Below are 72,089 nucleotides of genomic sequence, written 5' to 3' on the forward strand. Positions count from 1 at the left end.
TTTGCTCAAGCATGGTAATTAAGATAGGCGGGGCTTCAGCTTGTATACATCATACTTAAATTTTATTGGACGTTATGTTGGAGGTTAAGGACACTAAATTTTAAAACATCACATGACACATATTCTCACATGTTTCCTTACCTGTAAATATACAATACAGACAGGATTCTACTTCGTCGAAATTATCTGTTCATTTTCACAATCGTAGAAACGGAAGACAATTTTTTTTTCAGAGATCCAACTTAAAGACTGTCGTCAAGCACTTTTAGTAAAATAGCTATTCGAACACACCTACTCTGATTTTGTGATCCATCGGATAGGTATTTCACTTGACCCCTATATTTCATCTTTTAGTACTGTGATTTTTTTTATGTTATAATGTCAACCTGTAGCTTTGCTATATAAAATGATATAGTCTGAAGCGAGATGATGTATCAAATACTCTTGTTTTGTACATTTTCAAGACAAAATATTCATCTCAAACACACCCTAACATAAGAAAAGGTGCACTCGATTTTCAATACAATTGTTTCCCATTTTTTAGAATATTTTCTGGAGTTGCATAATCGAAGGACAGACATGGAAATAACTGACTGAACTAATAGATTGATATGTTATAAAAACAATATTAAGTCAATTAATGTTGAAGGCCAGTTTCTCAGCCTCATACAAGAAAAAAGTGTATTTGTCATGTGATGTTTTAAAATTAAGTGTCCTTAACCTCAGACATAACGTCCAATAAAATCTAAGCTATGATGTATACAAGTTGAAGCCCCGCCTATCTTAATTACCATGCTTGAGCAATCACTGATACAAACAAAGCAAGCAAGCCAAACAAAGATTTGTCTTGCTAGCATTAATGTAAAAGCTGTAAACTGATTAAATGTATGAAGTAACAATAACACGCCTGTATGATTGAGCGCTGCAAACATGTTTAGCCCCGCAACATACTGTATATGCCTATCTCCTATGAGGAGCCTGTTAGTTATTAGTTACCGTTTGTTGTATATCATAGTTGTTTTTGTTTGTTGTTTTATATATCAAGTTTGCCATGGTCTTATTCATTGCCATACAAAATAGGTATAAATTGACCTTATGTAGATTTCGTTTTATTCGGTATCTTCACAACTTTTATACACCCTTTGAATTTCATATTTCATATTAGTTGGGTTTTAGCGTTCCTGATAAAGGTTAATCCATAAAAAGTAGTCGGCGCACATGATTTATGATGTGTTGTTTTTGTTACCTATTTTACTGTTTTGATGCATATTTCTAAAGATATAGGTAACTTGGAATTAAAAAAGTCTCCTGAAAGTCAAGATATGAGGAAGACTTAACTGAATCTGTAGTATCCTTTATATAGATATAAAAAGATGTGGTATGAGGTAATGTGGTTATCTATGTAAAAACGAGAAACAACAAACACGAATGAACTATATAAACAGACCACTGTAAATCAGATTTATCTCTAGTTCGATGAGATAGATTTGTTCAACATAGTCACCAAATTTTCTATTATTTAGTGAGAGAACATCATCTATATAGCAGAACGTAAAGTTAAAGGATATTGCTAGCTTCTTACCTTTCCTAAGAAGTTCCTGTATGAATTCAACCTCATAATAATAAAGAAACAAGTCGGCAAGAAGAGGGGCACAATTGGTTCCCATTGTTTAAGTTCATGATATTGATTCGATATTGTGTCGACAATGTCAATATCGACAGTTGGATAAACAATGAACATGTATGACATATTTCGTTTGAAATAAGGAATCAAACGTACATTTTTCCTTTTTAACCAATATTTAGACGTACATTTCCGTTCCAGGTCAGAAATCAAACGAATACATCCCGTCTAAGGTCAGGAATCAGTGAACATTACCTGTTATACTCTGTAAAATCTCATTTTAATTTCTTTTCTAATGTTACACGTATGCATCAGCCCGGAGTAGGTAAATTTTATGCATCCATTGTTCATTTACGTGTGTACGATTGATATATTTAATCTTTTGTTAATATTACTCGAAACCCTGCAGATAATGATTGTTTTAATTTTTCGTTCTCAAAATTAACAGATTTGAACTCAACCCGTATGTAAATTTTCAGAAGTCCTTCTTGAAGACATTTTCTTCTCGCATTTTGATAGTATCTTGCATATATGTTTGTTTCCGAACGAATAAATATTAGACGTGTAATTTGCGTTGGTAGATCCTTCATCATATTAATGTAAATGCATTTTTAGGGCGTCTCTGTCACTTGTAAATGTTATTGTAATTGCAGACTGGCATACTCTGCATTATATAAATCTTATTTTTGTATATCTCATTCCTCATTTGTTTTGTGTATAGTTTTGTTCTGTTATTCGACAAATATAATGTATTTGATTTTAGCTTGTAATTATGTTGGTAGTATTTTGCCGTTAGTTATTCAAATTAGGAAAACTCTTATTTTGCAAGACCTAATATTTATGGTACACATAGAATCTTATTTACTTAGTAGCAATTTCACCACTGTAGGCTTGAACACGCGTGTCTAACCCCACAAATGTCTGTATGTGGCTATCCCATCTGAGGAGCATATAATTCAGTGGTTGTCTTTCGTTGCTGTATATTATATTTTCTCATTGTTTTGTTTTTGTTTGTTTGTACATAAATCATAACTTTGGTTCTCAATTGAATTATTTCCATTTTATACCTTGCTAAACGGTAGTGGATATAGGTTGACCTTAGGTGGTTTTGGACATTTCGTTTTATCTAAAGTATTTTTATTTTATACACTATATACACTCGTGCCTTTCTTTTTTGTTTGAATATTGAGTGTTTCTGGTGAAGGTAAATCCCGAAAAAGCGCACAATATTTTCAATGTGTTGGTTTTGTTTACTGTTAATGTATACGGCTCAAGGAAAGGTAACTTGGAATTTAATAAATCTTCTTTATGGAAGGCAACATTCTACATTTTAGTATTTGATTTGAAAGACTCTGATGAAAGAACATGTCATTAAAATATGAACATAATCTTGGAAAAACTAATTTATTGAATTTTTTATTTCGGTAATTGAAATAATTTCTATTTCATGACTTATATGGAATATTTGTCAGTTAAGTACCAACGAGACAAAGACGCAATGTCATACGTGTATATAAATATCGACATACATTTTATGTAAATGGTACTCAAATCGTTGTCAATATAATGAAATTTTATGCGACTGTCATATATGTGAAAGGTTTAGCTACCGATAACAACTGGTTTAATTAACCGTTTTCTACATAAGAAAATGCCTGTACCAAGTCAGGAATATGACAATTGTTGTCCATTCGTTTGAGCTTTGATTTTGCCTTCTGATTAGGGACTTTCCGTTTCGAATTTTCCTCGGAGGTCGGTATTTATTTAATTTAAGTTTATACTCCTCATAAATGGCTTTTCAAAATGTTATTTACGCTAATCCTATCAACGCAACAATGTCTTTTGGTCTAGATGCTACGAATTTCTCAATAGTTTTCACATAGTTAGATTTTAAAATGGATGTACGAAATATTAAATCAAGACTGTTGCCTCTCTTTTTATGCACATTGTGGAATTTAATATTTTGAAGCATTTGTATGTGCTTTGTGTAAACTTGCTTCTTTTTCATTCTGCTGGTGTTATAAGAAAGTTATTATTTTCATTATTCAATGGGAATGGTCGTAATGTTTTCCTATGTATGTTTGTACCATTTTCTGATGCATTTAATAACATTACAAACAATAAACAAAAAAGGAATATTATATTTAATTTCAACAGTAACAATAACGTATCCATTGCAATATTACCGTGCATTTATGCTGTATTTACAACAGTTTTCTAAAATTCTAATTTATATACAAACGTTTGCTTTCTAATCAGATAACTTTGAAACGCTATCGAACGTCAAGTCTGCAATTTTCCAAATTTACCGGAATTAGTAGTAACCTTTACCAGGTTTGAAATGAAGTTAATAACTTTGGTTTACTGACAGTTAAATTTAGTAAATAATAGTATTCGAGCCAGAAGAGAAGAGAATTCAACAGTGGTGTAGAAACCATGTTCACATATTAATAGTAGAAAGACAAGCGCAAGTTTCAAAGCTTTTGTTTTTCTACCATAGTTAATTTCATATGTGCTTGCAGTAAAAAAAAATTGCGGAATCCTGGAGATTACTAAAAAAATACATAAAAGTATAAATAACTTCGTCATCAAAGATATGCATAATTCGATTCAGAAGAAACTTATTTTGTACGCCTCCTTGTGGACATTAACGGACCTAATACAGGCTGAAGCCCCAAATAGACTGTGCGTGTAAGTCAATAAGCCACATACTATATATATGGATACTGTCATAAAAGAAGTAAAACTGGTACGACGAACTGGAAATGTACAAAGTGAACATACAATCAAATCGTGTTCATAAACTGCTACTGTTAGCGTTCTACGGAATGAATAAGGGATTTACATAGAACGTTTTTGTATTTTAACTTTCCATTATAAAACTAAGGTGACGTTGGAATATTTGGTTAATATATGTAACCGTTTTAGTAACATGAAAATCTTGGTGTTTTATGAGATATGCGATCACAATAATTACCAACACAATTCATCCGATGATTACATGATATGCGGCTATAAATGATGACACACGTGACAGGAAGTAACAATCACAGATATACCAATCAACATACTAACATCTTGTTCCTTACTGTCAATAATCCTGAGACGACTGCATACTTCGGATGTTCCTGGGACATAATAAATTGACAGTCAGTATATTATTCCAAGGGCTGTCCTTTCTGCTCTCTGCGTGCAAGGTCAACCATCGTCATGAATGTTATACAAAAACTGACAAGATTGAAATACTTATTATTGAGAATAATTTGATGAGCATTTGATTTTCATTGAAAATTCTTTCTGTAAATCATATGAAGATACACATTTGCTTGAAGTGCACGTAAGAATAAATGTATTATAATATCACATCAACGATACTTTTCAAATGGACAGATGTCAATATTGTCTTGATGAAGACGGTCAAAATCTGAATTGGCCAAATAATGTATAAGGGTCTAACATATTAGACTGATCATCTTAAATTTGTTCGAAGTAAATTGCGAATTTCATACAGTTGTTTTTGTATATTGGCGGATGAAGTTTCCAGATTTTCAAGCCTTTTATTTACGGTGTCCTGATTGTCTTTAATAATTTCAACCATATCACATACTTCTGTTACTCCTTTGGCAATTTCCACAGTGCCAACGACATTATCGCGCAATCTATACTTTTCGTCACTGGACTTATTCATTTCGCGGATGGCGGAAATTAATTTCCTGCGATGACGAATTATATCGGTGCTAGTATGCTTATAGCCCATTTTGCGAAGACGCCATAACAACATTGACTGCTTAACGACATCAGCTGCAGCATTACGACGAATTTTGTCCATATGGATCTGCTGGACAAATGTATGTACGTACTTCTCGGAACGTGTTTGTTCAAGTTTTTTCGCCAATACGGCAACGCACAGAGCCATAATACCGACGCCCATCATTCCGGTTGTGATGGCAAATATTTTGCCACAAACGCTATAAGGAACAATATCACCATAACCTAATGTAAGAAAGGTTACTGCTATTAACCATACAGCGCTAAGATAGCTACCTGCAGGAGACTTGACGTCAGAATTTTCAAATGAATAATATTCGCATATCCTAACGCCCCAGCTATTGACGATCAGCGTCGTTACTAATATACCGGTCAGAATGGTCCCGGGCATGGTTGACATCAAAGCTTTAAATACAAATTTTGCATTTATATTGACTTTACTGAGTGTCCCTAAACTTTGAACAGTAGTGTCCCTGAAAAGACCACTGTGTACAACCAGAAATCTTCCTAAGATGTAAATACGTAGAAACATCAGTACTGATAAAATTGCATTAATTGGTACTTGATGTGTTTCATAAATAAATGTTTCTGGGATTAATACCAGCATTGGCGTGGTAAAATTTCCATATGGAATTGGATGTATAGAACAGATAATCGTTTCTAGCAATGTTTTCACAACAATATTGGAATTAATGACTAACTTCCAGTTGTCAAGACCTGTTGTCACCAGTTGTAGTCGTATGCCAATCAAATTGTACATAATGATTGAAATCACCAGAAAACATGTTGTTATAGTGGTAATTATCCGTAAAACGGTAGATGCTGCCCCGTCGTATATTATTACATCTCCTAAAACTAGCTCGTAATGGAACACATTACATATAATTCCTACAAGACTAAGAACAAACGACGCATCGACCACTTTTGATCTGTGGCTTATCAATTCCTTTCTATGACGAAGTCTAAATCCTAAATTATTCTTTTCATCCATGATCTTGAAACTATTCATAGAATTGACATCAACTAGTTCATCTGTACTAACGTAGCGTGTGTACTGAAAATCTGACTTAACTAGTGGTATTCCAGCATTTTCCATTATGGTGCAAACTCTGGACAATTTCTGAAAAATAAAACAAACTCATCAACAATCCTTTGGAAATTACTCATTTGAACGGGGTTTTTTAAGGTCTTTCCTCTCCGTGAGGAAAGACCTTATTGTTTTTCTAATGTTTTTTTTTTCTTTTTCTTTTTTTTCTTTCAACATTTTTTTGACAGGGCCTCCTCCCCTTTCTGTTGAAGTTATCAAGACCAAATATGGACCATCAATAGACCTCATCATGAACTTTTACCAGATGAACTTTTGTAGGATTTCATCATCCCCTTTAGGAGTTATCTTCCTTTTATTGATTTTTTTCAACATGGCACCCCCTAAATGTTTTAAAAGATATCATGCCCTTATATGGATAATAGGTAGATATCATCATGATGTATTACCATATGAGGAAACATAGGATTTCATCATCTTCTTTGAGAGTTATATCCCCTTATAACAATTTTTTTTATTTGCATTTTTCTCAAAAAGTATTAGAGATAGAATGTAATTGAAAATGACAGCATGTACAAAAACAGATGGCAATGTTTATGAACGTGTACAATCATTTTGTTATTAACCCTTATAAGGAGTTATTCCCCTTGAAAAATTGTACATAATTTTAGAAAAATTGTATTTCGAAAACCAGAAGTCATAGAGACTTGGGACCTCCACCAATAATCTTTAATTAATGTGACCTTTAATATGCAGTCAAGGTCAAAGGTCACTGAGTGCAAATAAAAATTACGCTGCAATTTCAAGCTTACATATTAGGAAAACGATAAGACTTTGCTGCATACATACAGCGTATAATATGTTCCTCTCGACGAGCTCTACATTTTATGTGATAAGTCCAAAAATGTCCGACTGTCTGTTCAAAAGTTACAACGGGACGATTCTTAAAAGTATAGTATTTTGTGTATATCTTTTGAAAGGTAACAGATATCAACCTACTATAAACCGCAAAGATGATCAGTAATTCAAGACCGTCAATTTGAGGTCAATGTCAGGTCATGATGAAATTTCACCTTGACCTTCACAGTATACTATGACCTTGACCTTGTGATATTTGAAAGGTCAAGTGGTCTTGAGTTGAATGGTGGTAGTCCCATGTCTCCACGACTTCCGGTTCTCAAGTTTGGTATTGCATCATATATTTAATGATTAATTGTGACCTTGGTGAACTTTGAAATTGTCCAAATTCTTTTTCTATAATGTTGTCCTTTAACTGTAGATCATTTACCATTTAACAGATTTGAGATATCTTTTGTCGTTTTAGAGATAATGCAGTTTGAAATTTTGAGATTTTTCATGTATTTCTGAATCAACAACACCTTACCACTTAAAATGTTTAAGAAATTAAAGAGGTTAACATAGTTATATGTTTGAACAAATACCAAAAACATTCCATTGAAAAAAAAACACCAAAAAAATCCATTTTAAATTTTCATGTTTTGCATTGACTTTATAAGTTTCATAACTTCTATTTATATCGTTGATATTGCATCATTTTTGGCACTTTTTCAAATGTGGTCATCTGATATATCAAATTGAAGGTCTCAATAAACTCTACTTAAAAATGAAAATTTTAAACCTCTTTTTCATCCCAGGTGGAAGGGTGTGGTCATTTAGTGCAAAAATTCAGATTTCTCAGATGGTAAGGTTGTCGCATATCAAATGAAAGAACATAAAGCGTACATTTCAAATTTCAAATTGACTTCCCCTTAAAAATTAGTTGGATTTGAGCATTGAGTGCAAAAAATAAATTTTCTTTTACGATAGGGTTGTTGTATATCAAATGAAAGGTAAATGAAAGGTCATGATGTGTACATTTGAAATATCAACTTCCCAACCTCCAAAAATTGGTTGGATGGGGTTATTAAGTGCAAAAATCAATTTTTTTAAAACATGGCGTTGTTGCATATCAAATGAAAGCTCATCTACCCTGTGTTACATATATCATACTTCCGAACTCAAAAATGTAGGCGGATGAGGTCATTAAGTGTAAAAAGCGAAAAGTTTCAAAAAGTATGCTTGTCGTATATCAAACGAAAGGTCGTACAAAGAACATTACGAAAACATCACTTTTACAGGAAAGACCTTTCAATTGTTTTACAAACAATTGAGATACTAGTTTTAATATATTATTGGTAATATTTCATATTTGTTGACAACCGGCAAAGGGAAATTTATATGTGTACGTGCGCCTCGTTTTTGTTTATTTTTTTGTTTCACTATGGTTGAATGTCATACACAGTTAATAACTTGAATTCATTTATGTTTTTTGTAAAAACAAAGTTTGTCTCATATGAAGGAATCGGGAGAGCTAAAGCTGTTCATGTAACTGTCACATCGAGGAATAAGGAATAAAAGAAAGGCAATTCATACTTACTGACTTTTTAAATGTATGTGGTACTTATACTCAAACACGGTAGAAGGTATATCTTTTAAAAAAATGTTATATGTGAATTTTTGCAAACCATTATGAAGGTGTAGATTTGTACATCCCTCGGATTTCAAATGTTTGGCTTTGAGCGTTCCTGATGAAGGTAAATCCAGAAAAGCGCATCGGACGCATGAATTTTTTTAACGTGTTGTTTTCAATTTTTTATATATGAATTTATTATTTGAAACATGTTTACAATGCTCTTAACTTCGTACTTTATTTGGCTTTTTTTTAACTTTTTTGGATTCGAGCGTCACTGATGAGTCTTTTGTAGACGAAACGCGCGTCTGGCGTATATAAACAATTTAGTCCTGGTATCTATGATGAGTTTATATACTGTTGATTTTTTCAGTCAATGTATAATACTACTTCTTTAAGCATATTAACATATCTATTTGTTTATGTCATTTTGGTTGCAATTCTCCTATATGTTTGTATATTTGCTTTCGAATTGTTGTCCTAATGGAAACCATGCTAAACATATTCGAGATCGCATGTGTTGTGCAGTAGAATCGGTGTCATGCGTTTATATTTTGCAACATTTTCATGGTTGTGGAAATACAAAAATGCTAGAAAACATCAATTTGGCAGCTAAATGGCATCAGTTGAAAATGACACGAAAACAGCATTGCCAAAGAAATCAAAACGAAGAAACAAACAACAACAAAAGGGACATTCAAACTGAACTGAATTCTGATATAAATGATTCAAATTTGTTTCGACATTTTTGCCAAAGCAAATCCTTGCAAAAAGATCTGTCCAAACTTTGATGCAAAAATGATTATATATGTGGAACTATTCATTGGAATGACAAAATTGATAAGATTCAGATGATAGTAACCATGTTTTATCGATTAAAGAAATTAAAACAAAGCTCTGCAAGGGGAGATAACTGAGGTTATATAGACGTATCAAACAATAAACAGTTAACTGATCTATTGTTATAGTGTAAGAAAGAGAATTTGGTGACCTTATTTCTTAAAAGCATTTTTATATGAAGTGTCTTTTTTCAGTATTCTATCAGATTTCTGTTTAGTTACATAATACTAGTAATATTTTATTATAGTTGTTAACTTGTTTTTAATATCGAACTTCTTCAAACATGACGCACAACATATTTGTGGAAGTACTTTATATACATTCAGATAACGAGAAATGTTTGATGCTATGTGATAACTTTGATATTGATGCATTTATTGGTTCAGAACATATACATTGCAGAATGATTTAATATATTGTCGAAACATTTAAGAATTTATTATTTCGCATATAAAGAGGCGAAACAAAACACTTAACATACTTCATCATCCTGTTAAAGTTCTCCTATCGACATAACTTAAAACAAAGAAATGCCATCAATTATAGAAAACCCTATTTAATGATCTGAAGACCTGGTTTTGCAGATAACTCAATATGGGTGAAAATTAAACAGTTATACTAAGGTCAATCATTTTAAAAGCTTTCAAAAACACACTCGACGATTGCCATGAAAGTTCAAAGATTTGATCTTATCAACATTTAGTATCAACAATATCGATTTTACTAAGTGGAATTTTTACTATTATGTTCCAAATCTAAGACCGATTTCCAGATTTTTCAATATAGCAAATTTATTTTCTTTTAGCAATCCATATGGAAGATGTTTCAGTACAAAGGCATAACGGGGATTGCATGTACACAGTAGTTCGTCAGTAAGCAGAGGCTTCGATAATGTTCATACCTCAATTAATCATCGTAGAGATGTTCGCTGAATGACGAATGCAAACGAATACTAGTATGATTATATCTTGGCTGACGAATGCAAACGAATACTAGTATGATTATATCTTGGCTGACGAATGCAAACGAATACTAGTATGATTATATCTTGGCTAACGAATGAATACTAGTATGATTATATCTTGGCTAACGAATGCAAACGAATACTAGTATGATTATATCTTGGCTGACGAATGCAAACGAATACTAGTATGATTATATCTTGGCTGACGAATGCAAACGAATACTAGTATGATTATATCTTGGCTGACGAATGCAAACGAATACTAGTATGATTATATCTTGGCCGACGAATGCAAACGAATACTAGTATGATTATATCTTGGCCGACGAATGCAAACGAATTCTAGTATGCTTATATCTTGGCCGACGAATGCAAACGAATACTAGTATGATTATATCTTGGCCGACGAATGCAAACGAATACTAGTATGATTATATCTTGGCCGACGAATGCAAACGAATTCTAGTATGATTATATCTTGGCCGACGAATGCAAACGAATACTAGTATGATTATATCTTGGCCGACGAATGCAAACGAATACTAGTATGATTATATCTTGGCCGACGAATGCAAACGAATACTAGTATGATTATATCTTGGCTGACGAATGCAAACGAATACAAGTATGATTATATCTTGGCTAACGAATGCAAACGAATACTAGTATGATTATATCTTGGCTGACGAATGCAAACGAATACTAGTGTGATTATATCTTGGCTGACGAATGCAAACGAATACTAGTGTGATTATATCTTGGCTGACGAATGCAAACGAATACTAGTATGATTATATCTTGGCCGACGAATGCAAACGAATACTAGTATGATTATATCTTGGCCGACGAATGCAAACGAATACTAGTATGATTATATCTTGGCTGACGAATGCAAACGAATACTAGTGTGATTATATCTTGGCTGACGAATGCAAACGAATACTAGTATGATTATATCTTGGCAAACTTAACTGACCTTATCACTCGAGGACGTCATGGTTTATACTCGAATATTTATAACTCGAATAATTCAATCCCTCTCCGTCAATCCGTGTCCGATTTCCTTCCATCGTAGATCAGCGGAATATAACGACTGAATTATTCGGGTTAGAATATTTAGAGAATATCAGTATCATTCAAATACGTCACTACACAGAGTTAGAGCGAATGACAAGATAGACAGTCGAGAAAAATTATACTAATGGAAAGTGCATAACACAATCTTAAAATTGACAAAACAGACAGGAAAACTATCTGTATGTTATGATGTAATAATATTTGATACATGAAATTAACACTAGCTGGAATATTAATCATGTCATTTAAAATTCGACTTATCTGAAACATGTATTTTAAGTATTGGAAGAAAAGAAATATGGCTCAAAGACAAATAACATTCAACAAAACAATACACGCAAAACCTAAGATTGAGCAACCAGGACTCAATCAAATGCAGTAAATAGTCCAATTGTAATTAGTTTCTGTTCCACTTCTATCACTCATCGTGTTATCTAATGCAAGAAATAATTCGCCTTCGTGACACCACATTCAACATAAAAGGAAGGGTTGTTACAGTGACATTTGACAGTGGATCAACCTATATATTCATCTATGACACAGAGCTTTCATAACGAAAAACCAAATCCCGTCCGTAAATTAAGGCAATCGCTGTTAAAATTTTAACTTGACCAGTTGGGGCAATTTATTTAATAAGATCAACTTCGGCGGAAACTCTTTACCAAGGAAATCATATTATATTACTCAAGCCCTGGAATAAACTACCAACTGGGAGATACGTACTTTTCATGCAGGCGAAGTCAAAATGTTGCTACACAGAAAAGGAAAGTTCACAAAAGATAAATCGTAATCATCTCTTGCGTCGGAAAGATAAGTTTTTAACCGACCTTTATTGTCAATATATAGATGACTAACCATTTCAACATGTAAAAGCACAATTTTGAATCTAACGTAAATATGTTCCTATGAAAAATTGATTCCTTTTTGTAACTTAACTTAAAAAAATATATACGTTTTAACTGAAATGGTCTATTAAAACCATGGATATAATCAGATTGGTTAAAACCTTGTCTGCACAGAATTTTTTTTTTTATTTTATCGTCCATTCGTCAGTATCATGTTCTTAATGTATTAAGCAAATAACTTTAGGTTTCTTAGCTTTTATTCAATTTGATTTTATTTACCGATGAGAAGGTTTTTAGGAGTTCGATAGAAAACAATATGAACTAAATTGTTTAATATATATATATCTTGTGTATACAGCTGACTGAATAGTTTTAATTATGGATCCCCAAAGAAAACGCGTTTATTTTTTTAACCACTACTAATTAGGCTAGTTTTCAGATGAAATAATCCATTTCATGTCCCCTGCGTTTACATCAGATAATTTGTTTTTATTCAGACGTAGGTGTGTTAGTATTGCATAAATGTAATTAGTACGAGAATTATTGAAATGTGGGATTTGCTAGTGGTGAAAAACAATTTGTTGTTGCATTAGTAGATTTGGTGTGCATAAACTTGTTCAATGCCATCTTGTACAATGTGCAGATTGTATGAAGCCTGCCTTAAACATGATAAAAATCAAGATCTGTAGCACAAACACCCAAATTCAGCCTTCATAATATTCCATGATCACATAACAAATGTCTTGCTTAACAAATACCCATTAATAGATTACCTTAGCTGCATATAGCAAACCTTTCGAAATTTTGGATGTTTAATGCTCTTCAACTTCATGCTTTATTTGGCCTTCATTACTTTTATAATTCGAGCGTCATGAATCTTTCATTAACGAAATGTGCGTCAGGCGTAAAAAAAAAAGCCTGGTATATATGATAATTATTAAAGACTTATTTACTTAGAACGACGACAAGAATGTTTGACATTTTACACTCTATTTATCAATGAAGCATGTCAGTCCATATTTAGTTTACTGTTTTTTCTTTGTACAATTGATTTAATGTAACATCTTTGTTGTATGTAACACTTACAAAAAATATAATCTATAACTAGCTTGAATATTACCAGTTACGAGACCAAATAAATTCTGTCGTAATTTGAGGGGTCAATGAAAAAGGTGAGAATGGAAATGGGGATTGTGTCAAAGAGAATGAGAATACTGCGAAAAATATAAAGATATACACGGGCAATATCTTGCATTGAACTACAGTACTCATAATTGTTTGCCATATAAAAACAGTCTAAACACATGAGAAAATATAGAACTGTGTTACTAAGAAGCAGACTATGGATGGGCGAAGTCTACGTTAAACAAAGCTGATATAAAAACCATCACATAATTGGGCGCAATTAGCTTTATTTCACACTGAGTAAGCAAACATGTCAAGTGTGACCACAAAATTTGCTACTTACGTAACAGTTGTTAAAACTCAAAGCTGTCAATACGAGATCAGAATATAAGCTTCAAAATAAAGCTTTTATTTTGCTCTGTTATAGAAAAAAACAAGGGTTTTGTAAATACTATATTATCAATGTTGTAAATACGTTTCATTTCGTAATAGAACAAGGTGATTTATTATTAGATAGCTTTAAATCAACTTAAACTATGTGCAATACAATAAAAATGAAACATAAGTATAAAAATGAAGATAATACGATTCAACGGATGCTTTCTTCGTTAATAAAGACAAGTTTAAAAATTTCAATAAAATTCAAATGCCAGACTTCGTCAGAGGCATCAAGATCAAAACGCTTGGAAATCAATTCAATTACAAAATTGAAAAACATAGAAAATTTGAAAATTCTGAAAGTTGTGCCAAAACTTGTTATGGACATCTTTTTCTGCATACGTAAAAAAAACACTATTATAAAATTGAGAATGAAATGACGAATGTGTCAAAGAGACAACAACCCGACCAATGAGCAAACAACAGCCAAAGGCCACCAATGGGACTTCAATACAGCGAGAAACTCCCGTACCCGGAGGCGTACTTTAGCTGGTCCCTAAACAAAATATATACTAGTTCAGTGATAATGGACAACTATGTGTGGACAAAACAAACAGACATGATAGGTAGAAATGTCAATAATTTGGGTGCAGCAGTCAACATCGTGATATAATCTTAAACACTTTAAAAACAAACAAATATATTAACAAAGCAAAACAAAAAGGCATATAGACAAAGCACATTAGTAAATACGAAAGACAAGAATACAAAATCTTATAATAGCATAATATCACAATGACGGAATGTATAAGTACCGAGCCACGTCAAATAGATATTACCAAAAATAGACTAAACAGTTAAAGTAATACTTTACAAAGACAAATTTATAGTAGAATACTATAAAACGTTATGAAGATGATAAAAAACGTCAGTACCTAGTACGACATTACAATTCTCCCACATTAGAAAATCAAATAGATAGAGAATTTTCTACTTACAAGTCGTGATACTGATATCCAACCGCGTAAAACATCTAGCAATGCCATATTAATATCCAACAGAAAAAATATCTTGTAGCAACATAATTTCACAAGCACAACACATGCAACAGTGCTATGTTGAGACTCCAACGGATAAAAATCTAGTCACGCCATATTAATATGAAGTCTATCAATTCCATACTGATACTTAACGAAATAAACTATTCAGTAATGCTGCTTACAATGAAACAATTTTGTGTTCCTTTGTTAACAGCATTCACTAGCAGCACTTGTCATATAACCTTGACGATTCCTGCTAATTTACAGATCGTTGTTGTTCAATTTGATTTTATTTGGTGATAAGACATTTTTATATTAAGAAGACTTCTGATCAATAAAAACAGTATGAACTAGATGCTTAATCTACATTTACACAAAAAGGTGTTTTAGTTTTTGAATATGTTAGTTCTCAAGTAGTCTCTAGAGACAATATAGGTTCTTAACGATACTAATTAATATGCTTTGATATATAACAATCAATTTCGACATCTTTTATGTAAACAGCATAATTTCATTTGCTAATACATGTTATATTAGAAATTTATGTAATGTAAACGTTATGGGGTAATTTAAAATCTGTGGGTGGTATATAGAAGGTGACAAATCAAAATAATGCCGAAATATGAATTTTGCAGAAATAATTTGTGTATTGTCGTTTGTGCTCCGTGTTGATCTGATAAGACAATCATTTTCAAATTTGTTTTTACAGTTCCTACGATGTGCTAGTATACCACTGACTAAGAATGAGGGGGGAGTGGTTGCGTATTGTTAAAGGTTATACACTGCCAATAAGACAACTCTCCATCAAAGTCACAATATGTAAAGAAACCCATTAAAGGTCAATAGTTATCAAAGGTACCAGGATTATAATTTAGAACGCCAGATGCGCGTTTCGTCTACATAAGACTCATCAGTGACGCTCATATCAAAATATTTATAAAGCCAAACAGGTTCAAAGCTGAAGAGCATTGGGGATCCAAAATTCCAAAAAAATGTTTCAAATACGGCTACGATAATCTCTGCCTAGGATAAGAAAATTCTTATAGTTTTTCAAAAAAATTCAAAGTTTTGTAAACAGGAAATTTATAAAAATGACCACGTTATTGATATTCATGTCAACACCGAAGTGTTGAATACTGGGCTGGTGATACCCTCGGGGATGAAACGTCCACCAGCAGTGGCATAGACCCAGTGGTGTAAATAGTTATCAAAGGTACCAGGATTATAATTTAGTACGTCAGACGTACATGTACTGTCTTTAAAAACAGAAGCAACGCCATCAAAATGAATCTAAAAACTTGCCAAATAGAAAGATACAAGTCCTTTAAAAAAGAACTATATAGGACAAGAGAGCGATAACATGAAACACCACTTCTGTTAAAAACACAGATGGTCTAAACCGTATTTGGCCGTAATTTTTAAGGACATATGGTTGTCAATGTTCTTTAACTTTGTATTTATTTTATTCCAGCGTCTCTATTTAGAGATATGTAGAAGAAACATTTGTATAGCGTAATAATTTTTTAACTTGTAAAGAAGATGTGGCATATTTGCCAATGAGACAACTTTCCAAAGGAGAACAAATGACACTGAAATTAACTGCTATAGGTTACCATACGGCCTTCAATGATGAGCAAAACATACACCGCATAGTCAACTATAAAAGCCCCGAAATTTCAAATGTAAAACAATTCAAACGAGAAAACTAACGGTCTAATTAATGTACAAAAAATGAACGAAAAACAAATATTTAACATAGCAACAAACAACAACCACTGAATTACAGGCGCCTGACTTGGGACGGGCACATACGTGTACATGTAGAATGCGGTGGGGTTAAACATGTTAGCGGGATCCCAACCCTCCCCTAACCTGTGACAGAGATGTAACAGTACAACATAAGAACGATTTATAAAAATCAGTTACAAAGTTCCTTTTTGATGATATTTTGGAATAATCTAATTTTGGATGTAACGCGTCTTCTGATTGGCTGACGTTATTTTGTTATCAGCCCATAATCATAATTTAGTCATGTGATTATGTCTATTCGAAATAACATAAAAAAAAATGTGGTGCACACTGTTAAATAACACAATACGCGCGTTATTCAGTGTGCACCAAATTTTTTATGTTATTTCTTCATAGACAGAAAACAAATATTACAGTCATTCCTTAAATGTCTTTATTTAAACCTACTCACCTCGGTACATTTTCGGCTTTGTGTTTCAAATTTATTTATCTGATAGTATTACATGTTCTTGTGAATTTGTTGGGAAATAAATTAAAAATAAACATTATATTCTAGTCTATGCACGATGTTTGATCTATTAATTTTCTAATTTATTAATAACAACATTTTACATAAAATTAAAATGGATTTGTCCAATGTTTATCATTTTTGTAATTTAACAGATATGTTAATTCAAGTATTAGTTTTACAATGACACAAACATATCATTTTAATATTTTTTCTACTTCTTTTTCTTTCAAACACGAATATTTTCAATTAGATTTTTATTACTACAATTTAGTCTTTCTTCAAATTGTTCACAAAACCTTACCTTTATTTCTAAGACTTCCACATTTTTTTTCAATGTTAAGGGTTGAAAGTCAAATAGTTGATTTGTCCACGCACAAGCAAAACCTAATCTCTATTAAATGATTAAAGCAGAAATCCTAGAAGCAGCTGATGACGATATAAATACCTAATAAGTTCTCCATATTAACACCAGAACAAAATAATATCCTAACATTAAGGAATAACTGAAAGGATTATATGTATGAATTACAAAACAAATCAAATGTAATCATCCGATGCCCCTGCTTATTATCACTAGATACCATTTATATATATATTTGTTTTTCCTTTATTTTTATTGATATATCTGGCATAACCAATAATAACATCTACCGGTAATAGTTTGCGCATGATATAGCTATATTATTTTACATACGCAATGACTGATAACCCACGTATGGTAATTATATCTGGTATTTGATATAATTATATGTACTTAATTTCTCTAAATAAGACACAAATTTGAATTTGATAAAATTATATATACTTAGTTTCTTTAAATATGAGACAATTAAACCCATCAAATATAGATGTAGAGATTATAGTTCCATCTGTCAAAAAAATGACTGACGAGGAATAATTACATTTATTTTTACATTTACATTTAATGAGTATGACATAATTATTGTTAAGGGGTTAATAATTTACATGTATTAAAGCCGAGCTGACAAGAAAAACTTATTAATTTTACAAATTTATGATTATTTTATATTTTTCTTACATGTTTATATTTGTTCAATACGTTAACGTTATATTCTGTAACAATAGCATAACTTGAAGAATATTGTATTTTTTCTCTCAATTTTTTTTCTAAAATTTAAATATTGTAGGTTTATAAATATTGACATGTTTGTCATGGTTACAATACAATATTTGGATTTTACATTCATAACATATTTTTTTTTATTATTTGCTCATATATAGATATACTAGGATTACAATTTGAACTCCAGACGGGCGTTCCGTCTATAGAAAACGCATTCTAATGCAACAACGTTTGTAACGTTCATTTTGATTGGATAACGTCACTTTCTTACATGGCATCAATTGACAATTGATGCTATGGGACGTACGCGCAAGCGCAGACGTCATATGACAGATTTTAAATACATGTTTTAACGTTGTTTTCTGTCAGTTTCATTAGAATGGAGATAACAATATTGTATTTTAAGCTCCGACGGCATCAATTTGGGATTTGATGTCGCAAATACCCGTTTACTGTCTCCGCTAACGCGTCGCCAGTAAACTTTGCGACCATCAAATCTCCAATTGATGCCATCGGAGCTTAAAATACAATACAGTTATCTCCTAATCAGTGTGCATTTAAAAACGCCAGGTATATACACAAGAATACCGAATTTATTAACTTGTATTTCATGTGAAAAATGCCCTCCAATAAAAAAAGACAACCAATAAAACAAAGGAATTGCAAGAATTCCAAACGGAGGAAGTTCTGCCCTTCGACCTTAAAACTTTACTGACAAAATGCGTGCTCGAAACATGAAATCCAGTATACTCATGAGTTTCATTGTTATGACCACAAGGCCGAAGCATCAACAAAGTAAGCGAAAATAAATCCTCAATGCCAATCAAGATTTATTCTATAAATGACACTACAGGTGTCAGGACACAATCGGTTATTTTTTCAGAGCAGACGACTATACCAGTGTCTTAAGATCTCAGAACGCGGAAACATGCATAGAACTGGAGTTATATTGAATAAGTTTAAAATGCATCAAAGGGTTTTATGCGAACAATGACAGAATGTCTCAGTGTGCTTCAGCATTGTTTTTCGAAATGAATTCAATATTAACTTTTAAAAACAGTACTATGCATGTATAAATATATCTTGTAAAATAAATCATAAGTTTAACGTTTTCTGGGATGGCTATCAAAAACATAGTTTTTTTAATTAATAGGGACAATTTTTTTCATTAATTTAGTTATCTGTACATTTATGGTAAGAAATTGGCGTCCCAGTCCTGACTGGTTTGGCTTAAATTTCTGGTGTGTTAAAGTTCCTACAGAGGCATTTGAAAGATAGTTATAGAATACCTAATCGAATAATTAAATTAGAGAAAAATATTCAACGAGTGACCGAATAACAAATTAGTTCACGAATGCGCGTAGGAGTCATAAGACATCAACCTTACGACACAGATAAGAATCGTATGATAGACCATCCTGAGGACCAAATACATGTATAGACTATAAAAAAAAAAAAGAGCGTTGTCTATATTCCTCGAGAAAATGTCAGAAAAGCTAGATATCTAATACCGCGTGGTACATGAATTCACTGTAGCTGTTTCTCCGTCTTTGCCAGTTTAATCGGTTTAAATATAGGAATCACGAATTGCGGTTAAATTATCCGTTTTGTTTATATTATACGGATTGAATTAAAAATTGTTCCCTATTTGGAACTTAAACCTATTATCAAAAGAGTCTTATTTTATTCCTGTGATGTCCATGATTCATTTAGAGATACCAGATTTTATATCAAATTAATTTTGACATGTAGGTAAATGTTGACAGACACGCTATGTCTACTTCATATGTCAAGATGGTTATTCATTAGAACATTCTTGGGAATCAGAAATAACTTTCATGATTCAGATATTTGTCAATGTTCTTTCTATATTCATTAAGCGTCGTCAATATTGTTATAAGCTATGCTTACAGCCTCAGAGCTTGCAGTATTTAAGTGTAGATTGTAAGCAGAAACAAGGCTGCTGGCAAACATATATGTATTAACTGAAAACTGTGATATGAGAAAAGTGTCGATTCTTTTTATATCTTTGGCAACCAAACTTTAAAAAATCAGTGACCGAGAAGATCTTGTAACAACTAGAAAATATTGCACATACAAAATATGTAAGAATTGCAGAGCAGAGAAGATATGCCAAAGAGAGAATGAGTCATACGCCATCAAAAACACTAAGAAGCGAAAAATGAACGTGCAAAACATATTGGAATTCCGGATCAAGGTGACAAGCAGACACCGTAAAATATGATTGAAATAGGGTGAACAACAATGTACAAGATTGACAAGGTTTACATACGGTAAATAATGTACACTCAAACAAGTGGCCAATTAGTCAAAATATTTTCATTAAGCGTACTAGACGGAACGAAGCAAGGTTAGTAAGGATATTCCAAAGTATGTTTTGGTACGTTCTGAGTCTTTGTTTTTGTAAATCATAAATAATTACGTAAAAGTTTGATGAAATGCGAGAGTAATTAAATCATATTCCTTTGAAAGGTGGGCTGCGATACGTAATGCAATGTCGAAAAAGATAACATCCAGACTGCTTCTGTGTTGTCTGACGATAATAAATATTTATTTGTATTATTGAATAAACCGTATACAATGATAGCGTGTTTAGAGCCGACATCAAACTACTGACTTGAACCGTACATCCCTAATAATTGGCTATCATAAAAGGTTTATACTCTCGAGGTCACTTAATTGAATATGAAATGACTATTTAACGAGGAGATATGGTATGGTTTAGAATAGATGGAAACTGTTAACCATTCATTACAGTCAACTGTAATTCGATAGTTTTACAGCAGGGAAGGGGAAATCAATTCATACAAATACAACAACATCCAGGTGAATGACATTGTCAGATTACATTCAGCAATTTACTAGAAGGACACTGGAAATAACGATGTCAACTCATAATGTCCTTTGCAACTTATTACCATAACACCGATTGTAATAATTTTGTGATTAACCCCTCATGTTAACTTTGCGAATGATCAGTTAATCAGAAGATGAGAAGTTCCATCTTCAAATTGTACTCTTTGAACAGACAAAATTTTAAAAAAGTAATAAGACAAACCATGGGACATTAAAAAATTTAAAACAGAAATGTGACAGATAACCTAGTATTTGAGGGAGAAAAAAAACCACATTTTCATAACAAATTACGCAAAAAAATGATAAAAAAAAACTCGGCTGAACGCGTGTGTAACCGATGAGTAAAAGTCTACCAACGAGATGTAGATGTGTCTCTTTCATTCAAAGTCATCTATGACTTTCATTGGGAATCGGGTATTTTCAAGTTAATTTTTCCTGATTTCCGAGAGAGCGAGTGATCCAGAGAGAGAGAGAGAGAGAGGGAGAGAGAATCATCTGAACAACCATATATGTGGCTATTTATCACAGCTTTTCTTCAAACAGAAGTATTCTGAAGGAACCCTAGTAACATCTTTCATTTAGATGTAATCAACTTGTATCAATCACTGCCTCCGATGGGAATAACCAATTCAAAAGAATAACGAGCTGCTGTCTGTCACTTCACCTTGCAATAATTATTCCTACCTGATATTTCCACAATACTTCGAAAACTTGCATAAAATATAAATGACTTATGTTTACTAGCCAATTTTTGCCTAAAAGAATGTTGATTCTAATGAAACCTTTATATAACATTTTTTCATTGGCTAAATTAAGCCGTGAAATCCACAATTTTGACATGTCTTTAGTTTAAACATATTTTATTGTTCAAAACAAATGGATTAGACACAAGTTTTTCAACTTAGTTCCGTCTTCTCCATGTCTTTAGCCGCCTTATTATTCGCTTGAATCCACAAACTTTTACAATAAAATCAAAAATAAAACAACACCTACCCCAAAAACGCCGCTTTTATGAGATGTTTTCCAAATTTGAATCGTACAAGTAACCGAATTACCTTCGCAGTTTAAAAGTTTTCATTTTTATGACGTCATAAAAGCCTGACGTTTATGCTCCAAAATGCTTTGTGAAGTTTCGCAAAAAAATTAAATTCATACATTTTTGCAAGAATTAATGTATTATTTCTTTTTGTAATTCACTTTATATTTCGTCTAAATACTTTAGGAATAACAGTATCGTAGTTGTAGGGTTGACGCCGTTAATTTTGGAATTGACGGTTAGAAACATTCGTTGAAAAAACTGGCTCCGCTACCTGTCGTCTGTAAGCGCCCTTTTCAATTAACTAAACTTCAAAAATACATGAATCATTCGAGGGTACAACTCCCAAGAGATGTAGTTTGTTTGATTGTGTGGAATGTTTAAATACATGGCCATATCTGATCCGATGCCTTTTGTAGGGAAAGTATAGTATTCATAGTTTACCTATTGCGAGACACAAGTCTGGCCTCTCTCCAACGTGCCCTTATTTTAAAGCTACAGTCCAAATCTTAATAAAAACAAATACTGTTTTAGTATTGTACTGGGCTGTGAAGAGAAAAATCTATTATTGACGTTTAGAAAGAAGGACGATGTCATGTTTTCTTACAGTCGATGGAAAGTTTGTTTTTTTATCTGACGGGAAGCACGCTAATAATATTTTTACGTTAAAGTAAGCGTCTTTTATTCATAAACTCTTGATTTCTACAACTGAATCGTGATGTTTGCAAAAACAAAAAAGACATGATAAAAAATTGAGAAGATTATATACCAAAATAAGATGATTATCAATGAGACAACTCTTCACCAGAGACCAATGACGCACGTTATGCTTTATTTATATATGAGGTGAAGTTTTATCAATGTATTGAGTTTTAAGCTGATTTGCAGAAAGGCTTATTTTTCATCTTGCAAAAGAGAAAAATTAATAACATCCTAGTATTTGAACTAATGAATAGAAAACAAAGTTATGTAACAGATGGGAACAGGTTTGTCACTTATGAATTTTACTCAGAAATATGACGTTTCTAAGGGCTTGCTTTCAGAATGCTGGGTAAAATCAGAATGTTATCTATCCTTCTATTTTGTTTGCCCAGGGATACAGGAAAAGATTGGAGATTACTATGACTAAAAAGAAGAACAATAATCGTTTTTTCTTTTCTTTACCGGCTGGAAAAGAAGATCCTTCGTATAGTATTGTTACTTAGCTTACTGAATGGACACACCATTGCATTGGGTTTTTTTTTATTAGAAGTTTACTTGGAATGTCCTTTAAAATATGGCATACCATACTTGCCAAAGAAAATCTTTATGAAATGTCTTTTATAGTTTGATATTTCAAATTATGAGAAGAGTGTGGTACATTTCAGTACAAACGAACTCACCTGGCGGAAGGGAAGGTCCATTATAGTATGGTAAAGTCTTGAATTCTTTCATCCTCGCTGTCTCTCATAAACCATCGTCTGCAAAACAAAACAATAACTCTGACAAATAACATTAGCGAATACATAAATATGAGCTTGTCTGAACCAACAGAAAACAGCATAATTGTAATTGCTACATTGGGTAATTTTGTTTACTCTTTTCAAACAGAAAGATAAATCAGTAATCCATCAGGAATTTTTTACAGAAATCATTTTGAAGTTAAGTGTTGTAACTTCAATCATCTTGTACTTTCTTTCAAAAGATGATATTTATAATTAATACATTTTTAATGTATTTATTTGTCTGTGGGTTAATAATATAGGTTTGTTTTTGTGGTTGTTTGTTTCGTTTTTGTGGTTGGCAGGGAAGGGGAGTAATTGCAAAGATTTTTTTTTAATTTCTATCATCATCATGTTTAGTAACTGGAATGCATTAAAATTTTGAAGGAAAAAATATATGATAATATGGAAATTTTCTGTTCTTCATAACTTAAACTTATTTGGGAGGTTTACACTAAAAAAAACTTTAATAAAACAAAGAACAATTTAAACTCTGACAAGTATGATAATAAAGATTATATTACAATGTTGGCTGCTGTACCCATATATTGACATTTTACCTATTATGTCTGTTTGTTTTGTTCACACGTTGTTGTCAATGTAATGGAATTTTCTGAGACTGACTGTCATACTCTTTATAAATAGTACGGTAAAAGTGGCCAAATTAGTATAATTGGATTATTAATACAACTGTTGCTACATGTATGGTCTTTAAAAGTTTGATGCTATTGAATAATTCAAGATATTTTTTTATTTTATAAATTATCAATACACCAGGTGCTCGAGAAGGATATACACATGCATGTGGCAAACGCCGCCGTGTTGTTATTCTGAGGTTTACATATTGTTGTCAATATAATGAAATTTTATGAGACTGTCAAACAAGTGAGAGCTTTATTTAGCTATACAACCAGGTTTAATCCACTTTTTTTTACGTGATTTGAATTTTCATTGGAGTTGGGTATTTTTGTTATTTACTGTTTACTCCTGCTGTAATCGTCTAACATATGTCCTTACAACCCTATAGAGCTGTTGTATATAATTGTCAATAAGAACAATATCAAACAGACGCCATGTAGACTTCCAAAATGAGAAAAATTCCCACCGTATAATCAGTAAAAATGCCCAAAAATGACAAATATGAAACGATGTACACGATAAAACCAATGGTCATATTTATGATAAAACAATACACGAACTTTATTGACAACAACGAACGACATCCTTGTTGGTAATTTTTCATTAGATTAAATGATATTTGGAAAAAAAATAGGACACATCATTGTCAGGATAATGCACAACTGCATTACACACATAGTAAAAAAAAATTAAAACAAAAATCGAAGAAAAAAAGTGGATAATTTTTGAAATCCTAAGGCTTTTCTACCTCAGGATTAGATTACTTTAGCTGTATTTGGCACAACTTTTAGGAATTTTCGGTCCTCAATGCTCTTCAACTTACGTACTTTATTTGGCCTTTTAAACATTATTGATTCAAGCGTCACTCATGAGTCTTTTATAGACGAAACGCGCGTCTGGCGTATATATACAAAATTTGAATCCATGTATCTATGATGAGTTTATTTAAACATTATTACATTTTACTATAAGTCGTATTAATTCTTCCGGGATTTTATGTTTTAGGCTGCAGTCACAAATAAAAAGTTTGATCTGTATGTTCACACACGTAAAACATGTTGTTTGCATTGTATTCTTGGCTGAGATTCTATTCTGTTATATAACTCCAAATAAATAGGCATCGAACCAAGAAAGAAATGTTAAGTAAGCATGGTGAAAGAGCACTACTGCATTGCAAAGATATAAACTGGAACACAGCAAATATGTTGTATATATCTTTGCAAATACTAGAAAAACAATGGTATATTACCGTTCAGAATTACAGATACAACACAAGAAACATATATGATAATGTACGATACATGTTCTCAATATTCAAGCATAGCTTTTTAGATATAAGATCTAGAGGATGTCATATAAGTGCCAATGAATCAACTCTCCATCCAAGTTCACAATTTGTAAAAGTAAACCATTATAGGTCAAAGTACGGTCTTCAACACGGATCCTTGGCTCATACTGAACAGAAAGCTATAGCAAGGACCCCAAAAATGACTAGTGTATAACCATTCAAACGGGAAAACTAACGGTCTAATCTATATAAAAAACTAGAAACACTTATGAACCACATCCACAAACGATAACAACTGAACATCATACCATTATGTTTTATTAAAAAATTTGCACTAAAAATAATTAAATAGTACGTGGGAATACATGATCATTCGTATAAATGTGCTTGGTTTTTCCATACATTTATTCGAATGGGAATACTTTTCATAATGAACCTTTTGTATACTTGTCCGATTGTAATATTAGTACTTTTAGTAATACAAATTGAAGATAAATCAAAGAGTAAAGCAAACACCACAAAACGAGAAAAAAAACACACAACAACATTAACAAAAGAAGAAAGACCAGGCAAACAACATTCCATAAATTAAAACGTCTATATAGAAAAATAGATAGCAACATGAATCACATGCACCAAAATGGCAGTTAAGTCAGTTTCTCAATGATGATTCGCAATCAAATATAAAAAAAAATGGCAGTGAAATCAGTTTCTCAATGATAGTTCGCAATCAAATATAAAAAAAATGGCAGAGAAATCAGTTTTTCCATGATAGTTCACAATCAAATATTAAAAACAATGGCAGTGAAGTCAGTTTCTCCATGATAGTTCGCAATCAAATATAAAACAAGGATGTGTCCTTAGTACACTGATGCCCAATCCGCATTATCATTTTCTATGTTAAGTGGACCGTGAAAATAGGATAAAATCTCTAATTTGGCATAAAAATTAGAAAGATCATATCATAAGGAATATGTATACAAAGTTTCAAGTTGATTGGACTCCAACATGATCAAAAACTACCTGGACCAAAAACTTTAACCTGAAGCGGGACAGACGGACGAACGAACGAACGGACGCACAGACCAGAAAACACAATGCCCACAAATGGGGCATAAAAACGTATGCTACCATTCATATTTCCTTTCAATAGTCATTGCTTAGACGCGGACTGCATCTTACTATTGTTAATTGTATATATTGTTACACATGCAGTTCCAAAGCGAGGATGCAGTCATTTGTATCATATATGTTTTTAATCTTTTTATTTATAGAACTGCATTTGATGAATTTAAATCTTAGAATATATGATTATACGAATCCTACGGAAGCCTTTTAGGGCCATGCAATTTATTTTTTCTAATTTGATATAACAAATTATCAATTTGATATAACACATCAATTTGATATAACAAATTATCAATTTGATATAACAAATAATCAATTGATATAACAAATTATCAATTTGATATAACAAATTATCAATTTGATATAACAAATTATCAATTAGATATAACAAGTTATCAATTTAAAATAACAAATTATTAATTTGCTATAACAAATTATCAATTTGATATAACAAATTATCAATTTGATTGATATAACAAATTATCAATTTGATTGATAAAACAAATTATCAATTTGATATAACAAATTATATAACAGATTATCAATTTTATATAACAGAATATCAATTCGATATAACATTGTTATATCAAATTGATAATCTGTTATATCAAATTGATAATCTGTTATATCAAATTGATAATAATATGTAATATCAAATTGATAATTTGTAACATCAAACTAGAAAAAGTCAATTGCATGGCCCTAAAAGGCTTCCGTAGAATCCGAACATTAACGATATATGTATGTTTTTGAATAAAGAACATTTTAACATGGCGTTTTTCATTTATCCATTTACTTTCCGGACGACATATAAAATCAACAACCCTTTATTTCATATCCAATAATTATATTGCTGGAACAAATAATCGGTTCTCTCTACTGTATTTCAGTAGTTATTTAGTGAGTGCAATTTATCGTTAGTCAGCAATATGTAGTGTAGTTATTTATTCAATGCGATCTAGTTAGTGAGCATAATATAGCAAGTTTTGCTATAATGTACAAATGATAATGAATTTCTGCACTGGTTGAATCAATACGTACTTACGGTCATATGTAGCATTAATTGCCAACACGAATTAACTAATTAGGTTTTTTCATATGTTATGCATAACTCTACGCAGAAGAATTTTCTTACAATAAACAAAAATTCCGTGTTACGACATAACCCGTCTTCAAAGTTTAAGATTTATACAAATTTATCTATACAGTAAAGCATAACATTACAACAATTTGTTATAAACACTTATATTCAAGCTATAAGTTACACATTTTTTATTATATCATTTTTGTGAGTAATTTTCAAAGCCTTTACGTCTTTTTATGAAAAATGAAATACAAGATCATCACGTGTTCAATCAATAAAATTTGAAGATATGATAAGTTGCCAATTAGAAAAATCTCCACCGAAGATCAGATGACTTAGAAGAACATGAACTATATAACTAATAGGTCATTCTATGACCTTCAACAATGCGCAAAATCCATGATATACTAAAAATATAATGCTTATAAAACATGTAAAACAATTCTTAAACCAAAAAACTAACGACCGGATTAATGTATAAAACAAGAAGCAGCAAACGACAACTACTGAATTATAAAATACCAAAATTACACGTTTTCTTTCTCCCGTTTAGTAGACTTTAAAAAAGTGCCTCATACCTTAAATATATATATAAGTGCATGGAAGGTGTTTTTCAATGTGAAAATATTCGTATACTCTATAATTTCGCTTCTTCTAAAATTCTTTCTAAATCTAAGGTACTGGAGAGATTTAAAACTAGTGAGGGTTACATCTATAAATATTTATGTGGATACTTTTTGCATGACTAATTTCTAAATTAACATGTTGAGACACTTAAAGCTACATTTCTAGTGGTTGCTTCAGATATGTCCAAAGAAAAAAAACTTCATATTTAATATAGGAAACATAAATCCAAAACGAGTCTAAATAGAATATAACTTTCAAAGAAACAAAAGATTTGGTTTTGGAGAGCGTGTCATTGCCTTAGAAAACTTATTACAAACAGGTTGTCTCCTTATTGTTTTAACACTGATTCAGTTTATAAAGCCCACAAATTTAAATACGGTCCATATTAACTCCAAGATCCGTTAAAACATATTCTTAAAGGTTGTCAATTCAACACTACAGTATGATCTTTGAATATGAATGTCTTTACCGGTATTAACATTGATTTTGATTCAAAAATAAATTAAAATATAACTAAATATTTATTGCTAGACGGAGATATGGACACATATGGGCCTACATCATGTGTTTATTTATAAATTGGCTTTTCTCAAGATCGTGCTTTTCTATGACTGTTTTGGACGTTTTGCAGTGTTTTGGCTGATATCTTATGATAATCTTGAAAAAAAATGCTGTATTTAGTAGTTGAAAATGGCTTTGAATTAGTTAAAAATCAGTAACTGTGAGTACTTTTATATTGCTGTTTCAGTTTATTGATTTCGTTTTTGTTATTTTGTTTGTGTTTGGGTTCGATTGTTTTTTTAGGGGGGAGTACAGGTGTCAAGTCTAATTTTTACCTTCTTTTTCTTATTTTGTGCTATTACAACAATGTCCTAGTTTATGGGAGAGTTTATCGCTATGCATCACCACCTGTTGAGTGTGCATGTGCCCGGTCAGAAGCATGTAATGCAGTGCATGGTTACTGTTGTTTGGTTAGTTAAGTAAATGATTATATATATATTTTTTTTACAAGTACCCATGCTTATACTACATTTTTTTATGCAATGTTCATCAAAAAGAACAATGTCCAGGCAAGATCTCTTACTTATTTCTCTATCTATTCATAATTTAGGATAGCATGATATGTATATTATTAAATAGTTTGTTTTGGTTTGGTTTTTTTTGCTTGTGAGATATTGTAACATTAGTATTGCTGCTGATCATTTATAACCTCCGCTCTTTTGTTTAACATTTTGGCAAACTTTCCTCTGCGAATTGACAGTTAGTGTTTTGCATTATATTATCTCATACTGAGAAAAAAGTATTTCTGTGCAAATACAACCTCCCAAGAAGGAGCCTCCTCATGGGGTTTTTAAATATGTGATTACTTGGTCCTTTTTATAGTGATTATTTGAGTACCACACCAAATATTTCATGATTATTTGATTAATTGATAATCTAGGACTGTATTTTTTATTATTTGATTATCTTGTTCAAAAAATGATTTATGATTATGTAAATATATTGGGCAAAACATTTGTGATTATGTGATTACTGACACCAAGGAGGCAAGCACATGTCTTTCAAATGCAAAGGAGTAGGTTCAGTAAGACCCCTTTTTGGCCCCAAAATATAGCAGTTTTACAAAATTGTTAAAATGTAAACCTTAAGTTATTTATTGGACAGTAGAATGCTTCTGCTACATAAATATGGGCTGTTTTTGACAATACAATGTACATATATCCGGTACTAGCACCATTAAGTCATGCTAAATTACTGAAATCCTCATAATTCTAGCATTTTAGTTAAATTTTAGACGGTTTTCGTGTAAAACGAAAGTGGCCGCATTCGTGTTCATCCTTAATATTGAAATGTAAGTTGTATTTTATGATAATACATAACATATATAAAGGTTGAGGATGAACACGGATGCGGCCACTTTCATTTTTACCAAAAATCATCTGAAAAGTGACATTTTTCGGCATATTAGGTAGATTTTTCATATTTGAGCTTGAATCGGATCGTTTTTAATAACTAAATCTGTTAAAATCTTTCACATAAACTAATTAATTCAAATAAAATAGACACTTAAGTGTTAAAAAAGTGGTCAAAATCTTTCGTCAGATGAACCTGAAATTTGAGGCCAAAATCGGTCCTTACCGGACCTACTCCTTTAGTGTCTTTAAGCTACAATTTGGGGTGTTCTAAAACGAAAAACTTGGTTGCCGTTCAAGGGTATAAAGTCTAAACTAAAAATCTTTAAAGATAACACCAACAAATCGATGATATCAATGAAACAATCGCAAATTTCAATAATTATCGGTCTATACAGTATAACTGGAAGGAATTTATATAAGAGATGATTCAAGATTTAAAGTACAATATGACGAAAATAATTAATCATCAAAATGTCTAGTTGGGATAATAAAGTTACTAACTTAAAAATAAATGAAAGGTTTATGTTAAATAAACGATATGATGATATCTGCTATGTGATGAAAAAAACTAGTTCGGTTTCTAAAGAAAAAACACATAAAGAGTGAATCCATGGAATATCGACATTTTGTACATCTCTTACCGTTATTTGATGAATTCATTAAGGTAATACATTTCCAATTATTCACATCAGAATTCATTGAAAGTCTAGTTCTATTTCCCCACAATTTCCACATCTAACCTTGGGATGTTGCATTGTGTCAGTACTTAGCTTCAGTACTTAGTTATAGTGAGGATCCACAAGGGGGCACCAATGTTAAAGGGAATTATACATCTTACAATTAAAACTAACATTACTCTTACGTAACTTAGGCATTCCATCAATATTTAAAATGATAAATTAATGACAAAAACGTGTATATTTAAGATAAAAGACATTATAAGATGTAATCATACTTTAAAGATTCTGTTTGGATCCCCGGTTTATTAACGAGACATAATGAGGACTGACTATGATTATCCTATATTTATATGTAAGGCTCGCAATGTTTGTCTAACTGCCTCCCCCACGTCAGATATGTAGAATGACATGCGTTAGCACCCCAATGGATTGGTACCAAAGTAATTACCTATGCTGTGAAAACTGCATCACTTAATTACATTGGCAATTAGACAAAGTTAGTGTAATTTGTTGACAGAATTCTCATTTTTCAGTTGTAGAAAATACAAGGAATTTATAATTTAATTCGTTGTAAACCTCTGTGGAACAGACCTGCTTAACCTAGGAAAAATTGAGCATTCATTAATTGCGGTGTTCCATATCTCTAGTTTATATCATCTTTCAGTAAATTGTTAGGTTTTGTACATACCTAACACAAATAAAAAACACGCTTTTTTACTACATATCTCGGCTTCCAAAATTATTTATAGGTTTGAATTCAGTGCTTCCTTATTTCAACAGATTTTTTTTTCGAAATATTTTATCTAATTAATATAACATAGCAATTTATTGAGGATTTTTTTCAGCGAAGATGATTTGTTCATCATTTAACCAGTGACTAATTAAAGACATATATACAGCTACATACATTATGCATGTGTGCTTTTGTAGTATGATAAATTTGTACTAAAACGTACCTATTAATGCGATACTTTTACATTGTATATACTTTGAACTAATTGTACTAACAGCTATCTACTTTTAATGTGTAGTACATTCAGGTAAAACGTTTAAAGTATCAGACCAGTAATCAGTACTTCTAAATTATTACACTTTAAATAGAATTTCCTATCAAATAGTAAAAACAGAAGTACTATTTATTAATTGTACAATCATAGTACTATACCATCGTGGTACACAACTGCCACTTCAGTTTTTGATTACAAATCTACATAGTACTGTAAAATTATAGTAATAAAATAGTACAAAAGTTTGAAATTATTACAACACCACTTCGTTTTTACATTTTCAGTTTTTTCAGTTCTATGAAATTATTGTACTATTAGTAAGTAAACTGACAATAAATAAAAAAATCTGATTAAAACAAACAACCATACCCCCTTTCAAAGTTAAATAGTTGCTCCCCTAGAAATACATTTATTGATTTAACTATAACTATCAGTTTGCCAACTGTTTGCAATTGGCTGAATAAAGTGATTGATTTCAAACCGGTCCTTAGTTTTCCAAAAGGTCAGGGTTTTGTGCTTACTTGAAAACAAATCATCACTTTTTCAAAAAAGAAAAAGTCAGAATATTATTTTCTTGAGCTTTTAAGTCTCACCTATTGGAAGAGGGACTAACTATTCTGTGCCCTTTTAATTTATGTAATTGCAAGGAAATATAGGATAAATGTCCACGAAACAGCAAACCAGCAAAAAAAAAAACTAATTTGTTACTTTTATTCGAAATAAATTCAGAATGTCTCCCCTGCAATTCGCAATGGACAAAATGTTTTAAAATTTGTAAAGTTCTTATAGTATCCTCCAAATAATGTATATTTAAAAGAAGATGTGGTATGATTGCTAATGAGACAACTCTCCACAAGAATTCAAATGACACAGACAATAACAGCTATATATATTTATTTATTCTGGTATCACCTAAGTAAGACAAAGGTATACAGAAAAACACATTAGTTTACATTACATTGCATATATGTACATTTGTTGTACTATAGGTCAACGTACGCGGCCTTCAACAAATAACAAAGCCCATACCGGTATATAGTCAGCTATAAAAGACCACGAAATCACACACAAATGTAAAACAATTCAAACGAGAAATCTGACGTTGCTCACCTTAGTTTTTGAGTATTATTTTGGTTTCATTACTCTCACACTTACCTTCATTTTCAATAATTGGTTCCAAGCACCACAAACCAAAATAACTTTTCAAAATGCGCATATATTGCACCAAATTAATTTAAGTGTCTTATAATTAGCTATTACAAATAGATCATCGTTCCATGATATAATGAGTCGTGTCACAGGATGCTAGTATTGAAGATTTATACAACAACTATATCGTTCAGTTGGTTAAACCAAACACTTAGTATATAATCAATATGAAAATTGTTCTTTAGATAAGAAATATTGATAGTCGCTTTAATATGCCTGCTTGATTCAATTGATCTGAATAACTGAAGGTGAACATATATGAATTCTTAAATACATCTCAAAGGGGAATAGTATGTCCGATTTGCATTTCTGTTCATAACCTTGAAAACCAATGACAAGTGTTCTGGATGAAAGTAAGTCTAGAAAAACAACATCTTTGAAGCAACTTTTATAATTCCAACAACGAGAACTGTTCAACGATAACGTAAACACAGCGAGAACTTAATATTGTTCATATTGTTTCATTGAAATATAAAAGAAATCTGTAGCATCAAAAAGTTAAAAGGCTATCACATCTTTCAATGTTTCCAACGATCGGGATCAGAGTCCTTCATTTGGCGACAAACAAACCGTTGAGCAAAAAACATGCATCACTTATAATCCCTTTCAAGATGTTTGTAAGTTACAAATATTATATATTTACCAATGAGACAACTTTCCACCAGAAACCATATGAAATTATGAGACAGTTATTCTTTGCTTTTGAATCATTTGTTACATTCCAAAGTACTATGTAAAATATCCCAGCGCAGTTAAAATGAAAAGATTGCTGTCAATGGATACTATAAAGGTACTAAAATATATCTATATTCGTTTCAAGTATAGTTATTATGAATAAATTCAATATTAGTGTTGTTTAATTTCTTTCTATGATTTTATGTTGCTGTATTTTGTACATGTTTACCTCTTGTTTCGCATGCGTATGTGACAGAGTTATTTTTTGGTGAATAAAGCATTAGTGTATTGTATAATTCACGTTAATTTATTGAAAATCATTTTTGCAGACCAACTATTGAAACATATTGGAACTTCGTTCCCTTGTTTAAAGACGGTTGGCACATGTAACCAACCTTCCATTTCCCAAATGAACCAATAAAATAGCTGTTAGCTAAACTCACAATGGATTAAAATTATGGTAAAATGTTCACAAACCTGCGTCACAAAAAACTTGAACTCAATTACTTCCTTGTGAGCAACAATAAAATAATCTAAATATAATTATTCCGAATGTTTTATTAATTATCTTAGTTATGCAACATACCAAAAATAAGTTGACATATGTTTTTAAATTATCGACATTCTTGATAGGAATACCAATTGCACCGTTCAAACAGAAGGTACGTTTTCATTGCAGCTGTCTATTTACTTTTTACATCTCTGCTTAAAACATTCATTCATTTTTTGTTCTGAAAAATATTGTTTGTTTCAATGCTTCCGTTTCGTTATTGTCTGTTTTCCAAATATCAGTGCAACATATTCTTTTCTGTTTTAATTGCAATGATCAGGTTTATCCTGACACTTTTTTAAATCTATAATTTCATTTGGCCAATTTCACTTGCTTTAGAATTTTAAGTAACTTGAGAAACCACTGGCAGTAAATCACACTAATGATTGATTGATTGTGGATTGTTTAACGTCTAGTGGCAAATATCTTGTATGCATGTTTAGAATGAGGACTAATTAACAAAAATCCAATAGGTATAGGTCCTGTAATACAGAGTCATAATATAAAGAATATCTTTTTTGTTAGCAGTTAGTCATGCTAAAGATTTTCTTTTAATTCGAACCTAATCAAAGAAAATTGACGAAAATATGGTACAAAATGTGTCTTTTTCATATATGAAACGGGATATGACCGTTTTTTTATAAAGTTTTAGATGTTTTGATTTTGCCATTTGCTTAGGGACTTTCCGTTTAAAATTACTTTTTTCAAGGTTAACTCAAGTTGGTGAACGCAAACTATTTTTCGTGATTCGATGTGCTTCATAAATCTTTCGTAAATACTCATAAAAGTAAGGTATTGATCTGTAAATCGTTAAGAAAATAATTCATGTTCTATATAGTATATAAATATAAATTTTGGTAATACATGTACTTAATTTTAAGGCAAATTGACGAAAAAAGCAGAAACTATAATAGAATATATGACATTCGTCGAAAAAAAACTAAAAATAATCTAACGAATATTTTTTCATTACTATAAAGATATTTTTATTGATACAAAAATACTAAATCAGTATTGATCAAAATGTTATGGTTATTAATAACATTTGTTAAGGGAAACATACAACATTTCAATGAACGTACCAAAGAAAGCCATAGAAATAGGCGCAGATGGAATATATAAACGTTCAGAGTAATGGACTTCAGATATAAAATAATCATAAAACAATATATAAAACATACAACATGAGAGATACGTCATGTTAACGATAAACGCGTAGAATAATTGTTTATTTAGTTAGAAATTATGCCGATTGATGAAAGCAATGGATAAAGAAAAATAGTAAGAACAGCATAAATCTTTAAGATCAATGCATTATGCCAATAAACAAGTTCAACACTTGTATTTTACTGATCTGTTTAATAACATTGAAATGCATATTGGTAGCACTACTGTATTTAACATTCATGATACAATTGAAATGAAAAAAATCAATTGCGCAAAAATACAAGCAATTGCTGAAATAAAATGTTTGACATGTATATTTTTTATACTTATTTTAAATAAATATAGAAAATTTTAAATAAGGTAAAAATGGAATTAAGACCGAAATGTCATTTTTTCGGAGGAGTGTTTGCTTTGTTCTTATAGAGAATTTTGTGTAAGATAGTCGACATTTGTAAAATACTTATGTATATTTCTATTATAGGGGCCATCTGAATATAAATTAACAATTATTATTAGCTGAGGACAGGGGACTCTTAGTTACTTTTACTTGTATATATAAAGATATGTGTGTGTTTAACTCAGTTATTTTATTGTTGCTGTTACTTTTGTTTATGTCACAAGTATAATGTTACTTATATGACAAATAAAGATTATTCGCTCGGGGAAGGCTTCATGATGGGGAACTGCAATAGTTTGTTGTCATCGTATTCAGAATTTTAGTTTTAACTAAATTCAATTTTGTATTATACTATTTGAATTTGATGACCCACACTATCAATTTAAAGAGATTTTAAATCAATTAGACCCCGTTCACACTAGCATTTTTGTTTTATCGATCTAATTTGAATCGATCTAAATAAAACCAGTTAGCGTTCACATTACCTTTAAACATAACGATCTCTATCGGTCTAAACCGATCCACTGCGTTCACACTACAATTAAAAACGCAATCGATCCAACCTTTTTACCCGTAAAACTGTACACATTGTGTATAAATAGAACTGATTTATTAAATTCATCTATTAATACTGTGACACACACACTTGAAAAAAAAATTGATAAAATTATTGTTTCTCCTGAAACAGAAGTTAACATTTTGGTACAGATGTTATTGCCGTTTTCTTTAATTTTGAAAAAAAATATCTGTAGTAACGAAGTTACAACACGACGAAATATTGCGGTTCCTGAAAAGAAAAAAAATCATCATAAGAAAAGAAGACACAGATTTCGCAAATCTATGCGATGGCGAAGACAAAATGTTTTCAGTTTGTTTTAAGTTTCTGTAAACAGAGAAATACGGGTTAAGAGATAGTTTTGGCGCTGTACATGCGCATACGTTATTTTCGATTCAATCGTAATTAAACCGATCTCTGCGTTCACATTTAAAGTAAGATCGGTTTACTTTAGATCGATTCAAACTAAACTACCTCTTTTGGTGTTTTAGTTAAGACCGATTGAAGATCGATTCAAAGCGTTCACATTGGCCCTTAATTCGATCTAAAGTGAACCGGTCTAGTTTAAATCGATAAAAATGTCCTAGTGTGAACGGGGTCTTATATTGACATTTTTTCAACTATCTGATTTGGTAGCTACATTTACATAAGAATTTTGTATCACAGCTTTGCCATTGTTCCATGTCTTTGCATTAACATTCCAGCAGCGTCTTATAATATAGAGTAAAATCTCCCGGTTCTCTTATCATGTTTTTCTTTACAGAGGGTTGCTACTTACAATGAAGGTATTGTACCAGGGTTTTCTTAAAGTAATGAATGAACGACTCGATAAAAAACCAATGGCAAGATGGAAGTCATAAGCAATGGTTAGCAGCCCATATAGAGGAAGCCCGAAGGAAATATTGATGAATAAATTCCTGGCCCTCTTGGTAAGGGGGTTGTGGACTGGGTTATCTACTCAGCCAGGGAAAGAAACTTATGCTACAGAAACAGAAAAATGCATGAATAACAACAGAACCCCGCGGACGTAACATACGGCCCCCTAACCCCGCGGACGTAACATACGGTCCCCTCAGTCTTTGTTTAACCTTGATTTGTATCTGTTTATGGATGTATCATATGAGTTTATCATAAATGAATTAGAAGAGAGTGAACCACTAATGGATTAAAGAGAGGTCACAGATATCAAAGGGATGTATCATCAATTTATGTATGTATATGATGCGTTACCAAATCCCCATTTACATGAAATTCACGATTAGTCTTTGCCCCTGTTATGATTTTACTTTGAATTCTTATGTTTTCAGTGTGCTTTGTGTGCGTTATGTTTTACTCACGCCTTTGCCATCTGGCTGCCTCTAGCTCGATATTGGTTCATTTGATTTGTCATTTCATACGGCAGACGGACGACTGTGACGTCAAATGCTAAAGATTTACGACGTCATTCGACATATAAACGCGTCACGGCCAAATGACGTTATATTTGAGAACTTACAGACTACTTTCGAATTCGCGCACTTTCCTTTAAACTGCTTATATCACATTGCATCTGTAATCTAGTTACGTCACAATAAAAATCGGAATTGTATTTATCTGTACTAGTTCTGTTTGTAATGCATTAATACAATATGAATAGCATTACTGAAGATTTTTCTACGCGTAGTCATTAAAACTGCATTTGCAACCGTCAAATCGTCAGTTGCAGAAATCATTCGTCAAAACTCAGAAATCATTCGTCAAAACTCGGCCGATTCCGTACCTTCATCAACGAGTGGCGGATTCACCCGAGGATTGCCGAATGGTGCTGAAATACAAGAGCCATAACTTCGAGTTTTATATTGACTTTCTTTTTTGGTTTATCTGGGGTTTTTTTTATCATAAATTGCTATTTTTCGAAATTTTCTTTTGATCTCATTGACTGATAATTTCTTTTTTCAGCAAAATAAAGTGATATGTAAAATTATCGCTAGAAATTAAGGGCGCACGTACACATTGTCAATAAAATTAACAACGTCGACAAAGGTAAACAGATTATCCTTGGTCATCTCAACTTGATTGCTTTTCTCACATTCGCCGTACCGGCTCAAGCGAAAAAATCAATCTCGTTGAGATGATCAACGATTATCTACAATTATCTACTACTAGTATACTGAGTGCCGATTGTTTTGTTCTTGTAAAAATCCTTGTAAATTGTTGGTTAATTGTCATAAACTTTTCTAGGTCTGTTTAAGTAGGTAATGCTGGAATATTTGATTATTTTGATGTCTTCTTTTAAGTACATTCTTTCCAGATGGATCCAAGTTCAAGAGTTCCTCTACACGTCTACTATTTTAATGACCATTGAAATATTTGTCGCTGGTGACATATCTATTGTCCTCCCTCATTTGATTGTAGTTCCCCTTTGAGTATTGATAGTACGTTCTTCAGGTCTAGATTTCCTCGGCGCTGTAAATTTAAGTGTGTCCCTAACTATGTCATGGTCGCTCTATCTGGTGTCATCTTCGATAGCCAAGGGTGTGGAGCGTAACCCTTGGCTAGCGAAGATGATCTGGTGTATGAATGTCGGTCAACTGATTAGGTAACGTCTTAATTATTAGATCTTTAATGATGTTTTCTCTAGTTAGAAATAGCACTAGATGTTCGGTGCTAGTTTCGGTAATTATATATCGATAAGCGATTGATAATCGCTATCGCAGTCAGAGACATAAATAAGTGTCTTAACATGTAATGAGCGTTGGTTCGACGGCTTATTTTTCAATAGTAAAAATCGTCTAGTCGATCTTCAAGTAAATTAATAATGAGCTGGATTGTCAGATGGTTTGTACAAGCTTTCTAAGAAGTGATGTTTTCTTTGATCCATGCATTTTCTATTTCTAATATAGGGTGATGATGCTAGTTTTAACAAACACCATCGTGTTTTACTCATTGTTGAGGACTGTAAAGTGCCAGAAAGTTGCACTCGTATTTTGTATCTGGTGGATAGTTGTTTCGTTCGCATTCATGCCACATTCCTTATATTTGTATTTATCGCCGTTCACATTCATGCCACATTCTTTATATTTGTATTTATTGCCTATCGCATTCATGCCACATTCCTTATATTTGTATTTATCGCCTATCGCAACTTGTAGAGAACAAATTAACTGATTGATTGCTGGTGTTTAACGCCATTCGTTGTTATTGGTTACATTGTTGTTATTGGTTACAATGTTGTTCTTGGTTACAATGTGGTCATTTTTTTGTATTGGTGCTAGAAGCAAGCCAGGGTACCCCAAGTGAGAACCACCTATCATAGTCAAATAAAATTGGAGTCGAATATACTTGCAACGTGCAATTATAAATAGAGCAGCCCAAAAGAAGGACATACGATACAAAAGCTCTCGTTGGTTATTTTCTCAAAAAATTGATACAAAGTCAAAAACAGCTGTTTCATATGCCAAACACTTGTAAAACGAAACGATAAAGACATACAATGTGATGATTGTGACCTATTGATCCATAAACGTGGTACACATAAAGATAACTTGACATATACCAAACTTATAAATTGTGATGATAATTTGTTCTTCTCAAAATGTGTTGCACCTTGCGAATTATGTTCATGCAACGTGCATAGCTATGATCAAGCAAAGCATTTCAACGAATGGTAAAGTAAACACTATTTCAGATCTTTCAGATATGAAGCAGCATGACTTTGGAACTGACTGCCAAATTAAGCAAGAAACATTGTCTCCTTTCACCACGTTTAAGAATTATCTATCTAGCTTCGCAGTGCCTGTTAATATAAAACACCGCTGTCTCAAGCTTTACTGATGTTTTGTTTTATTCGTTTAACTTTTTTACTGTTTTAGCTACATACTTATTGGCTATCTATATGGTTATGTTCTTATATTAATGTTTTCTGCTTATGGTGTGAATTATTAGTTGTTTGCTTTACCAAAGCCTTTTGTTTTTAAGCACAATTGATATACTAATATGACATTGTATATGGTCTTGCTGCGTGCATGTGCCGTTTTATTGAGTTCTTATGTGTGCTTATTTTTTGGAGTCGATAATGTTCATGCTTATTTCATTGTAATCTTTGCTCATTGGGATGTTTGTTGAAATATCAAGCCATCACACTCGACAAATATGATGTTTTACTGTGTGTATTGATGTGTGTCTTTTTATTCTACATTGTCTAGAGGAATAGGGGGAGGGTTTGAGATATCACAAAACATGTTTAACCCCGCCACATTTTTGCGCCTGTCCCAAGTAGGACCTTTGTTAGTCTTGTATGGTTTCTTTTCATTTTGGTTCAAATATATTTTGGAGTTTGGTGTGACGTCAATTTTCGCTGAACTATAGAAGTGTACGTTTTTTTAAAGGCCAACTGAAGACCGCCTCTGGGTGTGTGATTTCCTCGCTGTTTTGAAGATCTATTGGTAGCCTTCGGATGTTTTCTGCTCTTTGATCGGGTTGTTGTTTTTTTGACACATTCCCTGTTTCCATTATCAACTTTATTTATGTCAATAACCAAAATATTGTGATAACTCACAGGGGGATTACGTTGGGGATTCACCTTATGGAGCTACACACTTATGTATATATGATTAACGCATAGACTTTTACCAGTACCACACATAAAGTTGCCTTGGTGAATCCCCTTTTCAAAAATCTAGATCCCAACCGTATCTTTTTAATTAATTTTATTACTTCTTCTAGTTACGTATGACATTCCATTCAAAAACAATGTATCGGCTTGGTTACATGCTTAGAATAAGTCATGCGCTTACAAAACGAAGAAATTTCGGTAATTACTAGATACTATGGTAAGTATGATATACTAGAGAAAACAAGACTTGTAATTATTATTTAATGAGAACATAATTATTGTAACAATAATTATAAACCAACAACTACCTGACATTTCTATTTCTGGATATCTACATACTTTTACATAACATTTTCTTATTCGATTTGGTTGATTTGCTATTCTTGAATTTACGCATATTACTGACACCCGAGTTATTTCTCAAGATCTATCGCAATTACGATGTTGTAAAAGTCATTAAATAAATCAGAAATACCCTTATTTCTTTAGTTTTGTCAAGATTATGATTTTATATATTTGGTATGAATGTAACATTTTTTATTTTTTCTGAGAAAAAACATTCAAACAGGACTTATGAGTACTAAAATTTTTGTTGTTTCAAAGAAAGTCACAAAGAGGATAGATAATTACATCATTTAGTTGGTTTTTTTTTGGGGGGGGGAGACAGGAACGAGGACAAGAACACAGAGGGGTGATGCAAAAATGATGTACGTATAAATCAATCTGATTAAAATCACCTCTTAGAGCACCCATTTTTAGTGTACGTAAATGAAACCCTTCTTCTTTTTTTCGTTGAACTTAAATACAAAGTTTGAGCTAGCAATAAACACCTTGCGAATCCACTCTCATATTGTATATCAGTCTCCGCATGGATATCGATAAATTGCATGGATGAAGGTATTTACATACTATATAAGTACATTATTTTTTTTTAGGATTAAAGCTGTTTACCATGTTTGATCGCACCTGTTGTCCTAGCTGCAGTGACCGTATTCTTAAATGGAAATAATGGCGGGCATATCACAAAGTCAACCTAGTAAACCGCAGGAAGGCTGTTTAGTCGATTTTCAAGTTAGATTCAATTTGACATCAATATAGTACACATTCTCCCTTTATATTCAATTTCAAATCAATATAGCACACATTCTCCCGTTCATTTTTTTAAAGAGATAGAAAAAGGGGAAAAAGGGGGGGGGGGTAAGTGTTTCATTTATAATCGCATAGCATCTCTTTAAGTATCATAAAATTATAAATAGACATACTTGAGGGTAATAAGTCTGATATGATCTAAACATTGCCACAATCGTGAGATGTTTTTGCAATATGTATAACGCTCGTACTGAGCGCTCGGGTAAATATGATATGGATCTCTGTGAAAACAGTGTATACCGTTTCTTATTTGTTCTTAATTCATGATCGTTTCTTCTTAAACTTGAAAGAAAATAATGTATATTTGAGTACTCTCTCTAAATATATATATAAACCAATAATGATGAACTCAGGAGAAACGCTTTCTAAGCATATATGAGTCCATGTTAATCATTAAAGCGAGATGCTATTGTATCCATTACATTACGCATATATGTGTAACATTTCATTTTAAGAACTAGCAAAAGGCAATGTAATTATGGAAACAAATCACCAATTTCTTAAATACTTTGTTGTTTTAGAAAGACATTTTAAAAATGGCTTGAACCATAATGTAAAATATGATCAGGCAGTTTTTCCTACGATCAGAATAAATTGAAAAACATTGAAATACTTAATACATTATTCCTGTCAAATTTGTTTAGCTACAGTCGTAATTAATGAGAAGAAGAAAATATATATCGACAGAAACAAAAATTTATCAATTAACTCTCAGTGATTTGTCGGGCTAAATGAGCTAACACAAAAAATCCATTTGGACTATAATCATTCACAAGTCTTTTGAACACTGCATAGAATTTACTTTAACTTAATAACAATAACTTGTGCATGTTGTGTTTAATCCATTTTTTAACAATGTATGTGGATTTGTATTTGATAGGTGCTCTCCCCACACCATCAACTTCACTCCAGAGTTTGGTCCAGGGAGAGTGTAGATGGCATACGCCCCATTTGATCGCCTAAAATACAATTAATTATTTTGCCGTTATTTGAAATTACGCCCCTTTTCAAAAATGATGGACCAGCCCCTGCACTCAGTTCTATCGCCGATGATCTTTACTTCGTCTGATACACAGGCATTTGCCTCTAAAATATATCCCTTTATAGCAAGGTTTATAGGGGCAATAATTTCAGAGACAAATGCCTGTGGTCAGTTACACGACATGTAGGAAAAGGGCAAATGAAGATAAAAAAAATGATAAAGTTGGTATATTCTAGATTTAGTGAAATCGTTACCGAAAATAACACCAATAGTTTATTTCCAGTTATGTATTTACGATATTCAAAACTCTTAACTTGCATTTCTTGAAAAAGAAAATAAGACCTACACTTTTTCGATAGGTTAATATCTAAAATGCACTTATTAAGACTAACTAATCACTCAAGATATTTTATTAGATTGTATTTTCCAATTTCCTCAAATGATGCGTGTTGACATTTTGTCAATGTTAACAATCAGCAAATATTACTATTAAAAGGTCGGACCATTAAATCGTCAGTATTGATACAATTGTATATATATCAGAAATTAATGCCAAGGAGAAGGACTAATTCCATCTAATCACCTTAACGTTTGTCTGGGGGATTAAAGGAAACCACAGGCCTTGTTTTATTTTCTTGTAGCACTCAGAAATAGGACGATAAGAATCGGTTCTACTTTGTGAATTCTGAACATAATTTTGTATCAATTTATGTTTTTTAAATTTTCTTTTTAACCTATAATGGTCACTCATCTAGAAAATATAAATGGGATCATCAAGACTGTTTGAAGATTTTTCCATGGCTAAGTGACCTGCATCAAACAAAAGAGACACATCGCCAAAATGATAGCGGTACACTGAACATTGCCCAAACGCACGGTAATGAATAAAAACTATACTGCTTAAACGCATGATGATGAACTAACGTACTGATAAAACGCATGGTGATGAACAAAAATCTTACGATGATTAACACATACACTGCTTAAACGCACGGTCAGGTGACGAACAAAAACATTACTATAACACACAGTGATGAACAAAAAACACTTATTAAACACATGGTGATGAACCAAAACACTGCTATAACGCATGGTGATGAACAAAAACACTGATCAAGCGCATGGTGATGAACAAAACACTGCTATAACGCATGGTGATTAACAAAACACTGCTATAACGCACGGAGATGAACATAAACACTGCTTTACTCACGGTGATGAACAAAACACCGCTTTACTCACGGTGATGAACAAAAACACTGCTATATAACTCATGGTGATGAAGAAAAACACCGCTTTACTCACGGTGATGAACAAAAACACTGCTATATAACTCATGGTGATGAAGAAAAACACCGCATTACTCACGGTGATGAACATAACACTGCTATATAACTCATGGTGATGAAGAAAAACACCGCTTTACTCACGGTGATGAACAAAAACACTCTATATAACTCATGGTGATGAAGAAAAACACTGCTCAAACACACGGTGATAAACAAATAAATAAGTAGATAAATGTCAAAGTAGTCTTCAAAATTTGATATCAGTCTGCAGGAAGGCTAAATTAAATTTTTACAATATATAAATTCGAATTAATGGACAAAATCCGTTATGACATCAAACAATATGTAAAATTGAGAAAGGAAATGGTGAATATGTCAAAGCGACAACCACCCGACCATAGAGCAAACAACAGCCGAAGGCAACCAATGGGTCTTCAATGTAGCGAGAATTCCCGCACCCGTAGGTGTCCTTCAGCTGGCCCCTAAAATATGCATAATAGTACAGTGATAATGGACGTCATACTAAACTCCGAATTATACACAAGAAACTAAAATTTAAAATCATACAAGACTAACAAAGGCCAGAGGCTCCTGACTTGGGACAGGCGCAAAATTGCGGCGGGGTTAAACATGTTTATGAGATCTCAACCCTCCCCCTATACCTCTAGCCAATGTAGAAAAGTAAAACAATAACAATACGCACATTAAAATTCAGTTCAAGAGAAGTCCGAGTCTGATGTCAAAAGATGTAACAAAAGAAAATAAATAAAATGACAATAATACATAAATAACAACAGACTACTAGCAGTTAACTGACATGCCAGCTCCAGACCTCAATTAAACTGATTGAAAGATTATGTCTTCATCATATGAATATCAGGTACAATCCCTCCCGTGTATGCGTTTCGTGATCAACAGTATAACGTACCACTACCGAACTTTGTTCCATAAAAACAGGGTTGTTTTAAAAAAGAAAATTGTATATGCAGGAATTCAGTTATAAACACAATTTTAAGACACTTTTTTTTTTTTATAGTTATCTAGTTTGTTTCAACAACCCACAAAATCCCCAAACAAAATAGTTAACAACATATATTATTACTAAAATGCAAATGTGTTTCAACAACATATATTATTACTAAAATGCAAATGTGTTTCAAAGAAAATATTATTTTCGAGCTAAGCATTGACATAAACGCAGTCCGTTAATCAATTGGTTAAACAACAAGGATATAAATAGCGTTGATGATGTTTTGTTCAGTAAGATGCATGGAAAAACAAATCATAACTGTTTGCCCGGTTAGGACTTACAACTCAAAAGAGTTAACGTATGGTCGATTTGAGCTTAAGAAATATATATATCAGTCGATTTAGTACTTCACATATGGTGTAGACATAATATGTCTATTGTTGAAGACCATGTTCTGACCTTTAGATGTCCTTTCTCGTTTTATTGTGTTCTTAAAGTTGTAGGCTCATTGACATAAACGCATCCTCTTTTTTCTAAGATAGAATTTCTAAGATAGAAAAGTAAAAAAGTAACGTCCCTATATTCCATACCAAATTAAAATAGAAATGTAAATAAGTTAATTACTTATTTTTTATTTAGCTCAACACATAATTTCCCGGATTCTGTCCGTTTGGATGGACGGCAAATACTTGGTAGCCACTCCAAAAAAGAAAATAATTAAATCCTTTTTATCATCAAAATTATGTGTTCCGTACAAGAAATATACGTTCGTTCTGGATGTTTATCACGTCATATTAATGAACCAATGTTTTAAAACTTAAAGTGTTAAAACTGGAAAGGAATCACATGAAAACATAAGAGTACAAGAATGAAATTGTCTTTTCAGTTGTTCTTTTCCCTTTTAATTTCGTTTGTTGAACTTTTCTATTATCATAGCACACAAAGGTCTAATAAAACTAAAAGTAATATTGTTTTTATAAGTAATGATCATAGTTAATCACAAGGCTGCAATATATATATGAATTGTACGTATGAAATGGTCTTACCTATGTATTGATGACATCCAATGAGTGTCTGACATATTATTCCAATTTTACACCTGGCGCGGTGTCAGACGAGAGGCGATTCTCTGACAGATCTAATATAGTCAAAACAACTCTACTAATAATTACTATGACAGACAACTGCAATTACATCGCACGAGCTAAACAACAGCAGACGATCACAGCGCGCGCTGTTATTTGATTGGTTAATTAACTAGGATATATTTTATTTACCATCGATTTCTGATATACGAGATGGTTAACTATATCCTTCACAACGAAGATCCTTTGTGGAGAATTCTAAACGTGCCATATGAATAGAGCTGCTTCAAATCATCTAATAAGATCTAATTTGTTTTCCTCACTTCTAAACAGTCGTAATTATCTTCAAGGAAAAGCTATTTAATTAATTTCATGCTGTTACAATTTCTTTCAACCAAATCTTATAAATAATATAAAAAAATCAAATCTGGACGTGATTTATTCGGATTTGCTGAATGTGTAAATGAAATGTCAATGTAGCATAGAGTACGATAAACTGGTAACAGATGTTATATTTCATTCATTTTATAACATTTCTTATAAGATTATAAGTTTTTGTGACAAAATCATTTAAATATTTTTCTCCCACACAAACATGAGAGAAATAGCTAAATTTACACTACAACATGCAACATTTTCGTTTCTTTTGAATTAATTGTGATAATTGACATTGACGAAATTTAAGCTTTACGACATGGAAAAATCGGCTATTAATTAATAAAGACAATTGCAGACATGATCTTTCTTGACTGGATGCTTGTTTGTTGTACCAGAGATGTAACTACATCAAATACATCTATGGTGGTACTTAAACCACATCTTATCTCGCATCGTTATGATTGACTTCAAAATATTAAAAATCCTCAGTCGTAAGCAACTGTCCAACTATTGAAGATCTATTCAGGAACATAAATATATATATCATAAATAGCAACAGTTCATTAAGAACAAGTATGTATATGTTCGTATTTGTAGATTCAACTGGTGATTTTAAAACAGATGTAAATGACTATGGTAACATCAAAAGCATTCCAACTACTCATAGATGTACTCAAAACATATGACCCAGTGCAGAATAAAGATAGAAACATACACTAACAATCATAACAATGTTTAGAGAGGACCAGTTATTTTTTAATCAGAGGTCGCAATATTCGAAACCCAAAACATCAAATAGTTTCGAAGTACTGTGGGTGTTCTATCCAAGGAATAGACTTCAATTGGCCAATTAAAGTTTACAGAAAATAAAGAAATAAACAATGTCCTCGTTTTATGTACGACATCCATTGGATTACAAGCCTGATGCTTTGGACAGGCACTGTTACAGAAAAGATTGTGGGAGAGAAATGAAACCGAATAATTTTTTTAGTAGGACGGTGGCTAATCAAACACTTCAGCTTCCTTTAATAGACAGAACACACTACTGTCAAGTCAAAAAGATGAAGAAAAAAAAACAATGGAAAAAAACTTGGAATTTGAACACTATATTACCTAGAAAAGTCGCAGGTGATCTTGAAAGGTATGTTGTGGCACCCTCCGTTTTGCTAATACCAAGAGAAAATTGGACGATGATATACTAGTAAACATGGAAAAACAAAAGGAGCTACGACAATATTTATTGTGATCAATGACACACATTGTCCTGGTGGCTTTTGTAATAGAGGGACGAAAGATACCAAAGGGACAGTCAAACTCATAAATCGAAAACAAACTGACAACGCCATGGCTAAAAATGAAAAAGACAAACAAACAACAGCACACACGACACAACATAGAAAAATAAAGAATAAACAACACGAACCCAGTAAGACTTTCGTAGGGAAAAGTACGAATGAACAAAATGTTTATAACTCAATAAACAAAAAGCATTAAATTCGACCATAAAGAACTAAATACTTACAAAGATGTTGATTGGATAATCACTGCAACAAACAGAAGATTATGGGATGTAATATAATGATTGAAGTCTTCACACTAAAGAACACAGTAAACGAAATCTCAGATACTTTCAAGATGTCTGGGATGCATAAAGTACAAGTGTACTTATAACAAAAATATTGAATTATTTTGGTCATAAAGTCAACTATAATGAAAGATTTTTCTATCACAAATATTTGCGAAGGCAGATAGTGTAAATAAAAGGAGATGTATAGGGTATACGTCATTGGTAAAAAAAACAAAAGAAAAGGCATAAAACAACAGCTTTATATAAGTGTTTTATTTTAATCAATGTGTGAAAAATGGTACATTTTAAAAATATTTTTTTTTAAATAAACCAGATAATTTTAAATGAAAAGAGGAAACACCGAATACGTGAGATGTTTCAAAATTTAAGTACACGTGCATGAACAAAAAACAAAATGAAGTTCATGTATAAATTATTACGACAACGGATATAATAGCATCATTAAACATATAAGGTCTTTTACATGATTTTGATATAGTACTAATATGATGCACACAATCTTAAGAAACTTTTTCATTAGTGGTGCTCGAATTCTAACACTGTAAGCAAGAAGATTTGAAATATCGATAACCACTAACTCCTAAATGAGACCAAGGCAAATGACATAAAATAAGCCAAAGCATGATACATGACACCTACAGTATCAATATCAAAGAAGAATCCATAAAACATCATATGTATTGGTTACCGAACTTATAATACCCATGGGTTTCGACCAAGTAGTGGTATGATACATGTTCAACCTTGCAGTCCACCAGCAGTAAAATCAACCCAAAGATGGTATGTTAGCTTCTTCGTCCCATAAAACACTAGCAGTGTCATCTATCCACTGGTTTTACGGTACATGTATATCACCCTCGCGGGCTTGGTTAATTAACAGAGACGGCTATGCACAATTACAAGATACCGCAAGATAAGTTTAATGCACCATATGGTAATTTCAGAACTTTAATGGAGATCAGCGATGCTCGAAATCAAGCAGAGAAAACCCGAATATCAAGTTTGGAAGATAGAAAAAATAAAAAGACAAAAAAAGACACACTTAAAAGGGAAGATGCTAAATAACAAACAAAATAAATACTGAAGAACATGTGATACCGAGTGTGATACAGGAGAATGTCCATAGAATTTAACAAAACTTTCATCGTCATACTAACTGACTAAATCCTAAATGACAATATTTTGACACCTATCAATATCAAATCTATATCATGACAGTACAAAAGCACTAGTAACTAGTTTTGTAATACCATCCGGAACTTACAGTTCGCAAACAGAGGCTGGAACATCAAAATATCCCAAAAAAAACCACAATTAATCTTTTGATAGAAGTTATAAATTGCCAGTTTAATGACCCAAAATCCAAATATAATCAGAGTAAATAATCCATTTTTTTAGCAAACCTAACAAGGGAAAATAATGCAGACGAAAAGTAATCCATTTCTGTATTCAAACTGTCAAAACACCAAAATACAAGCTGTGTTCTGCCAATAAACTAAAATTTATCATTAATATTCACGTTTTATTGTCAAAGCCTTTTATTTTTGATGAGGTTTGATATTAAACAGAAAAGAACACGGATAACAAAAATTGATGAAAAATAACAATTTCTTCGATAAAATGTCAGTTATTTATAATTGGAGTTAATGAAGTAAACAGAATGGTCTTTATGAGACTGAATGGTAATGACAAACTGTTTATCAGTATGGCACAATGGCTTATAAACGTTACTCGCAGCAAAATATTATCATTGCGCGGTAATCACCAACAATGTAAAAGAACCCTTCCTGAAGCGTTAAGTGTGAACTAACGGCCATTTGCCTTGAACGTTAAAAGCTCATCGATGTAGCTGATATGGCATTGGATTTTAAATGGAAATATTTATTAGACCTGAAAACGTATTGGCATTAATTTCCAATCAAAATGTTAGGGATAACATTGCTAATTTACACCAAGATGTCATTAAATGTTATTTGATATCTGCAATTGTCATGCTTTTCCAAATAACATAAGGTAATATTGCTGTCAATTCTCTCTTATAGTATTGGTATCTATCTCTTTAATTAATGGTAATATCTTCGTACACAATTGGTACCAATGCTCTAATGGATGTATCTAATACAAATACATCTGAAATCATGAAAAACGACGAGTATATATACATGTGTGTTTTATTTTATTTTATATAAAGTATTTCAGATTGTGTTTTCGATAAAATACTTCCTTTCAATCAAAATGTTAGCAAAACCTTTTGGCCTGATGCGATAAGCACACAGATGCATAAGCTTGTTTAAGATATTAAAAAAAAACTAGCGCTATTTCTAACTTAAGCCTTATAGATCGAAGTCTGCATTAAAACAAGCAAATTGATTCCTTCGTTTTCAGAATGTCGATTTAAGATTACTGAACAATTATTATCCTATTTGATTTGATTGATTGTTTGTTATTTGTTTCACATTGCATGCAAATAATAAAGAAATCAAGTTCTGCAAATTTGGTTAACCACGAGGATGAACGATTTTAGACTGGAAAAGAGTTTATGATTAACATGGAAGAAGACTTTTTCCTGGCAACTACTGACAACAGATCACCTGCGGAAGAAAATTTAGTGAAGAAAACGTGACATCCATCTCACATGAGGCGTCGGGTTTTAACGTCTCCATGCCGTTAGGACGTCTCCATGTCGTTAGGACACGTGGCTGCGTATTTATACATCCGCACAGCCAAACGGATAGCATTTCTTAACATTACATGGCGTTAATTTCCGGTTGGGATAATTCCAGATGTATATTGTCGGAAAGTATGAGCTTTAGAAGCAGGACGAAAAGCAAAGCTGTTTTTAGCCTTAAATTTACACCTTACACTTGAAACTTTAGTTGTTAAAATCTAATTCATTATATCTCTAATTTTTCAAAGAAATCAACATTTACGTGGAATTGACATTGATGAAAAGTTAAGCTGGGAAGATCGTGGTGATCGTATAGTATGTAAGATTATCTCATCTAAAATATCACTTTTGCATGTATAAAGTTTAAGAATCTCGCTATGTTGATGGTCCATTGTGGTTCGGCTACTTTCTGCTCTTTGGTCGGGTTCTTGTCTCTTTGACACTTTCCCATTACAATTTTCAATTTTATTAAGACTTTCCAGGATGTCTTTTAGTCTCATCGATTTCTTATAAACACAATTTACGAAAAAAAAGTTTTTTTGTGTAAATAGATGATATAAATCCGTTTGAAAAGAATTTCTTGTTTTATTATAGAAGAGCGAACCAGAGTTTTAGCAATCTTTAAAAATTATCTGTCGTCGATCTACCGTCATAATAATAAAATAAAAGCCCTGTTACATACGCACTTTGGTTTTACCACCAGTTGTTTTACCTTCTGGAATGGTGTTAATCCAACAAATTGAAGTAAACACAAAACATCGACTATATATTTACACCGGTGTCTTTAAATGACTTGACACAAGTTCGCATGTACATGCGTCCACTAATATCATATGCTGATGTTGTATTGGCCACTTGTCCAGAGTATTTAAAAATAAAGGCTTGAACAGATAAGTTACCAGAAAAGCACATCCTAATTGTTACGGTGTTGTACATTTGTAGGTTACCGAGCACGTAAATTTGAATTTATCAATCCTTTACTAGTAAATAAAAGGTTACCAATTCAACGCTGTAATTGGCTATTTGAATATTGTTTTATTGGTTTAAATATTGATTTCGTTATTAGTAAATTTAAAACCATACTAAATATTACTGTTATACATATATGCACATTCTGGTAATTTTTTACTCTAACTGTTAATGTCGTCTTTACACTAAATCCATAGGATGTTTGAGGTGAACTGATTTATATTCTAGTCTAAGATACATATTTTTGTATTATTAGTTAATGACTGTGAACTAGCTGCATGTACCTACGAGTATTTTCAGATCAGTATCGTCTTTTCTGTTGTGAGGGTGTATAAAATTGAGAATGGAAATGGGGACTGTATCAAAGAGACAACAGCCGAAGGCCACCAATGGCATACCCTTCAACGTCTTGTCTGTGTTTTGTCGGGTATGTTTTTCTGCCTTTTCAACTGATTTTAATTATTTGTTCTTAATAATCAGAATTGTAAAGAGAAATGGTAGGGTGAACATCATTTTGGTTTTGGTTTTTTTTCTCATGCAGGATCATTGTGTAGCTGTCTATACGGTCAGGGTTTTGCGCAATGTTGAAGGCCTATGGTAGTTTGATTAAATCCACGCTATTTAGACTCTAGTGAATTGTTGTCAAATAAGCAATCAGTCCAGATATCCTTATCTTATACTGTTATTACCCATCCACGTGAAAATGTGAACTGCGTATGAAGAGTTCCAAATGGTGAAGTTGAATCATTCCTTCGTAAATTTTACTGACGCCATCACGAGTTGGTTGACCGTTATTGAATATCTGTTTCACAGATGATATCGGATATGTTCCTTATGTCTTGACTACAATCCTGTTCCCTTTCACGAATTTGACCTACCGACTAAGACTATTTGCCGGGTTTGTAAAATGTAATAACATAAGCAGGACGACGGGTGTCACAAGTGGAACAGGATCTGCTTACCTACCGACTAAGACTATTTGCCGGGTTTGTAAAATGTAATAACATAAGCAGGACGACGGGTGTCACAAGTGGAACAGGATCTGCTTACCTACCGACTAAGACTATTTGCCGGGTTTGTAAAATGTAATAACATAAGCAGGACGACGGGTGTCACAAGTGGAACAAGATCTGCTTACCCTTCCGAAGTACCTGATATCACCCCAAGTTTTTTTTTGTGGGGTTCGTGTTGCTTAGTCTTTACTGAGTTTTCTATGTTGTTTCGTATGTTCTATTATTTGTCTGTTTGTCTTTTTCTTTTCTGGCCATGGCGTTGTCAGTTTTTTTTTTTATCTTTGAGTTTGAATGTCCATCTGGTATCTTCCGCTCCTTTTGTATAAAATAATCCTATGGAGCACAACTCGGCAGCAGAGAACAGAGTAGACTACATCACCCTTATCGAAATATTTTAAAATTAATTTATATCATTTGAGAAACCACCAATTATAATTAAATTAATTTGTAGGATTCTTTGGTCTATATTGATAAAATGACATATCGGGTAAACATAAATTTGACAGCCACCCAGCAACAATAAAGATTTGCACGTACTATGCGAAATTGATGACATATGCAATAAACAGTAGAGTAAATAGATTCAACATTAAAGATGAACACAGTTGTACATGTAATTAAACGGGTGGCAACATACAATCGTTTTAAAGTATAGAAACCCGCCCCCCTTATGTTATAAATAGATTTACAAGATGTACAGAAACCCTCGCACTTTTTATTTAAAACAATAAATTTAAAAAACGTACAAAAAAGAACATGCAATTAAAAGTAGTACAGGAAAAGCACTAAACTCTCAAATTACGGAATAACTGCCAACAAAAACATTAATACATTTACTAATCATACCGCAATACAAATGACAACACAGTTACTGAAAGCCAAACTCATAGATCCCCAAAATTTAACCGTGATGTAAAATAACAAAAATTAAAACACACTTCAAAAATCAGCTGAAAGGACTTGACTAGTCTGGTCGGTATTAAGCATAAAATCAGCTGCAAAAAGACAAAAGATCCAAATAAAATTAAGATTGGAAACAGGGATGTGTCAAAGAGACAACAACCCGACCAAAAAGCAGAAAACAGCACAAGGTCACCAATGATTCTTAAAAAAAAACTATTCTAAGAGAAATCTAAGCAAATGAAAGCTGTAATTTAAAACACCCCTTTTTCAACGTACAATCATACCTATATTTCTGCATAATTATGTATCAGTCAGTTCACCGCCTAGGATTTAGGATAAACATTCCTTAAACAGTCCGAGAAAGTATGACCTAGTCAGATGCCAATAGTTAAATATCTACAAGATGTAGAACCCTTAGTTTCAAAAAAATGGATTGTGATACTAGTTAAGTTTGTGTCTTAATTAAATTCACAGAAATTCAAGTCCTTAATTTTCAAAGTTTCCACCAACTTAAAACCATATCATCGAGTATTATGCTACCACCAAAATTGCTTAATAATATCGTCAAATCTATGAAAACAAACATGATTATGATTTCTATATCATAGTGGAAGTAGTAAAATCAGACTCACCTGAAAAAGAAATTCTAGGAGTTCTCAAATCTACTTGAATGAAATGTAAAATTAGTCTACGTGCAGTCCCTGAGTTGTTCGTTATCCATCTGTACACCTACATAATAGAACCCAATGTACACGTAAAGTTCCTTTTTTTGGTATTTATCCAAACCTGATAAAAGTTATGGATATTTTTATGCCAATCTATATGTGATCCAAAGTTTGTGGTATTTAGGACTTGCCTGGCTCGTACATTTTTCCCAGATAAGATCACAATGCAAAATGTCAGAAAAGTTGAGAATATTGAATTTTCCCATACTATAATATTATATATGGTCAGACATTAAATTACAACTATATACAGTATATGTATAAAACCTATCAATTAAATCCCAAAGTACCAAAAACATACAATAACAAAGAATTGATAGAGAATACAGTCGCTCCTTTTCTAGTCTGATACCTTAGAGTAGACAACATGAAGTATGATCTAGGTAGACAAGCATATCGGGAATACATGCATGAGCAATAGAATCGAAAAAACTGTAAATAATTACATGTATATGTATAATATACAAAACAATAATTACATGGAGCAAGACCAAAGACCCCCTTCAAATTACTATAAATCAGATTCATTTATGACAAGGACTTTTAATAAATTTCCAAATCTCTATATGTCGATATTGTTTATATTTTTTGTCATTTATTTTTTGTTAGTTTGATTCTGTTTTCAGGCAAAATCTGAATGTGCTGATTTTTTCCCTATAACTTCCAATAGCAATTATTAGATATAGGAAGATGTGGTATAAGTGTCAATGAGACAACTCTCCATCCAAGTCACTTATAAAAGTAAATAATTATAGGTCAAGGTACGAGCCTAGGCTCACACCGAACAGCAAGCTATAGAGGGCTCCACAAATTTATAGTGTAAACCCATTTAAACGGGAAAACCAACGGTCTAATCTATATCAAAAACGAAAAAATGTTTTAGTTAGATACTGTTATTAAGAAAATTAATTCGAACACAAACAAAAAAAAAATTACATGTGAGCGTCCGAATTATGTTATATCAGTTGTGCATCAAGTCTAAACGATTTTTGTTTTGTTTGACAGTCTAAAAATAAGATTATCAAAGTACAGAATACTATATATATTATAATCAGAAGTTAGCAATGAAACAAGACAAACTATTGGGCAGTTAAGGTTCTCAGATGACTAACGAATTTCTAAAAATCTTGATTTATTTTCTTTCGCTTTACGTACAGTAGCAAATAGTTCAGGCATGTATACGAGACTACAACAAACTGATGCGTTTATTTCCTAAATATACTACCAAATATAAAAAAAGAAGATATTATATGAATGCCAATGAGACAGCTCTCCACAAGAGACCAAATGACACTGAAATCAACAACTATAGGTCACTGTACGGCCTTAAACAATGAGTAAAGCCCATACCGCATAGTCAGCTATAATAAAAGGTCCCGAAATCATGACAACAGACGAGAAAAGTAACGGCATAATTTATGTACAAAACATGAACGAAAAACAAATATGTAACACATCAACAATCGACAGCCACTGAATTACAGGTTTCTGACTTGGGACAGGCACATACATAAAGAATTTGCCGTGTCTCAACATGTTAGCGGGATCCCAACCCTCTCCTAACCTGGGGCAGTGATGTAACAGTACAACATAAGAACGAACTATAAAAATCAGTTAAAAAAATGCTTAACTCGTCAGATGGATACACATAGAAATACTGCACAGAGTGGACGTGGCCGAGTACTTGTAAATCCCAATAACAAAAAGACACTAGGTACAGATCTGAGAGTACTCGCAGTTACTGACAGCTAGTTTAAAGCGACGAACAACTAATAAAAAAAATCGTGAGTCTAAGATTAAAGCTATATTAAATCAAATCTATATATATATTGTGCAATGTCAAATTCATCATGGATCACTTTTTCTACAATCAGGGGTTCATGTAGGGATGGAAATAAGTTTGAAATTTGTGTTACAATTTGAACACTGTTTCTTTACTATAACACTAAAAAAAAGAATCTCCAGGGGCATGCTGAAAGAAGGGCTGGGCACTGTGGACTGTCACTGTCAAATTAGGTTATGTCGGATAGGGACAGCAACTCACCTTCAAACCCATGAATAAAGCGTGGCATCTTAAGACCTTACAAACTAGGTATCTGATTTTGATACCAAATTCTGACCCAATGTGACGTTGTTGAGAATTTATAGATTTCAATTGAAAACACCTTACGTATAGAGACGAACCTTTAAGACGGTAGACTAGTACCAATTTGTACACATCGGGTATCTAGGATTATAAATATTGTAAAACAAGTTAATGTGTTACTACCCGAGTCATAAACACATTAATTATATGACCCCTGTTTTTTTAAAGAACTGACAGGGGTCAGTTTCCACTAAATTTGAGACTGGGACTAGCAAAATTATACTAAAATACAGCGCTCACAGTGAAAAGTTAAAGTAGATAGAATACCTATAGAGTAAAGTCATGCCGTGGGTAAACCTATTAGAAAAACATTTTTTGATATACAATTGGATTAAGTCGCTGACTGATTATGCCAGACAATAAGTCGATCACATGGATAAAGAATGGTAACTGCAATACAAATTTTCCCGTTAACAGCGATAATGTGCATCAGTAAATTACTATTCAAGGCAACAATATTTGAAGAGGATTTCAGACTTGTAACAAGATAATTATGGCTAGGATTTTTTAACCAAGTTTTTTAGGTCACCTTATCTCGTGGCGTCCATCGTTGTCGTCGTCCGTCGTCTTCGTTCTCGTTCGTTAACTTTTACAAAAACCTTCTCTGAAACTACTGGGCCAAATAAAATCAACTTGGCCTAAATCATCCTTTGTGTATCTAGAATGAAATTCAAAACAGTGTGACTGTAGCCATTGATTGACACATTAAATTCATCCATTGACTGGGACAATTTATGTGAACGTTTGTCTGTAACGACCACTGTTCACGACGTACCTACGATAGACATTTAAACTGTGGGGTCACCAAGGTTTCTCAACGCCTTTAATTATAAAATAATTCGAAAATTAACCAGGAATAACCTTTATGTTTTGATTTATATAATTGATATAAATCAAAACATCGTGTTATTTCTGATTAATTTTTCGAATTACTTTATTAAGGTGTTGAGAACCTTTGGTGACCCCATAGTTTAAATGTCTTTAAAAGGTACATAGTGAGCAGTGGTCGTTACATACAAACGTTCACCTAAATTGTCCCAGTCAACGGATGAATTTAATGTGTCAATCAATGGCTACAGCCACACTGTTTTGAATTTCATTCTAGTTTAAAACAAGTATCCGATGACACTGTCCATCAACCAAGATTGATTTAAATTGTAAACAAGCAAAATTGTTCAGTAAATTAAGGTAACAAAAGATTACAACAAAAATCTGTCGTTTGAGCTAAAGCTAAATAGCGCCGTAATTGAAATGACTAAAGGATTAATTATTCTTTACGTAAGAAAACTTAAGAACTATGTAAAGCTGTGACTTTATCTATTATTTACAAAAATAATTATCTTGAAAAAAATATAACATGGGGGTAAAATGCAGTTGTTGGCCAATCTTCTATACTATTAAACGAGAGGACCTCATTTTGTGTGTCGCTTCTCTTCCTTCCACAATAAATTAATCATCATGCCTCTGTGTCCTATAGGTACCATACATAGTCGCATTTGTAATCCATTCTTATGATTATTCAGATTGAGTTATTTGGGGGAAAAAGGCGTTGGGATATTGTTTCCGTCAACAGACCGACTTTTGAGTCATAGATAAGACTTCCGGTTTTAAACTTGCACATGATTTTCATAAGTACTCGGAGAGAGGTCGATTATTTTTGCGTTTATCTACATGTATACTATGATTATACTACTATAATATATAACTGACTTTGGAAAAAAGGGATAGGGCTTTTGATACCTTTTCTCCAGACATAAAATCTTTTACAAAAATTTATCCTACAACATTTTACATTTTACATACTTTAAACCAAGCTCTAAATGCCCGCGATTTCGCGGGTGTGTTCTAGTATCTCTGAAACCGAAACATTTAGAGCAAATATGAGAGTAGTAAAATTGTTCATCAAGTCAAGATATATCTGCCCTGAAATTTTCAGACGCATCAAGCAACCCCTTGTTAGGTTCTTACCCTCAATTGGTAATTTTAAGGAAATTTTGCAGTTTTGTCTGTTTGTCTTTTTATTTTTAGCCATGGCAATGTCAGTATATTTTCAGCAATCTATGAGTTTGACTCTCCCTCTGGTATATTTCGTCCCTCTTCTACAAATTAGTCAACATGATCAAAATTGTCGATTAATCCCTTCTAACGATATTGTTCATTAAAGTAAATTTTTCACAACGTTTGTATTTTTTTTTAAATGTTTACAAAAATCTTTTCCTCTGAAACTACTGGACCAAGTTCATTATAGATGGAGATAATTGTAAACAGCAAGCATGTTCAATAAAATAAGACTTACAAACAAGTCACTATCACCAAAACAGAGAATTTTGTCATTCACTCTATTAGTGGCTATAATGTGTGTTATTTGTTTGAAATATGCACTAAGACCAAGGTGAGCGACACAGTCTAATTCTAATTTTAATTTAAACGCGTTTACTTTGTGTACCAAGCCAAGTCATTATATATCGTGTTTCTCGCCTGACTATTTAAGCCATATACTGGATATATTAAAAAAGGAATGCAATGCACCAGAGACAATAGAGCAAGAACTATCCAACAGCAGGCAGTCAGCTCCGGTTTCAAACTACTGTGACCAGGGAAAAAGCAGCTTCGTTTATTATTTTGGACTTTAATACAAAATTCTCAATTGTGATATTTTAGACTTTAATTCTCTGTGTTTTATAATTCATTTTATTTTATAATTTCGTTTCTATTTACATTTCGTATCCAGGACTTAAAATCAACATGCTTTTTAATTCTTAGTTTGGACATTGAGTGACATGTTTCAATCTGTTACCTAATTAGTGACATTTTACCTTATTCATAATGTATGTTCTTAATTGTCATAATCAGATTATCATTTAATATCTATTCTTCAAGTTCTAAAAATAGTTTAACCTTTGTCAGTGAACAATATCACTCAAATTAATTGTTATTTGTTATGTCTATTCTTGTCATTTCAATTGTGTATAAATACTTGCTTATAATTTCAATAAGCAAGATTTGGACTCAGGACTTTACACTGAACACAGTCCATCTGTAATAAAAGTATTAGTATTCCATGCTGAATTATTGGTTCATTCACTCGCTAGTTCCAAAGTCTCAAGAGTTAGTTTTCACTAGAGTTTCAGTGTCAGAGTTCTCATTGCTATTCAGAGCAATCATTCGTTGTGTGATCAGGTGCATCACACAGTTTCAGTAACAAGAGGCCATTCAGTCAGGCTCTTGTTGCACAACATACAAGTCACCCAGTTTCCCCGGTGACAGATTGGTAGACGACGACGGCGTGCTGACTTCTATGCTCAGCACACGATCCAGAGACCTTAAGCAGCCAAGCGAGTTCCCCAGACAAGTTGCGTAGACAATATTCAGTGATGGAGTACAGCTTTCGACCACAATGGAGACCATGGAATATCCAGTCAGGTTATAGTCCAGCATGTGGGAGGTGTGGCAAATTTCACAAACATTATATTTGTAACTCTATCAATCAGAGATGTTATTCGTGCGGAAAATTCGGACATTATTCTAGTAAGTGTTTTTCTAAAGTTACAAAGGACAGCAAAAGTAAATCAGTTAGTGTGAAATCCAGAAAACAGAAAGAGCGCGATACAGCTAGGATAAACAGCTATATTCAGTGTAAAAATATTATCCGTGCTTTACCATTCTCTGGTATGCGTAATTCACCGTTCATTCAATTTTTGGATATTTCAAATGTGCTCAAAACAGAATTAAAAAGTGTGAAGCAGAAAATTTTCAAGGAAAAGAATACAAATATAGAACAGCAAAAGTGCATCGAGGCACTCAAAATTCAATTAAAGAATAAGCAAATCATCGAATCAGAGAGAGACCAGTTCAAGCAAGAACTTGAAAACCTTCGTCAACAGAAAGAAGAAAGTGCTTCGCGCATAAACGTACAGGAATATGTGGATCAAATTCAAGAATTAAAGGACCAAGTAATCGAAAAAGACGGGACTGTTAAAATGGTGCAAGATCTTTACTATATGCGTTCTACCGAATTTACGGATGAAATCCAATCATTGAAAAATGAAAAACAAGCATTAGAAAAAGAAAAAGCAGACCTATGTTCAAAGGTAAATTTTCAAGCGGACTCGATTTCTCAATTGACTTTTCAACTTCAGGACCTTAACCACGAACTCCATCTTGTATCCCGTCAAAACCAACAGCGTCCCAATAATAACAACAGACACTATAACAACCGCAGAGGAGGCCGATTTAGATAGTGCTAAGTCCGAGGACGGACTTAATTGGGAGGAGAGGCATATGTGACCAGGGAAAAAGCAGCTTCGTTTATTATTTTGGACTTTAATACAAAATTCTCAATTGTGATATTTTAGACTTTAATTCTCTGTGTTTTATAATTCATTTTATTTTATAATTTCGTTTCTATTTACATTTCGTATCCAGGACTTAAAATCAACATGCTTTTTAATTCTTAGTTTGGACATTGAGTGACATGTTTCAATCTGTTACCTAATTAGTGACATTTTACCTTATTCATAATGTATGTTCTTAATTGTCATAATCAGATTATCATTTAATATCTATTCTTCAAGTTCTAAAAATAGTTTAACCTTTGTCAGTGAACAATATCACTCAAATTAATTGTTATTTGTTATGTCTATTCTTGTCATTTCAATTGTGTATAAATACTTGCTTATAATTTCAATAAGCAAGATTTGGACTCAGGACTTTACACTGAACACAGTCCATCTGTAATAAAAGTATTAGTATTCCATGCTGAATTATTGGTTCATTCACTCGCTAGTTCCAAAGTCTCAAGAGTTAGTTTTCACTAGAGTTTCAGTGTCAGAGTTCTCATTGCTATTCAGAGCAATCATTCGTTGTGTGATCAGGTGCATCACACAGTTTCAGTAACAAGAGGCCATTCAGTCAGGCTCTTGTTGCACATCCTAACAAGTCACCCAGTTTCCCCGGTGACACTACCTACCTCAAAACACCTGAGGTAGGTTGGTTGAATTCCGAATTAAACTAACTTTAATATTAATGTGATGAAGTGATGACTCAACTTTGTATTCAATCAGTTTCAGTTCGTATGCTTTTCACGGACCATTTCTTGCGAGAGAGAAAAAAAACCACGTGCATGCATAAATATTAATTTCAATAAGCAGTATTTGTTTTGTGACAATTCAGCAGTTTCGGGTTCACGTATTGCTTTTTAATAGACAGCAAGCATTTTGCTTTTCACAACAATTATTTAGTTTTTCGTCCGATATTCAATATTCAAAACATTCCTTTGTTCAACTGCAACCAGTTTATTAATTTTTTTTCAATTTCAAAAGCGAACTTTAAAAAAAACCAGAATAGTCGATTAGTCACAAGCATTACCGGCAATGCTATTAATACCATTACACAAAATACGTCATACGTGTAGACGATTCATAGATCTAAGTCTATTTTTAACATTTATACATTTACACATTGATTTACAGGTTAAAATAAGACCTAAAAATAGACTAGTAAGTTAGTGGTCAGTGACAGTGTATTCTTAATCATAAACGATTCGACCAATACTGAATACATTCTAGAAGTTCATACTAAGACCTAAAAATAGATTAGTGAGTGGACATTTTAACGTATAAATCCTTAACGATTCGGCCAATTTAAGTTTATACTACACAGACATCTAGATACAATCAACTATGGAGAAAATAATTGACCTGTTTGGTGAGAAAGTCAAAGGCAAGAATGGAGATGTTGCTGTAAAAGATCTATGTGGTGAAAAGAAACTTATAGGTAAGACTGATATAAATTAGTTAATAAAATAACGTGCGAAAAATCTCTGGGGTTTTTTTCCAAGCGAAAAGGTTTATTTCGCTATCTTCTTGCATGTGTACCTGAGTGACCACTGAGGAATGACATTATGTTCCCATATGATAATAATGAATATGATCGTTTTCATAAATAGTCTTTTTACCGCCCTCTTTTCAAATGTGAATCCGTTTTTCTGAGATTTTTTTTTTCGATTTCACAAAAATGTCAAGAATTCCGTTTTAGCACCAATTTCGTTTTATCTAATAAAACTAGAAAATGAAATCCAATATTTTTTCCTAAGGATTGACACCAAAAAAATAGTCATGATATCCGGCATATTCGAACATCTAACAAAAGGGGGGCAGACGCAGCCCCAATATGTACTAATATATATTTGATTTATTTACCATCGATATATGCATACGGACTATACTTCGTTTTCATTGTTAGTTTAAATGTGTGTTTACTTTATGCTAGCTCATTACTTTACTGTCATGTAAAGTTGTATATTGCAGGTGTTTATTTTTCTGCACATTGGTGTCCACCTTGCCGTGCCTTTACACCACATTTGGCCAAGAAATATGAGACATGGAAGAAAGCTGGTCATCCATTTGAAATCATCTTTGTTAGTTCCGACAGGGACCAGTCGAGTTTTGACGATTATTACAAAGAAATGCCTTGGTTAACAGTTCCATATGACGACGAAGAACGAAGGGTAATCATTTACTTTGTTTTTATTTGTTTTCCTTTCTTGAACAGTTTCGGTAATTTTGCAGTAAGTGTTACTCGCCTTGACTGTGACATGGCATTTGTTCGCGCATCTTCAATTGCGCTATAGCGAAAAACACAACAGTTTTGCATAATAGCAAGAAATCTTTAACCGCACAGTATTGCGCAGTAGCACATTATTGAACAATAGCACGCACAATATCACTGTATTAAACAAAAGGAAGAAATATTCAATTGCAAACTGACAGTATTTATAGATTTCAGTAATTCACAACTTCATCTGATGAAAGTTAAAAGTGCAAAAGATGACATGTATCTTTCACAACTACAAATGAAGCAATTATCGCTATTATATTTACTAAGTTTATCTGGAGGCTAATAATCCGACTGTTATTTCATAAAATTGGACAATATAATTATATTTTATGAAAACCTTATATAATATTTGAGATCCTTAAATTGAACATTGGTGTTTTATAATTACCGTTTTTCAAACTTTGGGTTTTGAGTGTCCCTGAACCGATGCCATGCGTACTGAAGTCGATTTCGTACAATTATCTAACTATTTCCTATTATCGGTGCTTTTCTGACATAATTTATTGAAAAGTCATTTTAATAATAATAATAATAAAATACGATGACGTGGTATGGTTGCCAATGATACCACTCTCCACAAAAGACCAAAATGACACAAAATTAAACAACTATTGGTCACCGAGCGGTCTTCAATAAAAAGAAAAACCGGTGGATGTTGTATTCATAATTTTATAACCATGCATGTGTGATATAAATAAATACACGAATTTTACTGCATATATGGCAGTCATTGTTCATTAACCCTATTGTATGTTATTTCATCACATCTTATTTTATTAGAACAAGTTGTCTGAAACGTTTGAAGTGCAGGGTATACCTACATTATCAATTGTATGTGGAAAAACTGGTACTGTCATCAGCGAGGACGCTTCAGAAGACGTAGGAGAAAGTGATGAGTTTCCTAAAACGTGGAATACAGATCCGGTTAATATCAAAGGTAAGATCGGTCAACGTGGTTAAAATTTTGCCGAGCATACTTTTAAGCTCACCTGTCTCGAAGTTTACCCGTTATCTTCAATACTGTGGAGCTAGGTTTAAGTGAAAAATGCAAAAATGGTAGGCACATAAAGATTTATTCTCTCTAAAACTTTCAGAAAAATCAGTTTTCCGGTTTTGGAAATATTGCACCTAATCAATTATTTTATGCAATTTTTTGTTGTGAACTAACTGCTTAACTCGTACTTTGAATATAGGTGCATTATTGTTTAAAGAAGTCCCGTAACCTTGAACGACACAAACAACCGTTCTGGTTTCTGGAGCTTCCGAAATTTCCATGATTTTTTATTAAATCATTCACAGATGTGTCTACGAGACAGACAAAAACCAAAAGACCAAAAAATCATACATATCGTCGACAGTTTTACAAATCGTGACGTCATGTCGATTTTGTTTTTAGATATTTACTGGTAATGTGCCTAAGGATCGACTTACATGAAATATGATCATACCACTATATATAATGGTTGGTTTTCTTGTGTATACGCTTTAATTATTCTACAGAATTATTTAAATATTACCCTTGGCGAAGGGTAAGATATTTATCTGCTGACGTTGCATGTTATGACACACACATTATTGATTGTTTAGTTACTCTTGTCCGTCTGTACGTATGTACGTACCAAAATTTGTTTCTGTTGCCTCAACTAAATGTTATGAAACTTATACAGAATGCAAATTAGCCCAAAACACAGATCAAGTTTGAATTTTGGTGGCGTTACTTTGACTGTTCTAGAGTTATGCCTCTTTACAAATGGAAAAATTGCTGAATTTTTCGTTTCCGTTCTCTAACTTAGATTTGCCTCAACTCGCTGGATTTTTCATTTCCTTTCTCTTTATAACTTTGACTGAAGTTTTCCTCAATGAATTGTTATGAAACGTATACACAATGCTTCTTACCACAAAATTCAGATCAAGTACAAATTTGAGTAGCGTCACTTTTACATTTTTTGAGTTTATGTCAATTCATAACGTTATATGCAAGCGGCATTATCTGTGTCCCATGGACATATTCCCCATTTATTTATTTTTAAAACCAGAACTGTAAAATAATTATGAAAGCTTGAACTGTTATGGATTTTAAAAGTGTGTAAGAGACTAGGGATATATATCTGGCCCAGATATGTTGTGAGAGACATAGTGGTATAATGTCATAGGGATTCTGGATTTATGGTGGGTCTGCCTACCACTTAGTCAGCTTCAAGCGGTTGAGTCCAGGGAAGAACCGTGCTTCTTTAGCTCAGATGATAATAGAGCTGACTGGTTTTACAGAAATTCTATAGGAGACCTTGTTATTTGCTCTTTATAGCTTGCTGTTCGGTGTGAGCCAAGGCTCCGTGTTGAAGACCGTACTGTGACCTATAATGGTTTACTTTTACAGATTGTGATTTGGATGGAGAGTTGTCTCCTTGGCACTCATACCGTACCACATCTTCTTATATCCACTATCTCCTTTTACATTATTTACAAGTACCGAAAATGAAAGACATTAGCTTAGCATTACTGTGATAAATCTAGATCTTTATATAATGATATATTGATTGACAAAGAGACAACTATCCACAAGAGAACACAAGATGAAGGTGTACACAACTATAGGACACAGTACAGCCTTCACCAACGAGCTAAACCCGTTATGATATATTATAGTAGGCTTTAAACGTAGTATAAAGTATAAAAAGACCAGACATGACAACATGTGAAACAACTTAAAAGAAAATAAAACACGACGACCTGAAGACCTGATTAATTATTTACAGGATAATATAAGAAGCGTAGAATGGCTTGATTTCTCATCAGCATGTATCAAATATTTTAGCTAAATTTCAGATACCGAAGAATTTTTTATTTCAATATATGATATTCATTTGGTGTTTTTAATTTGTTTCGCCACCATTGCGTGGTGGGGGCATTAAGTTTCACCCTCGTCCGTTTATCATCTATACAGTTCTTTTAGATTTAATTGTTTTAATCCTGTTCTAGAAAAAAAGCTGTCACTGTATAATAAGCTTTATAACTTGTGACAAATGAAGCTAATGTTGCAAAGGGGACAACCAGAATGAAATGTGTACGCTCAGAATAAAATTCAAATAGGTCACTTAAGAAAAATTCCTCAAATCACTGTTGGAACATTTCTTTTACATGCAGATACACAGCGTGATATTCTCTAAATATACAGGTCATCCGATATAATGCCCTATTTTGCAAACAAGTACAAACAAATTGAACTCGAATCTAGCCCTTAGAATTCCTTGTGTCCCGTCATGATTGGTTCATTTAAGGCGATACCTAACACTACAGGGAGATAACTCTGTAAAATCAGCTTCACGTTTGAATTATGTAGTGTTGTTAAGGGAATAGTATGCTTATCAATGATCAAAATTAGTGTTTGTCAAACTGCTCTATAACCAGTGTATATTTTGTGATAAATTGGTTGGTTCAAATTTTTTGAAATTTTTATATTTTTGTCAAGGGTCAAAGTAAATACTTTGTCAAAATTTTATGAAAATTAAACGAGTCAAATAAATTTTAGTGAAGGTGTTGGGTACCACCTTAAGGTCGTATGAACTCTTATCTGACACTACTATATAACAGCCGTCTCGCCTCTTATGAAGTGTCATCGTCTTCACGAGACTAACCAATCAGCAATGCAACCGCCACTTTCTTGTTGCCTTTAAAAGTGTCTTTTTCGTTTATTTTTTAAATAAACTGTTTGTGAGCCAAGGCTCCGTGTTGAAGGCCGTACATTGACCTATAATGGTTTACTTTTATAAATTGTTATTTGGATGGGGAGTTGTCTCATTGGCACTCACACCACATCTTCCTATATCTATTTTGACTTTTATTTATAAATGTGAAAACATGGAATGATTATGTAATCTAGTAACAAGGTCCAATTTGGTTTAGATTCCGAAGGACTTCGTGATTTTCACGTATTTCTAACTCATAACATGATTTTAAAATCAGCTTGTTATCGGAATACAATGAATTATAAATCTGTTCTTGCTGAGTATTTAAAAAATGCTACACATCTGATGTATTCCTTCCCTGTAATCTTCTATACTTGTTGTACTTGCCAACAACGTAGTCCATCTTTTGTTTCTCTGGCTTGCGTACACAGGCGGTCATTTCATTAGTTCTCATTTTTAATTAGATTGTTCTCATTTAACAAAGGTAATGGTCTGGATTTTCTTGATACATAAAGACAAATATGATATGGTCGTGCGAATAGAATGGGTTCATTGTAATTCGTCTTCTTAAAGTTTTCAACGATTGCAGCTGCCCAGAAATTTGAGCATAAAAAATTATATAGAAGGAATCAAATCGGCGAAAATGGAAGATCAGAATTTATTTAATCGACGCAAACGTCATACGCCCGTGGTTTATGGTCATGTCATCAGAATTAACAAAACAATGGACATGTATTATGTACCCGGCATTTGAAACTAAACCTTTCAGAAAAGATGAAAAATGGAGTTGGGATGCATAGAAAGGACAGATTAGATATCGAGCAACGCATTTTTGGAAGAAATGGTATTTCTAATGCAGACGATAGTGCCGTTTTTGAAGAAAAGTGTGAAGAAGTCGAAGAATTCTGTTACGGGAAAAATTTCCATCATTGAAAGGCTACTTTTCAACGGTTTTGAAGCCAGTACTTAAAGGGAATATATATGTGCCGCAAAATGAGGGAAGAATTGAAAGAGAGTGGACTAACAAACAATAGTAAATCTTACAATCATATTCTTAAGATAGCTGTTGATTGGAAGCCTCAGTCATTAGTTGACTTTGTGATAAAGATGACAGACATGATGGTAGAGGCTAATTATAAAGATTTACGGAGAGCAGTGATAGGGAGAGGACCTTATACGCTTGCGAGCACACACGAACATTTTAAGATTGACAGGCACGTTTGGGCAAACAAAACTTTAAGGGAAAGGTACAAATATTTTGCCAGGTTCCGCCGATACCGTATGAAGACCAAATTGGTTAAGTCAACAGATGGCAGACGAGTGGTCAATGAAGCTAGGTCGAAAGGAAAGAAGAAAGGTCAGAGGAAAAGGAAACTGGCTGATAGGACAACTACGATAAAACGGCAACGCGTGCAGTAAATTGATTTCAAAAAACAAACTGTGTGTAATTCAATGTATTTATATGTGTATATATATTTCTCAGCACTTACTACTCCTACTTCTTGTTTTTCTTTTTATAGGTAAAATACACTAATAAACCTAGAGCACATGAGTCAATGTCAACACTAGTATTAATTGAATTATAGTATATTGCTAGTTTTTTGTTGCGTGTTTCCTGCAGTATTATTTTTTATTACTCATATTACATATCTATTGTCTGTGTACAATCTAATTAAAAACCGATCTCTCATCGCTTCTGTTTCTGATATGTCGCGTGGGAGATCTAACGAAACCCGCTTTGAGGTCACATGTGAGTGACCTCGTAGGTGTGTCTTTTTCGACCAATGAAATTGAGTCTTCCACGATCTTGGAAGTTTAACGTAAGGCAAAGGGATGCAACTCATTTTATTTACGACGAAATCGTCAGTCAAAATAATTCATAAACTTTTTTGATTGGCTTATTAATAGGTCGTCAACTCATTTGCATATCTTTATAAATTCATAACTTTTAGTTCACTCACATGTGACCTCAAAGCCGGTTTCGTTAGATCTCCCACGCGACATATCAGAAACAGGAGCGATGAGAGATCGGTTTTTATTTAGATTGGTCTGTGTATTGCATATGTTATTGTTTGTATGCTATATGCCCTCCTATGAGCCCTTATTTGGTGAATACATTTTTATTTTTTATTTTTCTATTCTATAAGATAGGCATCCGACCCTACCTGTAATTTTTCACATACATGTGAGTTAAAATTAGTCCTTTTACAGTATAAGTTTTTCAATGATTTGCAATTTGCTTATTTCCTTCGATTACAAAACATATCGATATCCGTTTCGGTTCTTTTCGGTCCTTTTCGGTTCCTTTTTTGGTCCTTTTCTGTAAATCGTCGCTCTTTTCTGTAAGTCGTCGAACCCTGGTGGTTGTATTAAAAATTGTCGGATTAGAGGGAGTTAATTGGATCTTTTTTATACGACCGCAGTCGTATATTGGTCGTACGACCGCGGTCGTATATTGGTATCACATCGTGTCTCAATCTATGAAATTTAAACACAAAGTTTATTACCACAAAAGGAAGGTTAGGATTGATTTTGGGGGTTACGGTCCAATAGTTTAGGAATGAGGGACCAAAAAAGGGCCCAAGTAAGTATTTTTCTAGTTTAAAAAAAAAAAGAAATTGGCAAAAAAAAGGGGGGTCCATTCGCACACAAAAGCAAAAACATGAATATAAATTCAAATCACATAACCAATTCAAGTTCTTTGACTACAAATATTTCTGTGTCAGAAACCTATTTATTATTTTATTTTATTTAATTACAATCCAAAGTCAGACCTGTATCAAGTGCGAATATTCTGTCCATTTTTGCCCCAACTGTTCAGGGTTGGACCTCTGCGGTCGTATCCAGCTGCGCTCGGAGAAGCAATTTATTAATATATAAAATTCCTAACAGCGACTTATTCACAAAAATTTCTATGAGAAAAACACTCTTTAATAAAGACTATAATTATATCAGTTTAACTTACGATCACTTTTTTTCGTAAGAATTTTTGAGAGGAAAACGTCAAGCGTTTTAGGGGGTGTTTACAGTTATCCTACTCGCGGTAAACACATAGAAAATCAAATTCAAATCAATGGATCGTTTATATTTATTATAGTGTTCTTAAACAAATATTGTCCATGCATTATTTAATTCCCCATTCCCAAACCTATTTATTAACACCTATACATATAAAAACTTTCCATGATCTGGAAACGTGTTTATACCTGAGAGTTTCTACATTTATAATTACCTATATTAATCCATACGTCAAGTCAGTATATTATCCAGAGTTGATATAGCTTGACCACGGAGTTGTTGTGAAATAACTTAATATGTCTGCCATTGTAGAATTAATTGGTGATAAAGTGAAGGGAAAAGATGGAGCTGTAGATACCAGTTCTTTTACCGGAGAAGGCAAGGTTGTCGGTAAGTTTTTTAACGATGTTATTTTGATCTTCCCGTTCAATCTTAACAAGCTTTGACTTATTATTATTACAATTTCATGCTTCAAAGATTTTAAGATATTTTCCTACATAAGGCAAAAACTACCGTATACGTATAATATTGGTTTCGTTTTTATTACAAAAAGACAAAATATGTATACAACTTCGGCAGAATTTGTCAAATGGGAAACAGTTCTCTTTCCATATATATACCGTTATTTTTATTCGTTGATTCATTAATCGGGTAAATCCCCTCTGTTTGATAGATACATTTTTATCGAACCAATTATAAATTTTAACAAGGATTTTATCAGTAATTTATGTCTTAAAATCAATGATTTGAACAAAGTTTCTAGTACACATTTATGTAATAGATGAATTATATACGAAATAGTGTTGAGATTTAATTGTTTAAGTAAAATACACAATTTACAAATCTCCAATATAAACACATGTAAACAATATCAATATATAGATCAAGTACTACAGACAATTCAAGGTTAACTGATTGTGTGTATACGTGCGTAAATATTTGTGTATGTATTATCTCAAGTATTGGGAAATCCAAGTTTAAATAGTTTATATGTTGGTTACAAAAACAGAAATCATAAGACACTGTCAGTCCAGGCAGAGTTTTAATTTTGCGTTAGGTTTGGTTTATTTTAATATTGTTTAGGGGGTGGAAGCCGGGAGGGAACATACCCCTTTAATCAATGTAACTGCAATCAGATTTTTTACCGTTGTACAATGTGTACTGATTTAAGGCTTTATAACGCAGATAACCCACTGTGAACGACAGCAATATTTTACATCCATAAAACATCAAACAAATGTATACATATTGAAGGAAAGATTTAATTTCTTAAATATATTTCGATAATATGTTCATGTGCATCCTATAAATCAAACGTTCTAGTTTTAGAAAATGATAGTGCGGATGGAGCATCCATGTACTTTGGACACATTCTTGTTTATTTTATTTTTTAAACAAAAATTGTCTTACAAAATCTTAATTAGTACACCACAAATCCAGGCTAGTTTGCATTCACCTTGTCAATTTCGTT

The 72,089-nt window shown here is 32.5% G+C and overlaps 2 protein-coding genes across 7 annotated transcripts in view; one reads left to right on the top strand and one right to left on the bottom strand.

Moving 5' to 3' along the window:
• Positions 1–3,755: 3,755 nt before the first annotated feature.
• On the bottom strand, positions 3,756–47,062 carry LOC143079135 (small conductance calcium-activated potassium channel protein 2-like). 6 transcript variants are annotated; one of them, XM_076254336.1, is made up of 3 exons: positions 46,868–47,062; positions 23,816–23,893; positions 3,756–6,512 (listed from the first exon to the last, which is right to left on the bottom strand). In XM_076254336.1, the coding sequence occupies exons 2-3, from the start codon at positions 23,834–23,836 to the stop codon at positions 5,094–5,096; spliced, it is 1,440 nt and encodes a 479-aa protein (XP_076110451.1). In that variant the 5' UTR covers positions 23,837–23,893; positions 46,868–47,062; the 3' UTR covers positions 3,756–5,093. The 6 variants fall into 6 exon arrangements, with proteins under 6 accessions (XP_076110451.1, XP_076110453.1, XP_076110452.1 ...); XM_076254338.1 differs by lacking the exon at positions 46,868–47,062 and adding an exon at positions 38,175–38,235; XM_076254337.1 differs by lacking the exon at positions 46,868–47,062 and adding an exon at positions 31,238–31,377.
• Positions 47,063–62,736: 15,674 nt separating this feature from the next.
• LOC143079136 (nucleoredoxin-like) overlaps positions 62,737–72,089 on the top strand; it is a 10,679-nt gene continuing 1,326 nt past the window's right edge. The window contains exons 1-4 of the mRNA XM_076254342.1: positions 62,737–63,071; positions 63,605–63,804; positions 64,695–64,851; positions 70,931–71,008. Coding sequence (XP_076110457.1) covers positions 62,978–63,071; positions 63,605–63,804; positions 64,695–64,851; positions 70,931–71,008 — 529 coding nt within the window. The 5' untranslated portion in view covers positions 62,737–62,977. The remainder of the gene's footprint in view (positions 63,072–63,604; positions 63,805–64,694; positions 64,852–70,930; positions 71,009–72,089) is intronic.

This window comes from Mytilus galloprovincialis, chromosome 6 (assembly GCF_965363235.1).
Source record: "Mytilus galloprovincialis chromosome 6, xbMytGall1.hap1.1, whole genome shotgun sequence".
In the NCBI taxonomy this organism is placed as follows: domain Eukaryota; kingdom Metazoa; phylum Mollusca; class Bivalvia; order Mytilida; family Mytilidae; genus Mytilus; species Mytilus galloprovincialis.

What these genes read in the sequence shown, in the direction of transcription:
- LOC143079135 (XM_076254335.1), bottom strand. Translation starts at nt 15,182, where the DNA reads ATGGCATTGCTAGATGTTTTACGCGGTTGGATATCAGTATCACGACTT. An exon ending in GGATATCAGTATCACGACTT is followed by an intron (nt 6,513 to 15,134) that starts GTAAGTAGAAAA and finishes TTTATTTTTCAG; the next exon opens with AAATTGTCCAGAGTTTGCAC.